This window comes from Crinia signifera, chromosome 4 (genome assembly GCF_055691185.1).
Source record: "Crinia signifera chromosome 4, ASM5569118v1, whole genome shotgun sequence".
Taxonomy (NCBI): Eukaryota; Metazoa; Chordata; class Amphibia; order Anura; family Myobatrachidae; genus Crinia; species Crinia signifera.
Window position 1 is genome coordinate 11,717,001 of NC_139220.1, and position 71,718 is coordinate 11,788,718.

The following is a 71,718-nucleotide window of genomic DNA, read 5'->3' on the forward strand; positions in this document are numbered from 1 at the left end:
AACTCTCAGTCTGTGGCTTCCTGCTGCCCCCATTCCCCTCCTCACATGATGTCACTGCCCCTGTCACATGCATCCCTGTCCTCACTGACACATCTCTCATCTCCTGATATACTCTGTGCTGCTGGGGACCATGCTCCTCCCACTATATAACTCTCAGTCTGTGGCTTCCTGCTGCCTCCATTCCCCTCCTCACATCATGTTACTGCCCCTGTCACATGCAGCCCTGTCCTCACTGACACATCACTCATATCCTGATATACTCTGTGCTGCTGGGGACCCTGCTCCTCCCACTATATAACTCTCAGTCTGTGGCTTCCTGCTGCCTCCATTCCCCTCCTCACATCATGTCACTGCCCCTGTCACATGCAGCCATGTCCTCATTGACACATCACTCATCTCCTGATATACTCTGTGCTGCTGGGGGGACCCTGCTCCTCCCACTATATAACTCTTAGTCTGTGGCTTCCTGCTGCCCCCATTCCCCTCCTCACATCATGTCACTGTCGCTGTCACATGCAGCCCTGTCCTCACTGACACATCACCCATCTCCTGATATACTCTGTGCTGCTGGGGACCCTGCTCCTCCCATTATATAACTGTCAGTCTGTGGCTTCCTGCTGCTTCCATTCCCCTCCTCACATCATGTCACTGCCCCTGTCACATGCAGCCCTGTCCTCACAGACACATCACACATCTCCTGATATACTCTGTGCTGCTGGGGACCCTGCTCCTCCCACTATATAACTCTCAGTCTGTGGCTTCCTGCTGCCTCCATTCCCCTCCTCACATCATGTCACTGCCCCTGTCACATGCAGCCCTGTCCTCACTGACACACCACTCATCTCCTGATATACTCTGTGCTGCTGGAGACCCTGCTCCTCCCACTATATAACTCTCAGTCTGTGGCTTCCTGCAGCCTCCATTCCCCTCCTCACATCATGTCACTGCCCCTGTCACATGCAGCCCTGTCCTCACTGACACATCACTCATCTCCTGATATACTCTGTGCTGCTGGGGACCCTGCTCCTCCCACTATATAACTCTCAGTCTGTGGCTTCCTGCTGCCCCCATTCCCCTCCTCACATCATGTCACTGCCCCTGTCACATGCAGCCCTGTCCTCACTGACACATCACTCATCTCCTGATATACTCTGTGCTCCTCCCACTATATAACTCTCAGTCTGTGGCTTCCTGCTGCCTCCATTCCCCTCCTCACATCATGTCACTGCCCCTGTCACATGCAGCCCTGTCCTCACTGACACATCCCTCACCTCCTGATATACTCTGTGCTGCTGGGGGCCCTGCTCCTCCCACTATATAACTCTCAGTCTGTGGCTTCCTGCTGCCCCCATTCCCCTCCTCACATCATGTCACTGCCCCTGTCACATGCAGCCCTGTCCTCACTGACACATCACTCATCTCCTGATATACTCTGTGCTGCTGGGGACCCTGCTCCTCCCACTATATAACTCTCAGTCTGTGGCTTCCTGCTGCCCCCATTCCCCTCCTCACATCATGTCACTGCCCCTGTCACATGTAGCCCTGTCCTCACTGACACATCACTCATCTCCTGATATACTCTGTGCTGCTGGGGACCCTGCTCCTCCCACTATATAACTCTCAGTCTGTGGCTTCCTGCTGCCCCATCCCGTCCTCACATCATGTCACTGCCCCTGTCACATGTAGCCCTGTCCTCACTGACACATCCCTCATCTCCTGATATACTCTGTGCTGCTGTGGACCCTGCTCCTCCCACTATATAACTCTCAGTCTGTGGCTTCCTGCTGCCTCCATTCCCCTCCTCACATCATGTCACTGCCCCTGTCACATGCAGCCCTGTCCTCACTGACACATCACTCATCTCCTGATATACTCTGTGCTGCTGGGGACCCTGCTCCTCCCACTATATAACTCTCAGTCTGTGGCTTTCTCTGCCCCTATTCCAATAAGACTTAAATAGTTTTTTTTGTTATCGTGATTGCTGAAGTCCCCCCCCCCCCCACGCACACACACACACACACACGTATAGTCAGCATTAGGGTCACACCTAGGACCTTATTCTGGTCGACTCGCGCCCGTTCGCACCAAGCGCCTGCACCAAGCTAAACCTCGCGCCCCAGTGCGAACGCGCGGGGGGAGCGATGAAACCAGAATAAACCCCCTAATCCCACGGTCCGGTCCTCGCCCACGGCCAGCTCACATTCTGCCCTACACACGTTCCTCTGACTATTTTAGCTCCCCTGAGACTCGGAGCGTTATCATCGCTCTCTAGAATTACAGCGACACCTGTCATGGTGACAAGGACCTTGTGCGACCCTCCCTGGGCTGTGGTGGAGAAGACCCAGTTCCATCATGGTAAATGCAGCGTCTGATTTATGTACGGCCTTCTATGATAAATAGGGGGCTCCACCAATCAGCTCCCAGCTGTCTTGTGTTTGAAAATTACAGTTGGGAGCTGATTGGCTTTAGCGCAAGTTTCCATATGCACTGATACTTGTTTTGCTTCCGTAGACGCTGAAATGCTGACTGAGGCACCTGTCGACGCACCATCTACACTTGCCCCAGTCCCATGGCAGGTGCAGTGTCTGTGTCTGAGTAGGGCCCCTATGGATGAAGTAGGGCCACTCTGTGCACAGCTGCAACCAGAGAACCCCCCACGACACCGGCAGAACACCCACATAAGGGGATACGGTCATTTGGTCGACAAGCATTGGTTCAACACCATTAGGGCGACATGGGGATAGGTCAACATGGGTCAATGTCGACATGGCTTAAGGTCGACAAAAGCATTATGTCGACATGGGCTAGGTCGACAGTCAAAAGGTCCACATGGGGGTTTTCACTGTTTTTTGAGCCGACATGTGCCGACAGGTGGTATTTCATACCCTACCATCCACTGGGGTGTGGTGTGAGAATAACAGTGTGCCGAGTGCAGCGAGGCACCGCGCCCGAAGCATAGCGAGCGATGCGAGGGGATGCGGTGCACTTCAAACTGTGTCCATGTCGACTGTGTCGACATGCTGGTAAAAAAAACAGTGGAAACCTTTTGACTGTCGACCAAGACCATGTCGACCTAATGCTTGTGTTGACCTAATGACCTGTTGACTGAAAAGCCATGTCGACCTAGAACCATGTCGTCCTAATGGTGTCGACCTTAATGCTGTAATCCAGACGATCCCAACCCCACATAAAACAGGCAACCCCGGTGCGTTCTCCAATATCTGTAGCGCTTTGTATCCCAGATATTGGTACATCGGACAGCATCGCACCCCCCACTCTGCGAGTTATATACAGAGATGCCAAGTGCAGCATTTGGGGAAGTGTCCTCGTCTGCCAGCCTTGTGCATGTGTGCTGTGCATGGCAGCTACAAGGCCGCCTTCGCTGTAATCCCCGAGACGGTGTTTGCAGGCAGAAAGCAGGGGGGTTAGTAGCCCCCTGTCCCCAGGCCCCCGGCTTTGCTCTATTTTAAGGCTCTGTTCCAGGACTCACACAGCGAGAGCTGCCAGGCATCACGTCCCCACCACGTGCAGGTAACTGTCTGTGATGGCGCTGCGCAGTAATATGTACTTCTCTATTCTACATGAGCGGCGTTAGGAGATTGCAGCCAGGATCCCGCTGGCACGTCTACGCTGCTACAAGACAGAGTGTAAATAGGAAAACAAGAAACCAACGCACCCCCCCCCCCTCCTGCGGCCTAGTACCGCCGATCGCCAGTCATTCCTTGCAAAGGGCCTGATTCAGACACAATTTGCAGCCTGAGCGATTATTGAAGGACTGCACATGCGTCGTCTATTCTGCGCTGGCACCTGGCAGGGTGATTGACAGTCGGCCATTTCCTGGGAGTGTTCGAGTAAATATCCCCCTATCACATGTACACATACATTACTCACGGGTTTCCTTATTGGCAGAAGTGGGCAGAACATAATGACGCTATAAGTCTGGCAGCTGTGTGGGACGGTCGACACAAGTTTTTCATGTTTTTTGGTGGTCCGACATGTGCCAACAGGCAGAACTTCATGCCCTACCATCCACTACGGCATTGTGGAAGACTAAAATAGGGTGCCGAGCGCAGTGAGCCAGGTCGACTGTTGACATTTGGGACAATCTCTTATATATTTGGCTACATCTGTCACTCAAAGTGTGTCTGAAGCTGTAACGCTGGGTGGAGCCTCTGACTCACATGACTGACTCACATGACAGAGAACCAGCCCAGTGAGCCCACAGACAGTGCCAGACACCCTCTGCCTCTCCATGTTACACAGCAAAGACACAGCTACTCACCAGACACACCAGGTGAGCGCCCCACACCTCCATACCTCCCAACATGACCCTCTCCAGGAGGGACAGAATGCTCTGTTTGTGGACTTCCATCTTATTTATGATTGTCATCACCTGTTTTAAACAGGGTAATTGATAAGAAAGGTGTTTAAGCACAGGTGATGGTAATCCATAAATTAAGAAGAAAGTCCAGAAACAGAGCAATGTGTCCCTCCTGGAGAGGGTCATGTTGGGAGGTATGCACCTCCCTCCCCCCCTTCCCTCGGCATCCCCACGATTAAATGGCACATGCAAAACACTGACGTGGCTATGGTCGACAATAAAAAAGGTTGAAAAGATTTATTTTTCACTTTTTCAATGTTTTCATATTCATTCTCATGTGTCGACATGGACACCAATGAAGTGCCACACTAATGTCAACATTTACATGTGTTGACCTTTCTGTGTTGATTTTTTCTTGTGGCGATTCGCGGCACCCCCCGCGACCCCCCTCCCGTGAGTTGCAGCACACACCCCCCCAATTCGCGGCACCCCCGGTAACTCCCGCAATTCGCGGCCCCACCCCGTTACACCCCCCTCCTGCGATTCGCGGCACCCCGCGACCCCCCCTCCCGCGATTCGCGCCAACCCCCCGGGCCCCCCGTCGCGAGGTTCACGGTGCCCCCCACGACCCCCCCACCGCGATTCCCCACCCCTGACCCCCCCTCCTGTCATTGCGGCAACCCCGCGACCCACCCTCCCGCGATTCACTGCAACCCCCCGCGCCCCCCCCCCCACGATTCGCGGCACCCCCCCGCGACCCCCCCTCCCGCAATTCACGGCATCCACCCACGACCCCTCCTCCCGTGATTCGCGGACACCCCTCACCTCCTCCCTCCCACCCCGGCGCGCGATTCAAAGCAACCCCAGGATTAAATGGCACATGCACGGCTATGGTCGACAATGAAAAAGGTTGACATGAGTTTTTGAAGATTTATTTTTCTTTTTTGAATGTTTTCATATTTATTCCCATGTGTCGACATGGACACCTGTTCTGTTTTACTGTAGGTGTTTTAAGTCAGATCTGAATGACAGCAACATCCTACCATCCTTCTACAAGAATATATAACCAACTAGGTGATTCATCTCGCCCCGTGCCCCCCCCCCCCCCCCCGCAATTCACAGACCCCCCGCGCATCCCCCCTCCCGCGATTCGCAACCCCCCCTCGCGCAATTCACACCCCCTCCCACGCTTTGCGGACCCCCACCCTCTCCCGGGATTTGCCGACACCTGCGCCCCCTCCCTCCCTTGATTCACGGCACCCCTCACGCCCCTCCCGCAATTAACGGCACCCCTAAGCCCCTCTTTAGTCCCCCGTATACTCACACACACCTATCACTACCCAGCTTCCTGCTCTCCTGAACCGTAACTTCCACCACTGGGGAGTCGCTGACGCTGTTTTGCCCACATGCCCCTATCATGCCTCATATCCCAGCCTCCTGCTCTCATGCACCCGAACTCCCACCCAGTAGGAGGAGACACTGACTAAGGGCCACCATCCTGTACTCCTGTACTGCCACGCTGGACCCTCACCCACTGGCAGAAGCTGCACAGTATCTCCCACCCTCCTCTTTAGTCCCCCTTATGCCCACACACCCCTATCACTACCCAGCCTCCTGTTTTCCTGTGTCGTGACCTCCGCCAGTGGGGAGCCGCTGACTCAGAAACACCCTACTATACTATTGCACACACACACCTAAACAACATGCACACACAGCCCCCCCCCCACCCACAAATGTCACTGTACCATCCACACTATCAATGTACATCTTACTCTGTAACCGCTTTTCAATTAAACAAAACAATACACACCCCCTTCCAAATCATATGCTCTCTATTTAACACATTTCACCTATAACTCAAGTTGCAATACAGGGCATCTGTCATACAATTCTAACCATATTTCTCATATATAAATGTTCACAAATTAAGGGGGCGCAGCCCCTTACGACGGTGTGAAGAGCGCCCGTAGGGCGCGATGAATCACCTAGTATAAATATATATATATACTGTCCATTCAGCAATAACATGACGGACAAGCCGGAGAGGATGTGATAACGTTCATATTGTGACTAGGGGAAAGTTGGCTCCCGCTCACTGCTTTATAAATATAAATGTTTGTCACCTGCCGTCTCCATCATTTCCTCTTCCTCAGAGCTTTGTCATACAGGACCCAGATCAGAGGGTGTTATCAGTGAGCTGTTGTGACATTGCCAGCTGTGTCCTCCCAATACTGTGAGGGAGATGTACCAAAGGAATGGTATATAGTAACCCTGTGGCGAGATGTCTAGGGTTAGGCTGTGGAGGGGTGGTTAGGGTTAGGCTGTGGAATGGGTGGTCAGGGTTAGCCTGCAACGAGGTGTCTAGGGTTAGGCTGCGGCGGGGTGGATAGGGTTAGGCTGTGGAATGGGTGGTTAGGGTTAGCCTGCGACGAGGTGTCTAGGGTTAGGCTGCGTAGGGGTGGCTAGGGTTAGCCTGTGGCGGGGTGGTGAGGGTTAGCCTCTGGTGGAGTGGTGAGGGTTAGCCTGCGGCGAGGTGTCTAGGGTTAGCCTCTGGTGGGGTAGTGAGGTTTAGCCTGTGGAGGGGTGACTAGGGTTAGGCTGCAGGGGGGGTGTTTAAGGTTAGCCTGTGGCAGGGTCGTTAGAGTTAGCCTGTGGCGAGGTGTCTAGGGTTAGGTTGCGGGGGGGGGGGGGGGGGGGTTGGTTAGGGTTAGCCTGTGGCTGGGTGGTAAGGGTTAGGCTGCAGCAGAATGGTTAGGGCTAGCCTGTGGCGGGGTGGTGAGGGTTAGGCTGCGGCAGGATGGTTAGGGCTAGCCTGTGGCGGGGTGGTGAGGGTTAGCTTGTAGAGAGGTGAGTAGGGTTAGGCTGCGGGGGGTGGTTAGGGTCAGCCTGTGGCAGGGTGGTTAGGGTTAGCCTGTGGCGAGGTGTCTAGGGTTAGCCTGTGGAGGGGTGGTTAGGGCTAGGCTGCGGGGGGGTGGTTAGGGTTAGGCTGCAGCAGGGTGACTAGGGTTAGGCTGCGGGGGGGGGGGGTGGTTAGGGTTAGGCTGTGGCGGGGTGGTTAGGGTTAGGCAGCAGCAGGGTGGTTAGTGTTAGGCTGTGGAGGGGTGACTAGGGTTAGGCTGCGGCAGGGTGACTAGGGTTAGGCCGCGGGGGGGGGGGGGGGGTAGAGTTAGTAAATGTATCCCCATGTGACTGACTAATTACATAAAAAATACAAAACTGAGATTTTCTGTTTTGTATCCAGGAAATAATGTACGAAGGGCACAAATCTCTCACTGATTTATTGTATATCGGTGACCCAGGAAACATATAATAATCACACAGAAAGCAGGAAATCAGTCAGATAAATGGCGTGGGATGCGGTAATCTCCTGCCTGATAATACCTCACATTCTCCTGATACTTACACGTGTCATTCCCTCACTCACCTGAGGACATTGTTCAAAAGTGACAGAAAAAATCTATAGAGGGTATAAATGACACAGGTTACTTCGTGTAACTACATTCGCCATACTGGTGTCTTCTCACACAATGTCATATGGCCACGCCCCCTGGTACCACGCCAATCTCTACTAAAGTGTGCCAGGCCCTGGATTACGCATTTCACTGCATTGTGCATTGTCAACTCCCCCCCCCCATTTACACCTTGTGGCGCGAGCTACTGGTAAGGTGGCTGTCACCCTCACGATGTGGATCACCAGTGGATCATCTCTACAGACCGGATATAAAAGATAAAAGGGCAACTGTATTAAGCCTGATGAAGAGATAAAGTGGTAGGTGATAACGCACCAGCCGATCAGCCCCTAACTGTAATTTTTCAAACCAAGGGCCAGATTCTCTAAGCTTCAAAAGAGATAAAATGGAGAGTGATAAACAGCCAGCCAATCAGCTCCTGCCTGACATGTCACAGACTATGTGAAAAATGTCAGACAGGAGCTGATTTATCACTTTTGAAGCATAGAGAATCTGTCCCCAAATCTGTAACTTGACTGTTAGGAGCCAATTGGCTGGTGTGTCATCACTTTCACTTTATCACTTCAATATGCTTACTACATCTGCCCCCAAAGGCTCCTATGTACTAAGCCAATCAGCTCCTAAATGCAATGTTACCTGCTGTGTTAGAAAATGACAGTTATGAGCTGGTTGGTTGGTACTATGGGGCAGATGTATTAAGCCTTAAAAATAGATAACCGCGAGGGTGCTAAAGAGTGATAAACGTCCAGCCAATCACCTGCTAACTGTCATGTTATAGGCTGTGTTTGAAATATGGCAGTTAGGAGCTGATTGGCTGGACATTTATCACACTTTATCACCCTCACGTTTAATTATTTTCAAGGCTTAATATACATCTTCCCCTATAACTCTGCAAACTTTACCTTTCTCCAAGACTTAGTATATAGATCCCAAAATCTAATATATGCTGCCCACAAGGGAGATATTGGTGGTCGGATGTAATGTCTGCAGAACAATAATACAATAAACAAAAGCAAGAACAATAAACAACGCTTCCGAAAAAGCACAGAGCGAAGCAGGAAATATAAAGCCGTTTATTAGTAAAAGTGGCGCTAGGGCCTGTACACGCCGGTAAGATAACGCTACCAGTACATGGAAAACATTTCTCACATCAAAATAAGAATATAACAACAAAAATGTTAAACACCTATACAAAAGAAAGTTCCAATAACTGCAATAATTCCTGCGTCCCAGCCCAGGCTGCCGACACAGAATCAGTACGTCGGTTCCGGGCTACTAATCAGCGTTAATTATGGCATTCGGTAATCTCTGGACCTTTCAGCCGTGAATGAGACGTTTCCCAGTAAACCTCCGCGTGACTGAGGATTACGCTCAGACACCAACAGATTTATCACGTGAAGATTATCCCGACTCATTTACGCCTATTGTTGACCGATGTGCGCAGAAGGGATAATAATCGCACATTTAATCTCTGCGGCCTTGATAAAATCTATAATTACTTTCATTGAAAATCTCTTTTCTACCATCATATAGATTGTCAGCTCACCTGCACAGGGAAATGTAGCCAGGAAGAAAACAAGATCCGTGCTTCCCCGTGTAAAAAGGGTATGTGCTACTATATATACTGGATTAAGCAAAGATACCAATAACAATTTATACAAAGAAAAACTTAAAAAACATTTGTCTTTTCTCGTACCGATATCAGATTCAACTAACCGTCCAGCAGGGAACCATCGCTATTTTTGCGAATACAGTATTTCCGTCATTTATAAAGCACCTAATGGCGGCCAGATTGTATTGATTCGGCTCTTTAAATCCAGACCGTTTGCAGCTAACAAGGGCTGCAAGATTGGAAATTCGCAGCAACGGTTTTTCAAACCATCGACCAATGGGCGACCAACTCCTCCCACCGTTAATGCAGCGACATCACCGGAGACAAGGGATGGAACCAACGCAGAGGCATAGGGTGGTGGTGGTGGTAGGGGGGGACTATACTGCAGCCACCGCCTACTCTATGATATGGATGTATTTTTTATTAATGGACATAAAACATTATACAGACATGGAACAGTTATTCTGCTGTTGAGACGGGCCATTCTAATTTAGGCACATGGTTCATGAGGTTGGCATGGTAAAGACTGTGGAAGACTGGAGGTCATTTCATGAGTTTGGAAGTGTATTTGGTGAACATGAGGCTGTGTACGAGGTTAGATCAAGTGGTCATGGGGCAATAGGTGTCTACTGTGGTGTTATTATGCGGGCACTTGGCCACAATGGAGGCATTAGGATGGAACTGGACGTGGGACTGGGCTACCATGCTGACATGAGACTTAGGGGTGGACATTCTGGGTTATATATGCTGGACTGTTAAACCACAGGGACCACTTGAACCCACCACCGTGTCAGCTCTCTGGTTGGGCTTGGACCTTTTTCTACAGGACTAATCTCCACCTAATTCTTACTAGTAAAACATGGTTACCTGGTATGGAAATTCATGGGTGTCGTTGGTAGGTGGTCAAAGGGTAACCTGCCCCTGAATCAGGGGAAGAGGTAACCATGAGTTCGATATGATCATGAATCCAAGAGAACTCATATAAACTCCTGTTCCAGTGGAGTAAGGTCCTGTCTTGCCTTCAATCTCTTAACCTCCGGCCTTTACTGGCAAGACTGCAACACTCGAGCCCACTTGTCCCACCTCTGGGGGCGCTGTCCTAAGATAGAGGAGATCTGATGCACCAGTGTTTAGTGACTTAGTACATGCTAAAACGCATCTGCCAACTAATCTTCTCTACCACGTCTGAATCCCAATGTACCAAAGCCCACATAGAAACTTGTAGGCCATGAAACTCCCAATAGCTCTCAGTTGGAAACAGATCCATGTTGCCCGCCATGTATGGCCTTTCTGATCTCTGTACATGCAGCTACCAATCTAGGCAAGAAGTTGGACAGCGTTGATCTCACCCTATTCCAACGCCCTCATATTCAATGCAAAACCCTTCATTTTATAACACTTGAATGTAAGTTTCACTGGATAATCCCTGGGAATACCGGGATCGGCCAACCCCACCGGCCGATCGGTCAACCCCCATCGGTTCTAAAACAGTTTGATTTGTTGATATTGATTCTATATAAGATATAGTTATAGCCCTTTGGTGCTGTACCCTGTTTAGCGTATACATATGGCTTTCATCTTAACAGTAAATGTTCGACTATTAAACATAAGTCAAAACTATTTTATCTACAAGTAAATGTTGGTGTTTTCTGAAGACTATTCGTTCTCAGAATTCCGGACCAGCCACTGTTGTCAGTGACAGAATAAGGCATGTGCGAGTCTCTGGAGTACCTTGGGCGTCCGTTCCGTCTTGGAAATGCCGGTATATTGGCATATAAATGGGAAGACTACATGTGTTGTTGGGGGGAGTTGACGATAAACGGAGACTTTCTATAGTTTTAGTGGGCCCCTCTGTGTCTCGGAGTCCCGGTCCAAATGAACTGTTCCTCGTTGGTTCCATTGTTGCAACTGAATGATATCCCATCCGTAGTTGCAGTAAGGCCTCCCCAGTTCAGGCACCGGCTGACACAGCCCTATACCTTCTGCTGCTGGTTCTCGCTCGTGGCCAGGCCATGAAACCACATGCCCGCGTAAAACACCTGATAGCGATGTTTCCACATAATGAAACAGGCCGCCAGGCAGACCAAGGCGAGCAGCAGGTTGAGAGCCAGCTGCAGGAGCACAAACAGTTTCAGGGTGGTGGTGACGGAGTCGCAGTCGGGAACGTTCTGGTAGAGGAAGGTGCGGCTCAGCAGGTCGGCGGGGTCCAGCGTGCACTGACACGTGTCGGCGGCCATCTTGCAGGTGAATTTTATGATCTGGTTGTAGTGGTGAGCGGCGAAGGCCACTGCCAGCACGCAGATGATCAAGCTAAGGGCGCTGAGCAAGAAATACAACAGCTGCAAGGAGAAGAGACACCAGAGGGTAAGTGACCCTGCAAATATTTTAAAGGGTCAATTTTATGTGTAAAAAAATAACATTTTATGGAGCATAAATAAAAAGTTCTCTATTACATCGGACATTGAGTTGGAGATGGGCGCATGCTTTTACGAGCTGTCCGGTATTGCAAGCATAAGTGGATTCTTACACAGGCCGTGATGTCACAGCAGCTTAAGTGACTGCATTCTCAAGTTTGTTACCGCTCCCCAACCTTTTTCGTATACTGTCCTAAACGCGTGGGTGAGCTGAGCTGTCTGAGAGGGTGATCTGTTAAGCATATGTTGTCTTATGTTAAACATTATAAGTCTGCTTCTCCCGGAATAGTCTGCAAATAAAACAGCATTTAAGCCTGAAAGGATGAGGTTTGAAGTCAATATTTGCTACAGGTATAACTGACATTTTTGTTTTCTTTTTTTTCCAGTCAGATCCATTAAATGCAAAAAGTCTGATCAAAAGGAAGTCACATGTCTGGCGGGGGTGGGGGGAGGTAGAGACCCCTGGAGAGACGCATCTACTGTAACACACAACTGTTTTTCCCAAGCACTAATTCCCTGTAAGCTTTGGGTCTCATGACTGCTCAATAAGGGGGGGGGGAGAGATCCGATGGGCAGGATTCGGTAAAACCTCTGCATGCAGGATTCATATAGAGAGTCCTAGAGGTCTGTGTGTGTGTGTTTGTCAGGTCACTGGGGCAAATCTCCCACCCGGATAAGACATTGCACTTGTGCAGGTACCTCTTGAAAAGCGTTAGAAGAGGGACTCAGGTGGACTTACCTTTAAGGCGAATTGTCCAGATGTCTTCTCATCTGGCAAGTAGGGGAGGCAAAGCAATATCAGGCCCAAGATGGCCACTACGCTCACCTGCAAGTGGACACAGAGTTCAGGTTCTAGTTAAAGGATAAAGACATCAAAAGGGTTGCAAAAATTTTAGGGTGTTTTTGTTAATGAAGTCCAAGCGTTGGTTAGAAATGAGTAAAGGTTTCAGTCATGGTATAAACAGACAGAGCCGAGAGTTCAGTAACTATTGGGGGGTGATTCCCATCCGGGTCAGTAAATATTTCCAAAGCCCATAATGTATGAGGTGAAGGTCCAGATTCATGCCAAGGGCCTGGTAGGTATGAGGGCATTGGGGGCGGCAGCATTAGTGGGTGGCAGTGTTGGGAGTTTCTCAATGACCCTTGCAATAGCTCCTGATCTGGGGAAGGTGGAAATCATGCACCAAACAAACGCCACTCATATTATACTTGGGGACAATGAGGCAAACTATGGGTTTATGTATCAAAATTTGGAGAGAGATAAAGTACCAGCAAATCACCTTCTGTCATGTTGTAGGCTGTGGGATCTATGTACTAATGCTGGGTACACACCAGGACGACTAGGGCACGATTCTGTCAATTTAGATCCAATTCCGACCGGTTGTATGCAGATTGTATGTACTATCGTGTGTTTTTGACATTTATTTGATCCGATTCCGATCAAATGCGCGTTCACGCCGCTCGTTTGGTCGCATCTTTGGTCCTACGTGCTGCAGGTAGGATCCGTCAATCCCAGGCCGACCGACCGTCAATCGTATGCAGATCGTGAGTGTTTTTTGCCGCCTCCGTCGTCCGTCCGTCGGTGCGTCCGTCGTTTGATCCAGCCTATTTGAGTGGCATTTCCTAAACACTCCCCCGGCGCCATGTTTTTCCACATAGCAAACAGCGCTGGCGCAGCAGTTGGACTCTCCTTCTTGTCTCATCTCCCAGAACAACAACCTGGTATGTTTGCACTCCCAATGCTCTTCTATGCATGCCCACTGTTGCCACCAATGTATATAGTGTGTATAAAGCACTGGTTTGGCAACCGTGCACCCGACCATGTCACTGTTTTTTTTGGGTGGGCCCCATGTCTGTGTGTATACATATAACCAATGTCCACCATTGCAGTATTCCAAGCACTCCTCTCTGCTAGGCCCCATTCACCTGTGTGTGTGTGTGTTTGTGTATATATAGATATATATACATAAACCATTGTCCACCATTGCAGTATTCCAAGCACTCCTCTCTGCTAGGCCCCATTCACCTGTGTGTGTGTGTTTGTGTATATATAGATATATATACATAAACCATTGTCCACCATTGCAGTATTCCAAGCACTCCTCTCTGCTAGGCCCCATTCACCTGTGTGTGTGTGTTTGTGTATATATAGATATATATACATAAACCATTGTCCACCATTGCAGTATTCCAAGCACTCCTCTCTGCTAGGCCCCATTCACCTGTGTGTGTGTGTGTTTGTGTATATATAGATATATATACATAAACCATTGTCCACCATTGCAGTATTCCAAGCACTCCTCTCTGCTAGGCCCCATTCACCTGTGTGTGTGAATAGCAATCTGCACAATAAAATGTATAGTGGTTTTCATAAAAGTTTATTAACATTTTAAATACTTAAAACATAAGAACTAGGTAAACTGGTAACTATAACTATAAAAATTTAAATATGAAACAAAACATGGGTATAACTATAACAACTAAAATGGTTTTATCTTTTTACAGTCCCAATGTCCAACGCAAAGGAACAAGAGTTTTTGGAAGGGTTTATTGAAAAATATCGTACACACGAATGCCTGTGGAGAACCAAATCCAAGGAGTATTCAAACAAAATTAAAAGAAACCAAGCCTTGGAGGAGTTGGCACGCTACAGTCTTCCATTTCATCCAGAGGCCAATGTTGAATGGGTGAGGAAACGCATCCAGAATATGCGCACGGTGTTCTTAAAGGAACACAAGAAGATGGAGGCTGCAAAGAAGTCTGGTGCTGGAGTCGACGAGATGTATCAAACATCGCTCTGGTACTATGACCGGTTGACATTCACCCTCAGCCAGGAGTCGATGAGGACAGGAGTAGTCCTTATGGTCGAACAGGAAAACCAAGAAGTCGCGGCGCAGGAGGAGGAGGAGAATTCGCAGTCTGCATCGGTGAGTCTATTTTTTTGGCTATCTAATTGATTCCTCCTGCCAATCCACAGCGCCCTCCCCATTAAAGTAGGCCATGTACTCTTCCCTCACCTGTTTGGCTCGTGCACTCCCTGTGTAGCGTTGTGTTGGGGTTTGCAAGGAGGATATCTGCACTACCTCCTCTGGCAGTTCTTGGTCTTCTTGGAGTGCTGTGCCTGTAGCCCTTTGCTGTGTGGCTTTTCTGCGGAGCAAATTGTGCAGGACACAGCACGCCGTGACAACCCAGTCAATTTTGTCCACCCTCAGGTTAATGGCAGTGTGAAAAATGCGAAACCGGCTTGCCAGGATGCCAAAAGCATTTTCCACAACACGCCGTGCCCTGGATAGCCTGTAGTTAAAGATCCTTTTGTCATGGTTCAGGCCCCTTTGCGCATATGGCTTCATGACATGCTCGTGCAGGCCAAAAGCCTCGTCAGCCACAAAAACAAAGTTAAGCCCCTGTTTAGTTTCCTGGACAGACGGCAAGTGAAGGGTGTTCGCTATGAGCCTTTCGTAGAACTTTGTGTCCTTGAAAGTGCCACCATCCGATGCACGGCCATTCCTTCCTACATCCAGGAAGATAAACTCATAGTTGGCATTCACCACAGCCATTAGTACAATGCTAAAATAGCCCTTGTAATTAAAATAGTAGGAACCACTATTGATAGGCTGGGCTATGCGGACATGTTTGCCATCAATGGCTCCACCGCAATTTGGGAAGTTCCATCGCTGTTCAAACTCCTCTGCGATGACTTTCCATTCATTCACGCTGGTAGGGAACTGAAATTAGAAGTAAATAGAATTGATTAGTAAACATGTTCAATTTTTTTACAGCTTGGTGACTACCCACCTGCAACCCCAGACCTATCTGTCCTATCTGAGAATGCATGCACATCTAACGAAGTTCCTACTCCGGCACGCACTCCGCCACCCACCCTGGAACCCACTCCACCACTCCCCCGTGCCAAAAAAATGCGTGGCAAAGGAAAAAAAGGAGAAGCAGCGGCACATGAAGAATTTATGATGCGGGCACATCAAGTCCTGCAAAGAAACCCGGACAAACATGACAACTACTTCACTTATGTGGCAGAGTGTGTTCGCAACATGGCTCCTGACCAGCAACTTACTTTTGAAAAGTTATGCATGGAGTTGGTGTATAATGGCAGTTTAGGGTATCTCAACAGTGGCACTAAAATAGTTGGCATTGGTAGTGCACCAGACACACCACTGTCATTAGAATCACCAGTGCCTACTCCGCCTGCCACCGTAGCAGGCCAGTCGAGCACAATTCCAACACATACCCAGTCAACACCTACACAGCCTTCTCAACCCCCCCAGTACCGTCAATTCTACAGTTCTTTACTGATAGAAGATCCAGAGTGTCCTGTTTTTGAGGATCTGTCTTAAAAAATAGGCTATTTTATCATTTACCATCGACATGGTCTCAGCTGCAGGTATGTGATGGCCACTGCTCACATGGCGTATGGCGCACATCAATGGGGCCGGGACCATTGCATCTGCGCCATGCGCCATGTGGGCCGCAGCCTTTACATATCTGCAGCAGACATCCTCTGCCACACAAGGGCCACAGTGTGTATTTTTGTTTATTTATATGCTGCTACCTGTACCTGCATTACCAGAGGGAGAACAGGATTCTCCTCAATCTGGATAGCAAACTCCATTTATTGCCCTTTTTTCTTTGCCAATAGTATGGGGTACTGTGCGGCAGACATGGTCTCGGCTGCAGGTATGTGATGGCCACTGCTCACATGGCGTATGGCGCACATCAATGGGGCCGGGGCCATTGCATCTGCGCCATGCGCCATGTGGGCCGCAGCCTTTACATATCTGCAGCAGACATCCTCTGCCACACAGTACCTTATCCCTACTGTTGTAAGTGCCTGTTCCAGAAGTTACCAGAGTGTGTTTTTTGTTTTTTTATATGCTGCTACCTGTACCTGCATTACCAGAGGGAGAACAGGATTCTCCTCAATCTGGATAGCAAACTCCATTTATTGCCCTTTTTTCTTTGCCAATAGTATGGGGTACTGTGCGGCAGACATGGTCTCGGCTGCAGGTATGTGATGGCCACTGCTCACATGGTGTATGGCGCACATCAATGGGGCGGGGGCCATTGCATCTGCGCCATGCGCCATGTGGGCCGCAGCCTTTACATATCTGCAGCAGACATCCTCTGCCACACAGTAGCCCGTACTTATTGGGAAAGTTTAAACTGGGTCATACATACTTAAATCTTTATATATAGTGTGTGTTTTTGTACAATATCTTTTATATATGGTATTATAATATATTTTTGTTGACACAATCTATTTACTATTTTACATGTTTTAACCATGAAAGGCCTAAAAAACCTGTTTCTGTCCTAGGCCTAAATTATAAATAAAAATATTTTGTTTGCACAATAAAGTGTACAGTGTATATTTCATCCTTACCTTGCAATACTGGTACTGCAGCACCTTCACAATGGCTTTGCAGGTCTCCGGGATGATGAGGCCCAAAGCTTGCGGGGAGATGAGGGATCCAAACTTTAGGTCAGCAAGAGACCGTCCTGTCGCCAGAAACCTCAGGGTGACCACCAGCCGTTCCTCAGCAGGGATAGCCATGCGATACTTGGTATCCTGCTTCTCGATGTGGGGAGTCACCAGACGCAGCAATTCCTGGAATGTGGCATCATCCATCCTCAAGAAGTTACGGAAATCGTCTGGGTTATTCTCCCTGATGTCCCTGAGCAGTGGCATGTGCGAACGAGTCTGACGCTGAAGTAGCCACTGCTTTGTCCAGCATGATCTTTCTCTCCTGCGCTGGGCTCTCTGACGCCTGAGCTTCAAAACTGCATAATAGAGCAGGTACTGTTGCTGGTGACTACCCATCACTGCATTCTCCATAGTGCAGGGTTAAAAGACACTTTGTAATGGCAGGCAAAACAAAGTAATGTGTAAATAGCTATGTCCAGCGTTCAGCAGGTATAAACCAAGCCTCACTAGTAACAAAGCAGAAATACACTGGTTTAAAATGGCTGCTGCTATTCCTATCCCCCTCTGCTAGTCCTCCCCCTCTGCTAGTCCAGCCCCTTCATTCAAATTTCAAAGGCCCATCTGACGACGGTCGCATGTGTTCTTGCAAAAAAAACAAAAACCAGCGATCCGACCGTCTTAACGACCATCGCGGGCGCATCGGGATCGGATCTAGATCGTTCCGCAAAAAACAACAATTTTTGCTAATCGTTTGCTGGGGACTGCCTGGGAGCTCCCGGGAAGTCCAAGGGAAATCGTTCCATGGTCGTCTATCGGTCGTGAACGACGGTGGTCGTCCTGGTGTGTACCCCACATAAGTCTTGGAGAGAGATAGAGTAGAATGAGATACATTGCAGGTACTTAGGATGCCGCCAGTCTGAAGACTAACAGCGGCATCCTCACACTTGCTAGTTAAGTAATCAAATTCTCTTCCACTAACCTTTACCCTCCATACCAGTAGTATAACCCTGACCCCCACAGCCTACCCCTTAGCACCTGCTTTAGTGCCTATCCCCCTCCTGCATTCAAACCCTAAACGTCTACAATCACCCCCCCTGCAGCCTAGCCCAAACCTCCCCTATACTGCATAACCCTAACCCCGACCACCCTGTGTAACCCTAACCAGCCTTCACATACTTTTGTCCGGGATGCTGACAGTCAGAATTGCTGGGTCTGCATTGAGTGATGTTGGAGGTTCGGCACAACCCTTCTGACCAGTAACAGAATTACAACGTCGGTATTCCAACCAACGGCATCCCAAATGCCGATATGCCCATTCGAGCCAATCAGCTCCTAACTGCCATGTTACAGGCTGTGTTTGAACAATGACAGGAATAACAGGGATAGATAAAGGGGCCCATTTGTTATGGATTGCATATTCAATGCGATCCTAGCGGCAGGCTGTATCTCTATGTAAACACAGGGACAGGAGCTCTGAAAGCAGCCCATCCCTGTGATTTGCTCCCCTGGTTGACCACTCTCCGGACCGGTACGTAGAGTAGCCCATACTCTACAATGGTCAACTGCGATTCTGAGATGGCGGTAGTTGTGGTGGCCAATATCTGGAAAGCTTCGCCTTCCGGAGATTGGTAAATCGAAGAGCATTGCATCCCCCATAAAAACCTATGAGGGATGCCGCTGCAGGTGGGCCTGGAGGGCCTGCAGCAGGAATCGGAGCGGCCCCTGTCTGCTGCGGTCCCTTCTAGGTGTTTCAAGGAATAAGCTGCAAATATTGAATGATAAATGGGTCCTATACAGAGAACTTAGAAATATAGAAACATAGAATTTGACGGCAGATAAGAACCATATGGCCCATCTAGTCTGCCCCTTTTTTATCCTAACTTATACAGATTGGGTTAACAGCAAGCCAGGGATGGGATAACTATACCACGAGGCGGCTCCTGGGAATGCCCAGCGAGGACACTTTTCACTTAAAGGAAAAGTCTTGCACTCTCCGGTTGCCAAGATGTGGCAAATCCCAGGATAGGGAAAGATGGCCAGAAACAGAGGGAACAAACAGAATTGCAGATATAGCAGGAACTTGTGAGGAGTGAGAGAACATCTGGCCTGGAGACCACAAAACAAAGATCAGGAGCTGACCATTGTAAAAAGCACAAACCAGGAACTGCCGGAATGAGGAAAGAACCCAAGTGTGGTCCAGCCATGCAAATGTTCTATCAAGTGTAGCCATAAAGTTGTGTGTCCAAATCTGAGAACCCCACCACCAAACGTCTAGCATGTCTGTATGATGACCTCGATGACCATGGCATGCGGGCAAGTAGACCCGAAATATGCAAAATGTATCCACTGATTATAATTGGATGGAGTTTTGTTTTCTAAAGGAATAAAAAATATGGTTTCTTAAGTATCTTTAGATGATGGTTGTTGTTTTGTGGCTTCTGCACCTCATCAAAAGAGGTCATTCATCTATGATATTTATATCTTGGCAGGAGAAGAGGAACAAGGGTGAATGATGAAGTTACATAGAAAGGGGAACATGGTGGTGGGGGGGGGGGATTGGGGACTTAATTGTGGAAAGAGTGTAGAGCAAAAGTTTGGGAACCAGTAAATTCTACGTATTCTTTTCTGAGTGATTAGTAAATTAAATGTCAACACAGATGTAGGTGGAAGGCTGGGTGTGTGAGTGACATCGTACAAATTGGGAAATTCTATGGTCAGTGGGAGTGACATGTGCTTGCTCGAGCTTTGATTTAGGGAAATGGACTGTAGTTAATGGAATGTATTGTGTAGTGCAAAGAAAGTGACAGGGCCGAGGAATGCAATCGGTGGGAGGGAAATTAAGAAATGGATGAGTGATAAGGAAACGTGGGATGTGATGGGCAACTGCGATTTAGAATGGAGAAGTACCAAACAGAAGTTCAGTATGGTTGAGAGCAGAACTCTAGAACCACTTCCTGTAACCAGTCTAATCAACCTCTTCTAGACCTCTCGACCTAATCAACACCACACTAACAATTTCCATCCACCGATATCTCCTGTTTGCGGTTGCGCTAGAAGCATATGACTGATTAAAAGAATCCTCAGGTTATTATTGGGTGAATATCTAAGTACAGGAGGGATCATGGGGCGTTCTAGATGGTGCTGGCCAAGATCTGGAGATGATTGGTGGATTAGTTATAGTGGATTAAGACTGGTGGATTGAAAATGATTGCGGTGATCATTGGACATTCTAGATGGTGCTGGCCCAGCTTTGGAGATGATTGGTAGATCAGAGATAATGAAATAAGTCTGGTGGTGGATTTATAATGATTGTAAATTAGATATGGTTTTGGCCAAATTTTGGAGATGATTGGTGGATTAAAGATAGCGGATTATGACTGGTGGTGGATTGAAAATGATGGCAGTGATCATTGGAGATTCTAGATGGTGCTGGCCCAGTTTTGGAGATGATTGGTAGATTAGAGATAATGAAATAAGACTGGTGGTGGATTTTTAATAATTGCAAGGTAGAGATGGTTTCGGCCAAGCTCTGGAGATGATTGGTGGATTACAAATAGTGGAATAAGACTACTGGTGGATTGTTAATGAGGGCAAATGGGAGATGGGTTTGGCCAAGTTTAAGAGATAGTTGTCGGATTAGAGATAGTGGAATAAGATTGGCGGTGGATTTATAATGAGGCCAATGATCATGGGAAGTTCGAAATGGGTTTGACTAAGTCCTAGAGATGTCTAGCGGAGTAGAGATAGAGGAAGGAGACGTGGTGGATTTATAATGATGCCAGTGACCATGGGAAGTTGGAGATGGGTTTGGAAATGCTCTGGAGATGTGTGGATTAGAAATGATGGAATAAAACAGTAGAGGAGAAATAGTGAAAGGTAAATTGGAGATTACAGTGATCAAGCATTAGAGATGGATAACGAATTAAAGAAAGTGTTACATTACTGTTGAGATAACTTGAGGACAGCTGACCAGGGAAGTAGAATGTGATTGGATGAGAAGATATAACAGTGGATATTGGTTGAGTATAGCTATGGGCAGATCACTGTTTGGAGAACCGGGGAGGCTGGAGAGAGTATTGCAGTGGTTTGCTGGTCAGCAGGAGTGGGGTGTAGCTGGTACGGTAGTCTCAGAAGCACAACTATAATTTTGGGGACCATTCACTAGCTTTTGTGAATGCACAAAATGGTTCTAGAAACATTATATAGCAGGAATAGAGAAAAAAAAACTATTCAGGTGAGCGTGACCTGAGTCAGTCCCAGAGTGTTCTAGATGTTAATAATAACATACTGCATAATAAGGCAACCATTGCTGACAGTACTGAAGTAGGTTTCCCAGGTCCTTAATCTTCATTATTCCCATTGCAATACAAAGAAGACATATTTACTACACTATAATAGTCCGTAAACTAAAATAAACTTGTGCTGCCTGTCAGCTGACTCCCCTGTGACACCGGGAGCTGAATAACAACTGTGATCACAACAAGAGGGATGAGGGGCTGATTGAACAGAAGTCCAAAATCCAGACACTTGGAATATGTAGTAATTGCCAGCAGCCAATCAGCAAAGAGCACTCATCAATCGACTCCACGCTACGCAGTGTAAGCAAACGTCTGACTGGTTGACTGCAGGCTCCTACTGCAAATAACCCCCAGTGTTGGTATTGCCTGGGAGACTCTAGAATTTCGGGTAGGTCTCCCAGACTCCCTGGAGAGTTGGCCATCAACAAGCAATGGTTTAGCAACCATCGATGCTTAGAGGTCGATGGTGAGTGTTTCTCCACGGTTGGCCTGCGATGGGATAATATCGATAGCTGAGCCCAATGGTGATTTGTGAATGTGTTTTGCTCATGTGCGTACATTGGCTGCGCTTGTGCAAAACACAGACTATAGATTGCTCCCCTTCGATGGTTTGCATCTGATAGCTTATAACCATCGGCCATCGCCGGAGGAGCCGTCGATAAGCTGTCTGAAATAACCCTATTGCTCTCAATTTCCCCACATCTGTGTGGAACAATCGGTCAGATCACTATTATTCCCACAGCAGCACAGATGATGTCAGGAGGTGTTCATGGGAGTCCCCTGAGGCTCTTTTGTCGCTAATCAATAATGAATTATAATCGCTTTCTAATTTTCCTGATTAATATATCTATAACTGCAAAATTTACTGACACACATTATATTTACTGATGTGTTATGTAATATTAAAATATATCTTTAACAAATAGAAATAGCGTCTAGAGGGGAAAGTGGGTCAGGGGTTATAAATAGCTCAGTGCTCGTGGTCCGAGCTCAGCATGGCGTGCGCAGCGAACCAGGGGAGGGGACACGGTACACTTTGACGTTGTCTATGTTGACTTTGTCAACATTTGGGTAAATCCAATGATATGTCCTAATACTGGACACTTCACACTTCCCCCAGACATCATCGTTATCCCCGCCCCCCCCCCCCCCCCCGGTCATGTGACGAGCACGCTCCAGATCTGATCTTCCATTGTTCATTGTATTGTTGACACGAAGTCTCTGCAAGAGCGCGTCTATGAAAGCAGCAATCTCCTTACACGTCCTTTATAAATCATCATACTTGTAGCTTTCTACTCTAGTCACTGGGAAAGGGCCTGAGAGCCAGCCAGCACCACCAAAAGGGACCAATTCACTTAGCTGCGAGGGGGGCGAGTTGTTGTTGCAACTGCGGACAGGGCCGGCGCCACCACTAGGCAAATCTAGGCATTTGCCTAGGGCGCCGGCCACTGGAGGGCGGTATTTCGCCCCCCCCTTGCTGCCCGGGTACCTGTCCTGCGGCGTATATGTGCGTAACAGCTGGCGGCGGCAGCGGGGGGTCCCTGCAGTCAATAAGAAATAAGGAGCACTATCCGCTGGGCTATGCGGAAGCGCTTCTGTTTTGGAAACACTGGCCGCACGCTGATTGGCTGAGATTCAGCCAATCAGCGTGCGCCGTGCGGCCAGTGTTTCCAAAACAGAAGCGCTTCCGCATAGCCCGGCAGATAGCGCTCGTTATTTCTTATTGACTGCAGGGACCCCACGCCGCCAGCTTTACAGCGCCGCAGGACAGGTACCCGGGTGGCAGACACCGGGGCACCCCCACCCCGACTTGCCTGGGGCGCTCTGGTGCCTTGCACCGGCCCTGACTGCGGAGACTCCAGACTTCATGTTTTCCAGGGAGGCTTCATGCCCTATCCCAAGATGGCCGCTAGATCTCTTCTGAGCATGTGCAGGGGGCACCTTGTGTTTTTCAGTGTGTAGTGCGGCAACGAAGGCAATGGTGCAACTGGCCATCAATAGTGGTATACTATGTCCTGTCAGGCTCAGGACAGAAGAGAGACCTCCCCCCCCCATTCTGTACATGGAGGAGGGGGGGGGGGTTCTCCCTTGCTTAGTTCTGTCAGCCATTCTCTGGCGGAGGTGGCATTCAGGTTGGCCCAACAGGTGGCATGGTACTGGCATAAGGAGAGATACTATTATGTCATCACTCTCCATGGTATATATTACCCACATTGCCGCCATTGTAAGGCGGGGGTGGTTCTGCACTGATGTGATTGCTCCGTACAAGGTGGCTGTGGAAGTAAGTGGGCGGCCAACACTAGTGGTTGCAGCGGAGGGTGGCAGGTGTAAGCCTGGTCCAAGAGACTCGCCGGTATGGCCCCCGTATCTCCATGTTCCCATCTGGATCACGCAGACCCAATTCCAAAACGCTAAAAGTTGAGGAACACACTGTGAGGAACATGGTCGTTTACAAAACTGTAAATCAGAGTTGCACGATATTTGGGTGGATTCAGATTCGGTGTCATGTGCGTGGATGTCACAAGTTCTAGATGGCACAGAGGGCTCTCTGTGAGGAGCGGCTCGTGGCCACACTGAGGGGCATAAACAAAGTCTGAGGCCGAGATAGTGACATCGCCTGCAGCGGGAGGTGCGGTGTACAGACAACAACGGGGTTTTAGTAAACATGCAGATATAGCTCAAGTCATACTTCAAACAGTCTAGAAGTTTTTTTTTGTCTTGTGTTTCATCTCCTGTACACCACCGCCCCCCCCCCCCCCCCCCTCCCAGCCACCCCTCCCCCCAGCTGCCCCTCCCATTCCGCCCGTGGTCCTATTATATAATCCTCCTTGGCACCTTCTGACTCACCCTCACGTCTCCCGGGTGCAGATCAGGCTCTCATGTGAATAGAATTAAATATGCAAAGACGTGAAGTTATCTGTGTACAGAGGCTCAGGCTTGTATATCCAGACACACACAGATATTATCATACAGCAAAAAGTAAACCAACTCCAGCGTCAAATCCAACGTTTTTCAAACACAGCCACATGACAGTTAGGAGCTGATTGGTCAATCTCCAAGCTGTAATGAATCTCCCACTAAAATGTGACAGCAGCAGAATCTCCCATGGGACCGCGTCCCCATTTACTTGTTGACATTACCCATAACCCTCTCTGCAGAGTGCAGCAACATTGTTACAGCAGAGTAACAGTATTACTGCAGCATCGATTTGCTTTTGATTCGATTGTGTATTAGATCTGGCATTAGATATCGAATTCCATATACATTCATGGTACAATTTGCACATTCCATTTACTAGATCGAATTCGATATTTCCTTGGCTGCACATTCGATTTTTCTGTTCGATTTTGTGAAAACGGGAGCGAGCATCGAATTGAATTTAAATCGAAAGTGACACAAAAAAACATTTGATTTCGTGCTTCTATAAGCAAAATCTATCACACAGCACTGGGATCAGGATCTAACTAACCCCGAGTCTATCTATAGTATATAATGTAACACAGCAACAGGTATAGGTGGAATATATATGTATATTACAGGTGTAGGTAATGGGTATATAGGGGTATAGGTGGTTTGGGTATATTGGGGGTACAGGTAATTTGGGTATATTGGGGATGTAGTTGGTTTGGGTATATTGGGGGTGTAGGTGGTTTGGGTATATTGGGGTATGGATGGTTTGGGTATATTGGGGTATAGGTGGTTTGGGTATATTGGGATATACAGTAGTTGGTTTGGGTATATTGGGGTGTAGGTGGTATGGGTATATTGGGGGTGTAAGTGGTTTGGATATATTGGGGGTATAGGTGGTTTGGGTATATTGGGGTATAGGTGGTTTGGGTATATTGGGGTACAGGTGGTTTGGGTATATTGGGGTGTAAGTGGTCTGGGTATATTGGGGTATAGGTGGTTTGGGTATATTGGGGTATAGGTGGTTTGGGTATATTGGAGGTGTAGGTGGTTTGGGTATATTGGGGTATAGGTAGTGTGGGTATATTGGGGGAGTAGGTGGTTTGGGTATATTGGGGGTATAGGTGGTTTGGGTATATTGGGGTACAGGTGGTTTGGGTATATTGGGGTGTAAGTGGTTTGGGTATATTGGGGTACAGGTGGTTTGGGTATATTGGGGTGTAAGTGGTTTGGGTATATTGGGGTATGGGTGATTTGGGTATATTGGGGTATAGGTGGTTTGGGTATATTGGGGTATAGGTGATTTGGGTATATTGGGGGTGTAGGTGGTTTGGGTATATTGGGGGTGTAGGTGGTTTGGGTATATTGGGGGTGTAGGTGGTTTGGGTATATTGGGGGTGTAGGTGGTTTGGGTATATTGGAGGTGTAGGTGGTTTGGGTATATTGGGGTAAAGGTGGTTTGGGTATATAGGGGTGTAGGTGGTTTGGATATATTGGGGGGTGTAGGTGGTTAGGGTATATTGGGGTGTAGGTGGTTTGGGTATATTGGGGAGGTGTAGGTGGTTTGGGTATATTGGGGGTGTAGGTAGTTTGGGTATATTGGTGTACAGTTGGTTTGGGTATATTGGGGGTGTAGGTGGTTTGGGTATATTGGGGTACAGTTGGTTTGGGTATATTGGGGTGTAGGTGGTTTGGATATATTGGGGGGTGTAGGTGGTTAGGGTATATTGGGGTGTAGGTGGTTTGGGTATATTGGGGGTGTAGGTGGTTTGGGTATATTGGGGGGTGTAGATGGTTTGGGTATATTGGGGTGCAGGTGGTTTGGGTATATTGGGGGTGTAGGTGGTTTGGATATATTGGGGGTGAAGGTGGTTTGGGTATATGGGGGGTGTAGATGGTTTGGGTATATTGGGGGTATAGGTGGTTTGGGTATATTGGGGTATAAGTGGTTTGGGTATATAGGGGTGTAGGTGGTTAGGGTATATTGGGGGTGTAGGTGGTTTGGGTATATTGGGGGTACAGGTGGTTTGGGTACATTGGGGTGTAGGTGGTTTGGGTATATTGGGGTGTAGGTGGTTAGGGTATATTGGGGGTGTAGGTGGTTTGGGTATATAGGGGTGTAGGTGGTTAGGGTATATTGGGGGTGTAGGTGGTTAGGGTATATTGGGGGTGTATGTGGTTTGGGTATATTGGGGGTGTAGGTGGTTTGGGTATATAGGGGTGTAGGTGGCTAGGGTATATTGGGGGTGTAGGTGGTTTGGGTATATTTGGGTTTAGGTGGTTTGGGTATATTGGGGGTGTAGGTGGTTTGGGTATATAGGGGTAGAGGTGGTTTGGGTATATAGGGGTAGAGGTGGTTTGGGTATATTAGGGTAGAGGTGGTTTGGGTATATTGGGGTATGGGTGGTTTGGGTATATTGGGGTATGGGTGGTTTGGGTATAATGGGGGTGTAGGTGATTTGGGTATATTGGGGTAGAGGTGGTTTGGGTATATTGGGGTATGGGTGGTTTGGGTATATCGGGGGTGTAGGTGGTTTGGGTATATTGGGGGTGTAGGTGGTTTGGGTATATTGGAGTATGGGTGGTTAGGGTATATTAGGGTGTAGGTGGTTTGGGTATATTAGGGTGTAGGTGGTTTGAGTATATCGGGGGGCTGTAGGTGGTTTAGGTATATTGGTGGTGTAGGTGGTTAGGGTATATTGGGGGTGTAGGTTGTTTTGGGTATATTGGGGGTGTAGGTGGTTATAGTATATTAGGGTGTAGGTGGTTTGGGTATATTAGAGTATGGGTGGTTTGGGTATATTGGGGTGTAGGTGGTTAGGGTATATTGGGGGTGTAGGTGGTTTGGGTATATTGAGGGTGTAGGTGGTTTGGGTATATAGGGGTGTAGGTGGTTAGGGTATATTGGGGGTGTAGGTGGTTTGGGTATATCGGGGGTGTAGGTGGTTTGGGTATATTGGGGTGTAGGTGGTTTGGGTATATTGGGGTGTAGGTGATTTGGGTATATTGGGGGGTGTAGATGGTTTGGGTATATTGGGGTGCAGGTGGTTTGGGTATATTGGGGGGGTGTAGGTGGTTAGGGTATATTGGGGGGTGTAGATGGTTTGGGTATATTGGGGGGTGCAGGTGGTTTGGGTATATTGGGGGGTGTAGGTGGTTTGGATATATTGGGGGTGTAGGTGGTTATAGTATATTAGGGTGTAGGTGGTTTGGGTATATTAGGGTATGGGTGGTTTGGGTATATTGGGGTGTAGGTGGTTTGGGTATATTGGGGGGGTGTAGGTGGTTTGGGTATATTGGAGTACAGGTGGTTTGGGTATATTGGGGTATAGTTGGTTTGGGTATATTGGGGAGGTGTAGGTGGTTTGGGTATATTGGGGGTGTAGGTAGTTTGGGTATATTGGTGTACAGTTGGTTTGGGTATATTGGGGGTGTAGGTGGTTTGGGTATATTGGGGTACAGTTGGTTTGGGTATATTGGGGTGTAGGTGGTTTGGATATATTGGGGGGTGTAGGTGGTTAGGGTATATTGGGGTGTAGGTGGTTTGGGTAAATTGGGGTGTGGTTGGTTTGGGTATATTGGGGGTGTAGGTGGTTTGGGTATATTGGGGTACAAGTGGTTTGGGTATATTGGGGGTGTAGGTGGTTTGGGTATATTGGGGTACAAGTGGTTTCGGTATATTGGGGGTGTAGGTGGTTTGGGTATATTGGGGGGTGTAGGTGGTTTGGGTATATTGGGGTACAAGTGGTTTGGGTATATTGGGGGTGTAGGTGGTTTGGGTATATTGGGGTACAGGTGGTTAGGGTATATCGGGGGTGTAGGTGGTTTGGGTATATTGGGGGGTGTAGGTGGTTTGGGTATATTGGGGTACAAGTGGTTTGGGTATATTGGGGGTGTAGGTGGTTTGGGTATATTGGGGTACAGGTGGTTAGGGTATATCGGGGGTGTAGGTGGTTTGGGTATATTGGGGTACAGGTGGTTAGGGTATATCGGGGTGTAGGTGGTTTGGGTATATTGGGGGGTGTAGGTGGTTTGGGTATATTGGGGGTGTAGGTGGTTTGGGTATATTGGGGTACAGGTGGTTTGGGTATATTGAGGGTACAGGTGGTTTGGGTATATCGGGGGTGTAGGTGGTTTGGGTATATTGGGGTACAGGTGGTGTGGGTATATTGGGGTACAGGTGGTTTGGTATATCGGGGGTGTAGGTGGTTTGGGTATATTGGGGTACAGGTGGTTTGGGTATATTGGGGTACAGGTGGTTTGGGTATATCGGGGGTGTAGGTGGTTTGGGAATATTGGGGTACAGGTGGTTCGGGTATATTGGGGTACAGGTGGTTTGGGTATATCGGGGGTGTAGGTGGTTTGGGTATATTGGGGGGTGTAGGTGGTTTGGGTATGTAGGGGTACAGTTGGATATCAGTTGGATATATATTTTATAAAGCAGGGAAATCTCAAAATTACACAAAATTCAACAAAAGCAGCCAACGCACAGATACTGAAACCCAGGGAATGCGGATAATGTCAGTGATCAGGATAATGGGCGAGATGTACTAAACCTTGAAAAGTGATCAAAGAGAGTTACAGTATAACCACCAACCACCAATCAGCACCTACCTGTCATTTTTTTCAAACATAGCCTGTAACATGACAGTTAGGAGCTTATTGGATGGCTGTTTATCACTCTCCATTTTATCACTTTTCAAGCTTAATACATCTGGCCCCATGTCAGCGATCAGGATAATGTCAGCGATCAGGATAATGTCAGCGATCATAATAATGTCATCGATCAGGATAATGTACACATTATACGCTTATACCTAGTGTTGGACAGCTAGCCTTAGGAACGCATCAAAATATATCTACTGATATCTTCTCTCCACAGACATTGATGTTAATAACAATATATACAGTATTGCATAGTATATAGCACTGCATATAAAAGTGCAGCCTGGCTTATATACACATAATAACATCAGCAGATACACAGGCGCGCGTGTAAGGAAGAGCAGATCATTGTTATCTCCCAGCAAATCAGATTTATGGATTCAGAACCGACTTGTGGACACAATAAGGAGACATAGCGGATCGCAGATCACTTCTGAACACAATAAGGAGACATAGAGGATCACAGATCTTACACGTTACCTTATCACACACATCTGATCGGACAATAATGTATGTCAGATGTTTCTCTATATATCCTGACTGGTAATAATAACTTATATCTGACGAGCTGTGATGTCACCCATGTATAGCCTATAGCAGGCATGTCCAAACTATGGCCCTCCAGCTGTTGTGAAACTACAAGTCCCATCATACCTTGCAACAGTTTTGCTATTACAGAATGCTAACACTATGGCAAGGCATGCTGGGATGTGTACAGTTTGGACATGCCTGGCCTATATGGACTATAGACTAACGCATGACTCTTGTGTACTTGCTGAGTGATAGAACGTCGGTGCAGAGTCCCGATGACACAGCATACGAGTTACACCTGTCCGTTGCCATTCAGCACTGTAAATGCCATATTTAACACAAAGTCTAGCACATGTAGAGTCGGGCCAATACTGATCGCTGTATTCTGCTTCCCAATGTGGCTGGGGCTGGGAGTGGGACATATCTGGCTACAACACTAAGGCACAGGCTTAACCACAGGTGATATTTTTGTCAGCACTCGTTACTAATCTTAAATGGTTCTCCAGCCAATCAGCTCCTAACTGTAATTTTTTTACCACATGTCAACAGCTGATTGGTGGGAGAACCATTTATGATTAGTAATGACTAACGAGTAATAACCGTACTCGCCTACTTTTGTTTTTTCCTCTTTGGGAGAAGTTGAGACCAGATACTAGATATCAGGGGGGTGGGGACGAGTCTGACGTCACCAAGCCCTGCCCCGGATGGGGGGAGGGGCTAAAAATGACGCAAAATTATGCTATTAGCATAATTTTAGCTCTGCCCCCTCACAGCAGCCCCACAAACTCTGGTTTTTGTTTCAGCAGGGGTGCGGGGGCTACAGGGGCGATGTGGGAGACTTGCCCACCTTCCTGGGGTTCCGGGAGGGGGACCCGATTTTCAGGAGCCTCTGGCCATTCCGGGAGGGTAGTATTTACCATACTACCCTCCCGGAATGGCCGGAGGCTCCCGAAAATCGGGTCCCATGTAACATGAATAATATTTGTTGATAAATGTTAACGGTCATATTCAGGATGGGTTTGAAAAATGACAGTGAGGAGCTGGTTGTCTGCTACATTAACTCTGTCCACTTTATCACTCTCCAATGCTTAGTACATAAACCTATATCCAACCAGCGGGTAACATGGAAGGGTAACATGATATTTAGACATTTTGCCCAGCTAGTCAGAGGTGATGGGTCTTACTAAGGATTCTAAAAGTGAAATGAGATGATTTTGCCCGTAGCAACCAAACAGATTCTAGCAATCATTTCTCTATTGTACCCTAGAAAATGATAGACAGAATCTGGTTGCTACGGGCAACATCCCCACTTTTCACTTTAAGAAGCTTTAGTAAATCTGTGTCCGTCAGATAAAGGACAGACAAACAGACAGAGACGGACAAGGCATTTCCCCCAACAGACTCTTCACAGTAAATTTACTAAGATGGGACTGGGAATACTATTACACATGGGATGTTGCTAGGGGTAACCAATCAGAATTTACTTCTTGTTTACTTAGCGACTTCTAGAAGATAATAGACAGTATTTGATTGGTTGCCATAGCAATATCCCATGTGAAATAGATCTCCAATCTCAGTAAATTTCCCCTTCATGGGCCACTTGTCAATCAAGGGGTTAAACTCCCCGTGCTTGTACACCGTTATGGTGAAGGTGGGGGGCGGTGGGATCCCTGAGGTGTGTCCTGCTTGTCAGAATTAACCCTCGGTCACCCTTATGCCTGGGTTATGCAGAGACCAGCCATAACCCCCTGTGTGCTGGATTCTGGCTGCTGCCCCAGGGCTGCCACACAGCCTGAATGCCCATCATTAGCCCCCTGCCCCCCCCCCCCCATCCTCCTCATCCCTCCGCCCCCCCCATAGGTGTTAGTGCACTGGTGCGGAAGCGGTTAAAGCCTGCGCTTCATGCAAAGTGTTACAGCAGCAGCAGCAATGTCTGAATGCTTACAAGAATCCCAGCCCAGTGCGGGGTGTCTCTGACTAGTAATGACGAGAAGTTCACAGCCATGATGAAGGCCACCACTGTAATAGAGACGCCAAGGGTCAGCTGGAGCAGCGCCACAAGGAGCGGGAAGCGACAGCCCCAGCACGTGTGCGATTCCTCCGCTTTTCCATCCTTCGCCCCCTTTTTCGCCTTCTTGCCTTCCGCCTTCTGATCCGGAGCCTCGGCTGGTCCCTTGGCCGCCCGCTCCTGGTCCTTAGGGACGGCTTTGCGCTTGTCCTGGGCTGCCATCGGGACGCTGCGGGTCTGTGATCCTCTCTCTCCCTGCAGCTGCCTGCTAGCTGAGTGGGGACCTTGGCATTTGGGAATCACAACTCTGTACTAATATGGAAAGCATTTGGAGCAGCTTCCCAGAGCCTGTAAATGCCACTTATAGGCCGGAGAAGAGAGGGGGGGGGGGGGAGCGTGAGGGGAGAGACGGCTGCCAACAGGCAGGAGGACAAAGCAGGAGAAATATGGATTCTCACGCTCACACGTGCGCAGAATGAGGAGCGAGCAGGCCAGCCAATAACACGCTGAGAACCGGCGGGCCCAGCCTGACGTGACAAGCAGGGCTTAAATATTTTAGTAGGCCCAAGGAAATGTTCTCATGCTGCCTGAGGCCGTGCTGTGCTGCAGGGCCAGCCGGGAACGCTATCACGAAGGCAGCGTCGCCCGTAGTAATGCATTAATTCCTGAGGACGACACACAAACGTGAATGGGCACACACTAGAACAATACAGTGTACACAGAACTGAACACAACATCTAAGGGTTCTGTGTACTAAAATCTTGGAGAGAGATAAAAGGAGACAGAGATAAAGTTCCCACCAACCAGATCTTGACATTTTTCAAACACAACCTTTAAAATGACAGTTAGGAGCTGCTTGGCTGCTACATTATCTCTCTCCACTCTACCTCTCCTCCAGGGTTAGTAAATAGACCCCTGTCTGTTTGCAGCAGATGCTAGATACATGATATCTAGCAGCGGCCTGGTTGCTATGGGCAACTACTCCCCCTTTTCTCTTTAGAAAGCTTGATTCATGCAACCAATCATCATTTATCTTGTACAGGAACGCTGGAGATGTTGCCCAAGGCAACCAATCAGATTCAACCTATGACATATAAATAGCCAATCAGATCATTTTTACACTATCGGCATCAGGTTGGGTCATAGATAAGTACTTTGGTCAGCGCATATGGGCGTGGCCAAGCAGATAATGCATTTTGCGGGGGCGTGGTGACGGGATTGCATCATCCTAGTAGGCCGTGGACCTATAATGACGCAATTCAGCGCCAATTGCATCATCGGGTCCCCTTGGTCCACCCACTTGTGCTCGTATGTAGGAGCCTGAGAAAGGGGGTTGGGGCCCTGACACCAGAGCAGCACCCTGGATATGGAGATCCTATATGTCCGCCTGGCTGTATATTTATATATGGATATTATGGATATTACAGTCATGGTTGTAGACTGATTCAATAGTCAGATCTAGAAGGGGAGACTTACAGGAATAGGCAGTACGCCCCATGGTAAGGGTTATGGTTCACCACTAATGCCCCCAAGCAGGGCCGGCGCCACCACTAGGCAGGACAAGGCATTTGCCTAGGGCGGTACTGAGCCGCCGAGGTACCATAGAGAGGTACCCGAAAGCAGGGAGCGGGGAGCAGGTAAGTCTGTGATTCTTCCTTCCTCCTCCTTCACCCCTCTCTTATCCCGCCCATGGCATGAAACAACGCTCCCCCCCCCGCGCCGCCCGCTCCCCTCTCCTATCCCGCCCGTGGCATGAAACAATGCTGCTCCCCCCGCGCCGCCCGCTCCCCGCTCCTATCCCGCCCGTAGCATGAAACAACGCTGCTCCCCCCGCGCCGCCCGCTCCCCGCTGGGGGGATTTCTGCGCGGCACCACCTGCGCTCTGGGGGGGGGGGGATCGCCCACCGCAGTATCTCCCGCCACCCCCCCCCCCCCCGTGCCGCAGTATCGTCCGCAGCCGGCGGGAGGGCGGCGAGGGGGTTTGTTTGCCTTGCACCGGCCCTGCCCCCAAGTACCCACAACAGGCAGAAATCCAGCAAACATGACCTGTAGAGGGTACTTGAGGACCAGACCCAGGTATATAGTGACAACCACCTACATGATCTCAGTAGCAAATGCAGGATTTTTAGAGTGGGGGTTTCAAATGTAATCCAAAATCTCCCACTCTGCAGTGCATTGGAGTAAGTACGGGAGTCTGGGGAGCGGTAACAGCCCTGAAAAAATGTATACACTGGATACTGTATGAAACAGGGCCGCCAACAGGGGGGTGCCGTGGGTACAGCTGTCCGGGGCCCCGGGCTCTGGAGGGGCCCGGGCAGCTGCCCACACTGACATGGCGCCACCCCCACACCTGCACAATGCATCCCCGACCCGGCGCCCCTCAGCCAGGCACGCACAATACACAGTGCAGCCTGCAGAGAGCCGAGCCTAGAATACAGAGGGGCTCGTCGCTCTGCAGGCTGCACTGTGCAGTGTGCGCTCCAGACCGTCCAGGAAGGAGGGAGATGCCACACCCCTGCTGGTAAGTAATATTAATTGGGGGAGGTAGGGGGAGGTGGGGTGCCGGCGCGCAAGGGTGTGCCACTGGGGGGCGCTGGGAGCCCCCAACATTACTAGTAGCAGCCCTGGTATGGAATACAGTATTAAAACAGTATTAATATTTAATAGTATATATGGTCTATAGTATAGACTGTTTCAAACATTTAAATAAGATAAGTGGTCAGGAAACGGTTAAACATATAATAAATACACAAACGTAATAGAACTAGTGCTGCACTTTCTAATCTCACAATCTCCCACTTCATGGTAAGGCTCCTGTCTCTTCCTCCTGGCAGCTGCTCTCTGGTCCAGTGCGATGTTTGAGGGCTCAGATCCACACATACAGTAAATGTGGTAGAAGTAGCTGGTACACTGCGTTTGCCTATGCCTCTTGAGGACTTTTACAATCTATGAACCCCACCAAAATGATGTAGTGCTGACAAATGATCCTCTTTCGGTATAATGTATGACTTAGGTGACAGGACAAGCTATGATTAGATGACATCAGACACAAGGAACCAGCCTGGGCCTTTCTGTGCCTGGAGAACAAGGCCAGTCCTGACCAATTTGGTTCTCTTCTCGCATCCTTGCGAGTCAACGAAGTCTTGTCTTGCGAATGGTGGAACGTTGGCCCACCATTTGCACGTGTGTTCGCAAGTACTAGCTGCAAATGGATGCTTTACATAAACATCCATTGGCAGCCTGCGGGGTAACACCCACATCATTCGATGGTCCATGAGAAAACTTAGATGTGAAACTGGGGCGTTCCCCATATGCTAATGAGCCACACCACCCTGAATAACGTCCCATGTGTCCCTTGGGCCTACTTACATACCACGGGCCGAAAGCCCAAAACCCTGGTCGTTTTTCCGGACTGCCCAGAGTAATCCCAGATGGGTGGTGATTCTAGGTGACCCCTCTGAAGCTAGGTCGCCCCCTAGGTTTTGGGGGGGGGGGGGGGGGGGGAATAAACTCTGCCTTTATGTAAGAAGATCTTGTGGAGAAACAGATGGAACATGGGGCAGAATGTAATGGAAAATAAAAGTTCTGGGGGGGGGGGGGGGTTTGTTTGATTTTTTTATGGTCACATCTGCTTTATGACCTCCCGTACAATTGCAAGAGAGATAGATTCTGACTCAAAAATGTCTTGGTTCAATTGCTGGTAAATCTGATCCTCTGCTTGTGCGCAATCCATGCTAAGTTGAAAAGACATCCCTGAGAATACTGAGAATAGAAGGGTTACGGCAGGCCGTGGGCGCCGAGCGAGACAGTTCCGGTGGTGTGAGCAGACCTGTGATTACCAGGATAAAATGATCACAGATGACATAAAATGACTGCATGCTAAATCCCTTTGGAGTGGAGCGTTCTGTGCGTCTCGCAGGAGGAATGACGCTGGTAAGTGGGCGGAAGCGATAACAGGATCCCAGCATCTCTCTGTCACCCTGTCGCTGCTGCCTTCCAGATACTGGATTACAGGCTCAGTTATGATGCTGGGGGGGATTGTGAGTCAAAACCCAGAATACATATTGTATATATCCATCGCAGGCGTAGCGTTATTCCTAAACGTTTGAGGGGGTGCAATGCAAAAATGTAACAACGGATGCATATTCATATTACAGAATCAGTTTGACACTAGGCCACCAGTGACTAAGCTGCGTAGGACACACTTGGCCACCAGTGACTGAGCTGCGTAGGACACACTTGGCCACCAGTGACTGAGCTGCGTAGGACACACTTGGCCACCAGTGACTGAGCTGCGTAGGACACACTTGGCCACCAGTGACTGAGCTGCGTAGGACACACATGGCCTCCAGTGACTGAGCTGCATAGGACACACTTGGCCACCAGTGACTGAGTTGCGTAGGACACACTTGGCCACCAGTGACTGAGCTGCGTAGGACACACTTGGCCACCAGTGACTGAGCTGCGTAGGACACACTTGGCCACCAGTGACTGAGCTGCGTAGGACACACTTGGCCTCCAGTGACTGAGCTGGGTAGGACACACTTGGCCACAAGTGAATGAGCTGTGTAGGACACACATGGCCTCCAGTGACTGAGCTGCGTCGGACACACTTGGCCACCAGTGACTGGACTGTATAGGATACACTTGGCCACCAGTGCCTGGTCTGCATAGCACACACTTGGCCACCAGTGACTGGGCTGCATCGTGCACATTTGGCCACCAGTGACTGAGCTGTGTAGGACACACATGGCCTCCAGTGACTGAGCTGCGTCTGACACACTTGGCCACCAGTGACTGGACTGTATAGGACACACTTGGCCACCAGTGACTGGGCTGCATAGCACACACTTGGCCACCAGTGACTGGGCTGCATAGCACACACTTGGCCACCAGTGACTGAGCTGCGTCGGACACACTTGGCCACCAGTGACTGAGCTGCATAGGACACACTTGGCCACCAGTGACTGAGCTGCGTAGGACGTACTTGGCCACCCGTGACTGAGCTGCGTAGGACAAACATGGCCTCCAGTGACTGAGCTGCGTCGGACACACTTGGCCACCAGTGACTGGGCTGTATAGGACACATTTGGCCACCAGTGACTGGGCTGCATAGGACACACTTGGCCACCAGTGACTGGGCTGCATCGGACACATTTGGCCACCAGTGACTGGGCTGCATAGGACACACATGGCTTCCAGTGACTGAGCTGCGTAGGGCACATTTGGCCACAAGTGACTGAGCTGTGTAGGACACACATCGCCTCCAGTGACTGAGCTGCGTCGGACACACTTGGCCACCATTGACTGGGCTGCGTAGGACGTACTTGGCCACCAGTGACTGAGCTGCGTAGGACAAACATGGCCTCCAGTGACTGGGCTGCATCGGACACACTTGGCCCCCAGTGACTGGGCTGCATAGGACACACTTGGCCACCAGTGACGGAGCTGCGTAGGACACACTTGGTCACCAGTGACTGAACTGTGTAGGACACACTTGGCCACCAGTGACTGGGCTGCATAGGACACACTTGGCCACCAGTGACTGGGCTGTGTTGGACAGGCTAGAATTAACAGCCTGGAGAACAGAAACATTTTGTTAGTGGCACGAGGTGCTGCAGAGAACTCCGTTTGGGAAGGCGTCTCAGGGAAACAGTTACTTTTGACTACAATCCTCTTCTCACACTGAAGTTTGATCCACGTCTATATTTGTGTTGATCCTAATCACTGTGACTGAAGAGTATGTGTGAGGTCACCCGGGACTGATCGATCCTGCAGAGGCCGCTGATTGTTCTGTATATTGATCTCAGTGATAATCGGCGTCACACTCTGCTACATTCCGCACATTCTATTACGTGTTATATGTTCCTTGGCTGCTGCAGAGACTTCTGAAGCATGAAATGTCGCTACCAGGTGCTGAGGACACGTGGCTCTCTACTGTCCCCAATCATCCTTCCTAAATCTGATCACAGATATCTCCTAAAGCATTCTCAGCTGGTGGCCCGTGGCTGCTTCCTCAGACGTGGCACTAACGCAAACATCTGCCTCTTACTAATGCTGTGTGGGTGAGGCCAGAGCCATGTAGGCATTGCCACCGTGATGTGGGTGCAGCCAGAGTTTTTTTGGGGGTAGCTAGTGCCATGTGCCTGGGCATATCTTTTGGGGTAGCTAAGTGCCATGTGGGCATATCTCCCAGCAGTGAAAAAATGGGGTTGTGGCCTTATGAAAGGGACACGATTTTTAGGCCTGACCACTAGGTCAGGGCCCCAAATTTCAGGCATTTTCCAAAAGTTGGGAGGTATGCATGTGGGCGTGTCATGTGGGTGTGGTCAGTGTGGTGTGGGTGTGGTCTATGCTCTGTGGCTATAGCCAGTGCCATATGGGATGGACCAGTGTCATGTGGGTGTGGTCGGTGCTGTTTGGGAGTTGCCAGGGTCTTATAGGATGGACCAGTGTCATGTGGGTGTGGTCGGTGCTGTTTGGGAGTATACAGGGCCATATGGGATTGTCCAGTGTCACGTGGGTGTGGTTAGTGCTGTGTAGGTGTAGCCAGTGCCATATGGGATGGGCCAGTGTCATGTGGGTGTGGTCAGTGCGGTGTGGGTGTGGTCTATGCTATGTGGCTATAGCCAGTGCCATATGGGTGGACCAGTGTCATGTGGTTGTGGTAAGTGCTGTGTGGTTGTTGTAGCCAGTGCAATATGGGATAGACCAGTGTCATGTGGGTGTGGTCAGTGCAGTGTGGGGGTAGCTAGTGCCATATGGGATGGATTAGTGTCATGTGGGTGTGGTCAGTGATGTGTGGGTGTGGTCAGTATAAAAATAGGGTACTTATGTATTATCTGGGCTCCCATGTTAAATGCACCCCATTTTTTCATACCCCCTACTATCCAATTACGCATGGAGTTGATTTTATATAGTGTGGCGAGCGCAGCGAGCCCCGCGAGGGTACGCGGTGTCATAAGAAAAACGGGAGCCCAGATATGACATAAGTACCAAAAATAGTATAATTTTATGGGGAGAATAGAAATACAGTTACCACATGATTTATGGCTGAGCATGTACTGACCGTTCATTGTTATTTTAGTTTAGATTGGTCTTTAGCGATTTTTATCTTCATGTGTTTGAAAATGACAGTTGGTAGCAATGAAAGCATTTAGCAGTGCTCCTCACGGTGATAATAGGATGTATCCCGTTATTAATGGGCAACAATTATTAGCTCCCGTTCTCTCTGATCTGTGGACGTTGGCGGTAACGAGGCCATAGCTGTACATATATGGTAATGATGGTATATTGCATGTACAAGATAACACAGGCAGCATTAATCATATCCAATTCATACTGTACGTTATAACCGTAAGACTCCTGTCGCACTAATTGATGCGCTGGCAGCTGCTTTAATTATTAATCGCCCAGAATTAATCTGTTTTTCTGAATAGAACCCCCCCCCCCCCCCTCCTGGTTTGATTAATTTAGCAATTTCTGAGGAACCACTTAAACAGCGGTGGGGTCTGGGGCGTGGTATGTGGTGGGATCTGGGTCGGGGTCTGTGGGGGGTCTGGGGCGGGGTCTGCGGTGGGTGTGGGGCGGGGTCTGCAGTGGACTCTACAGTGGCCTTCGACTTCTCTCACATGAGAAACATCCAAACATTTATACTCCTCTGCTCTTACCATAGAAACCACTGACAAGGCCTACCCACAATGCATTGCACATGGGCCAACACATTTAGATGTCATGAAATATTCAAAGTTTGCACCTTTAGATGGGCAGGTGTGAAGGGTGGGTGCCAGACAATTGCCTTCATGTGCCACAGTAACAAAAATTTAATGTTACGCTATGCATTTAACAGTTATTAATTCGCCCCAGCAGTGGCGTATATCAACAGTTGGTGCGGGGCGGACCGGTGCACACGGCCCCATCCAGCAGAGCCACGCCCACTTTTTGCGGCCGGCTGCAGCAGGTGCCATGAGAGTAAGTTATGGCCTTGCTCCTCTCTTATTTATCAAATAATTCTGCAGCTTATCCCCCCCAATGACCATCGAATGATTCTTCTTTGGTAAGTCAGTATAGACTTTACTTTTATTTCACCAACCATCCGCCGAAATCGGAAGTGATTCCTGATAATTGGCTCCTAAATCCGATCCCGAGAGCCAGCGTACTGTATCGCCCTTTTACAATTAGAACAAAACAGTAATAAATGGAGGCCATGTAATAACAGACAGAAAGAGGGGAGGGCCCTGCTCGTCAGCTTACAACTTCTAGAGAACTAGGCGTTTGTGACATCAGAATGAGTGGTAAATATCGCATATGTTCCAGCCAGACTGACGAGGTTCCTGCTAGGCCGTGCGATCCAGTCCCAAAGCAGTGGGGCCAGCGGGATGAGTGAGCGCAGTAAGTAACACATGTAAGTTTTGTGTGAACTGTGTAGAGAGGAAAAGATTAGGTGTAAATGACAGGAATGACCTGGAATGCGGTAAGCTGCCTGAGAGGTGAGTTTCCAGGGAGAGATTGACGGAAACTAGGGATTCTGTACTTTGTGGGCGCGTGTAAGGTGTGGATGGGAGATGCAGAAAGGTTGAACCAGGCGACACGATGAGATATCTCCCATGACACTCATCTCTTGAGTGTCCACGTGCACGTGCATCTCTTCTGCGCACGTGGACAGAGCACATGCGTTAACCACCCAGAATTTCCCATTCCACGGACACAGAACTTCGGCTACGCCTAAACCAAACGCTCCACTCTCTTAGGCACCGCCGCCGAGGTGCGCAAGAATTCAGCTCATGTGCGGCCTGCGGGTTGTGTTCTTCAGCGCAGCCGTCTGACAATCGATAGTTGCGCACACTTTTGGTCTTGCCCAGTAAATGCATGAATTCAATATGTAATGAAGTGCGCATTCTGTATACACGCGTCCGTATCTCTGCCCCATATACGCTCAGGCGCTCTATTTTGGGATGTCAGATGACAATGACTTACGTTTGTTTATCTTTGAAACCCACGAGCCGCCCGATTTAGCAACAGAGGTTCCTCGATCAATCCCACCCATGACCCAGAATTGTGGTCGGGGGGGAGGTGAATCAGATTTCACTACCCAGTTTTGGGCCAAAACAGGGAAGTGATGCACACTTGTGGGCGGGTGACCATGAGACGGTGATCGTGTGAAGTGTCCCGTGGTCATGGCGTGTATGCTGCACACGTGGAACTGATACAATAACACAATCGCGAAGGGACTTCTCGCTCGGTGATATGTGATCTGTTACTTCCTACTGGGCAGCGGACGGTGACAAATAGAGATTTCTGTTCCTCTATGGGGAGCTGTAGGGATGACGTGGTGCAAGGACACTAAATAAATCTACACCGCCAATCACACTTCTCGCTAAGCAGTGGTCGCCGCCCACCCTCCAGCCGAATGCCCCCCCCCCCCTCCCCAGCCAAATCCCATCAGTACACAAACACATCCCCTCGCGTGCCGCTGAAGGGGAGAGAAATCATTTGAACCGACTTTTATTTCCTTCGGTATATGCCGAAAAAGGGGCGTGGCTGATGTCATGTGACATCATCCGCCCGCCCCTGGCAAGCAGCGGCTCGCCCCCGCGTACCCAGCGTTTTCATGAGGGCGCTCCCCTACTCCGTCCTTTGCACCGCCCCCCTCACTCCCCTTCCCGTACCAACGCCTTGGCGACTGTGATTCGTACAGCGGCCCTGCACATACGCAAATACGCCCGGAGCCAATACGCCGGGGACTGATTGGACATGAATCAGGCCCAATATGCAACCCATCTGCACTTCCGATACGCAGGGTTTAATTTACTAAAGCTTTTAAAAATTAACATTGATGTTGCCCATAGCAACCAAACATATTCTGTCTATCTCTATTGCGTCCTAGTAATTGATAGACATGATCTGATTGGTTGCTATGGGCAACCATTCCCCTCCTCAGAATCTGCCTTCCCTTGTGCTCGGTGGCAGCGGCGGCGTTGATATCTCAGCTGTTAGATTGGGTACACAAAGCCTCTATTGAGATGAAATGTTGGGAGCGTTTCTAATACTCTGTTTACTACGTGGACTTATGCAAACGCAGCGGGATCGTCTCGTTTCCCTTTCAATTGCTCTAAACACTCGCTGCCGCCTCCATCTGAGCTGATCTGGAGCAAGGCCTGAATCCATCCAGGCGCACAGCGGGGGGGCCCCTGACAGAAGATGGGCCCAGATAATGAGCCAGAGCCTCCCTAATGTGCCATCCGCATTCACCGGCCCGTGCTCTCCGTCAGGTGGAATATAGGCCGAGGACGCCGGGGCAGGATAATGTGTCTGGCCTGGAGCCAAGACACCAGACTGCCTGAGAGCTGCAGCTGAATATATATATATCATTTCTGAATACTGTTTCAGTGGGTATGGGTCATTGGGTCGACACAGAAGGTTGACAGGCATTATGTCGACACATGAAATAGGACAACATAGCTAAGGTTGAGCAGGTCGGACTGTCGACACAAGCATTAGGTCGACAATGGGAAAGTCAACAGTGAAAAGGTCGACATGAGTCTTTCACTTTTTTTTTGTCCTGAATGTCGACATAGTTGCCACGGACGCGTCTAAGTCTACCACGTCCCTTTGCATGGGTCACTGCACTTGCCATGCTCTGATCACGGTTCCGCGCTGCGCTTGCCACGCTTCGGGCACACTATTTCCACATGACGGCACATGTCGTCTCATAAGCCTTAGGCCTGTCGACCTTAGTAGGGTCAGACTAATGACGGGATCCCGTTTCAGCATCATATTTATAGCACAGAAATGTATTTCACGTATTAGCATAAGTGGGCGGTATTTGCATGTATTTGCATGTATTTGCATCTTGTGGACAACGTGGGTCGCAGTTACATGAATACATCCTTACAGGCCCCACCTAATCCCCATCCCATCCTCACTAGCGCAAGGAGCCATCAGCCTGGCTAGTGCGGCCCTCCAGCTGTTGTGAAACTACACATCCCAGCATGCCTTGCCATAGTTTTAGTATTGCCTAATAGCAATACTGTGGCAAGGCATGGGGGGGGGGGGGGTCTGCCGGGTTGGGATCATTTGGTCTACAGTATGATGGTAGACAGTTATTAGTTCGACACCATTAGGTCGACATGGAAAAAAGGTCACCATGGTTCTAGGTTGAAAGGTCATTAGTTCAACAGGTCGTTAGTTCGACAATGTCTAGGTCGACAGTCAAAAGGTCGACATGGGGTTTTTCACTGTTTTTTTACCTGAATGTCGACATGGACACAGTTTGAAGTGCACCGCATCCCCTCGCTACACTCGGCACACTATTTTATTCTCCCACCACACCCTAGTGGATGGCAGGGCATGAAAAACCGCCTGTTGGCACAAAAAATATGGAAAAACTCATGTCAACCTTTTGACTATCGACCTAGACACTGTCGAACGAATGACCTGTCGAACTAATGACCTGTCGAACAAATGACTTGTCGAACTAATGACCTTTCGACCTAGAGCCATGTCAACCTTTTCCTATGTCAACCTAGACTCATGTCAACCTTTTCCCATGTCGACCTAATGGTGTCGACCTAATGACTGTCTACCATCATGCTGTAGACCAAATGACCGCATCCCGGTCTGCCTGGTCTTCAGCCTGGGCCTGGACAGATGGGGGTCCGGGACTGCAGTCTATCAAGTAGAATTTCACATTTCCCTTGGAGCAATGTAGAGTAGTACGCTCCACGCTGGGGACCCCGGAGGTCTCACCGGGCATGTCTAGTTTGTCAGTCACGAGCCCCACAATTTCTGATGCCATCCCTCCTACATACCTCCCAACTTTCTTGTCGCCGGACCCGGGACAATGTTGATGCTCGCCGAAGGCGCGTCAAAATTTCGGGGGGGGGGGGGGGGGGGGGGGTGTGTGTGTGTGTGTGTGTGTGTGTGTGTGTCCTAATTTAGGGGCGTGGCCTATACTCGCGGGGGGGGGGCATGACCCAGAGGCTCTGTGAGCCTCTAGCCATGCCCCCAGTCCCCTGGCTGCGGGAATAGACGCTGTGCGCATGCGCACAGCGTTTATTACCCGCTGCTTAGCAGCTGACAGGGGGGACTCCCAACAGCCCCCCCTCACCGCGGGACACTGCCGGCCACGGGAGGGACAGCGTGACAGTCCCTGATAATCGGGACTGTCCTGCTAAAATAGGGACTGTTGGGAGGTATGCTCCTAATCTTGTTGCCTTAGACAACTGCCTCGGTCATCCGCACCCTCAAGCCCCTATATAATAGTATATATATATTATATATATATATATATATATATATATATATATATATATATATATATAAGCTCTGCTTAAAATGTAAGGAACAATGATGCAACACACCTCATAATTTAGAAATGGCAGCGCTGAAATATAGCGCTTATTAAATCAATCAGCGCGACCAGGCAGGTGAACCCCACATGCAGACATCAGCTTATATACACTGCGGCGCCGGTTTCCCCGCTGCCCCAGTCCGGCCCGACACAGAGAACTGAGGCGCAGAATACATTTATCATCTATTAAAGAAAATGGTTTTGTTTGCAAAACCCGCCAGCAGCAGCAGCAGCAGCACGTGGCGTTGGCGGTGACATCCAGCAGGCCGGATCACATTGCTGGCCCTGTGCTGCCTTCTCCAGTTTGAACAGGGATTAGAGGGAGGTTTAAGGTGAGAGGGGCTGGGAATGTTTTTCAGCCTCACTGGCTGTATTCATTATCAGATGTTGGGGAAAATCACGCTCTGCTGAAATGTGGAGATTACAGGACAGGAGGAAACTGATTAGCTCTAGCGCCATCTCTGTATCTCCCAGGCCCGCCCGCAGCAGGAGTCCTCTCAATTGTTTGCCGATCATTACAGGAGTGAAAAAAGGAATTTGCGAAGATGGCGAGTGCTCGCAGATCATTAATTTAGGGAACGGCTTGGCTGTAATTTATGTTTTCGGAGAGCTTAATTGCAGATTAGTATAACGGGGATGTTTCCAGACGCTGAATTTTAGGCTTTTTTACGCAATGTTGCCGGCCCTTTAATTGCTTGTGCTAATAAGTGCCATGAAAAAAAAAAACATTTGCCAGCATGAAGGAGAAAGTGATGGGGGGGGGGGGGGGCAGGTAAGTGACCACTGGATACAGCCAGCCTCATGTCCACATTCAGGATTTGGATAGTTTTCGTGCCCCAAAAGTGGGTGTGGAAAGGGGCATGGCCGCATAATAGCAGAAAGTGCCCCTTTATGCATGTTACGCTGCACAGTAGCATCACACAGTAAGAGTGCCCCTTACATGTTACACCACACAGTAGTGGTGCCCACTTCACATTGTGCCACACAGCCGTAGTGCCAGTTACTAGTTACATCACACAGTAGTAGGGCCTATTGCACATTATTCTACACAGTAGTAGTAGTGCCCCTTACACGTTACACCACACAGTAGTGGTGCCCACTTCACATTGAGTCACACACCAGTAGTGCCTGTTCTAGTTACATCACACAGTAGTAGGGCCTATTGCACATTATTCTACACAGTAGTAGTAGTGCCCCTTACACGTTACACCACACAGTAGTGGTGCCCACTTCACATTGAGCCACACAGCCGTAGTGCCTGTTACTAGTAACATCACACAGTAGTAGGGCCTATTGCACATTATTTTACACAGTAGTAGTAGTGCCCCTTACATGTTACGCCACACAGTAGTTGTTCCCATTACACATTGTGTCACACAGCAGTAGTGCCCGTTCTAGTTACATCATACAGTAGTAGGGCCTATTGCACATTATTCTACCCAGTAGTAGTAGTGCCCCTTACATGTTACGCCACAAAGTAGTTGTTCCCATTACACATTGTGTCACACAACATTAGTGCCCGTTCTAGTTACATCAAACAGTAGTAGTGCCCCTTACATGTTACGCCACACAGTAGTTGTTCCCATTACACATTGTGTCACACAACATTAGTGCCCGTTCTAGTTACATCACACAGTAGTATGGCCTATTGCACATTATTATTCCCAGCAGTAGTAGTGCCCCTTAAATGTTACGCCGCACAGTAGTTCTTCCCATTACACATTTTGTATGGAAGAATACAAGGTCAGTGGCACTTTAACAAAAATGCTCTGCACTCTGGTGAGCCATGTAAAAAGCTCTGCCCTCTCATTCTCTCTAGCTATATACAGCCATATATATATATATACCGGCTCTGCATAGCATTGCTGTGACCGTCTCCTGCTTTCCCTGCAGTTCTGAGGAGTCACACTGAGAGCCACTGCCGACTTTGATCTTTAAATGACCCCATCTCTGATCTATTCTGAAATACGTCCCCCTCCAGAAACGTGGGATGGAGCTGATTCAGCTTATTTTTGGCACACATGCCGTATCCTGCTGGCAACCGTGAGAGATCAGCAGAGCGCGGTGTTACTTCTGCCGAGGCTGCCCGTCCATCACACTTCATATGGCGCAGGTGCCAATCCCATTATCAGCTTCTGTGCTATGTTCCATGTGTGCTCAAACCTTATAAAAAGGACAAGTGGAAAATAACGTTGCCCATAGCAACCAATCAGCTTGTACTGTAGTTATTGATTATCAAATGTAAAATGTTAGCTGGCAGATGTATGCATTTTTCTTTCCCATTGTTACTTGCGTTATTGTGGCATCAGGTACTTCCACTCAATGCTTGACCTCCAGTGACCTCCCCAACACTAACACTAACACTAAGACACAAACAATCATGTGTTGAAGTAGATGTGCGTTAAAGCACATACTCCATATTGGTTCCTAAAGGGAGGCTTCATTCACTATCCAAGATGGCCACCATGTGTCATTTTCATCACTGTCTTAAGGTGTCCACACACGGATAGATAGATGCACTCATCTTCAAAAGTGATCAAATGGAGAGTGATAAACAACCAACCAATCAGCTCCTGCCTGACATTTTTCAAACACAGTCTGTGACATGGCAGGAAGGAGCTGATTGGCTGGCTGTTTATTACTCTCCATTTTATCACTTTTGAAGCTTAGTGCATCTGGCCCAGGGCCTGATATCTATCCAATTTCCCTTGAAATTCAGAACACCCCTGATCATGGCCACACAAAGAATGATCATAGGGTTTACTCAATCATTCTGAGTGGCCAAGATCAGGGGTGTTTGGGGTCTGTTGCCCCCGCACCTCCACCTCTACACTGCCTTTAAAAAAATCTTGCCGTGTGTGGGCACCACAAAAGTGTTCCGCTTAGCTCAGGGAAGAGCCTGCGACATGCGCTACAGATGTGGCCAATACCCCCATACAGAACCTTTTGCAGCTTGCATCAGCACATATGCCCACTACCAGATGCCGTCACCGGTCCACACAACCAGTGTGTATAACAGTGAGTACGGCTGTGCTGTTATCTACCTTCAGACGACCACTCCACCGCATATAAGGTATCTTACGCCAAAGCAGCTCGCTGTGTTAGTGCAACCGACACACAAATATCTTTATTTTCTGTTGTGCTGTGTGACAGACTAACAATAGTCCTACACATCTGCCTGACTGTCCGCCTGCCATGTGATAAGTGGCGTCCACTCACGTGAATGGGGCTTATGTTGCGTTACGTGTTGTTTTGTACAGCTGCACTTATCAAGCCGAAGGGAACATCATTACGGAGAACAGGAGTCCAGCAAAGTAATCAATCGCATGCGACAAATCACATGTATGTGCACATGATTTCCCTGAACTCTCTGCCACACAGCAGCGTGCTACAAACATCAGCCAGACAGCGTGCCGGCCTCCTACAGACGAGGCAGCCATGTTGTGCAGGCCTGACTAATACTCAGATGCAGCCTATCAGCTCCCTGAGAAGCAGTGATGTCACAGCGGTGCGGTGCGCACTGGGAAGTGTGAGGTAAAGGATATTCAAGAGGAAATATCAGCTGGGTTCTACTATTGCACCCACCATGTAATGTAACCTATTGACTGTCTGTCTAGAGACAGTGGGGGAAATTTACCAAGATGGGAGTCCTATTTCAGATGGGATGTTGCTATGGCAACCAATCAGATACTGGGCCAGATTCTCTAAGCTTCAAAAGTAATAAAATGGAGAGTAATAAACAGCCAGCCAATCAGCTCCTGTCTGACATTTTTCAAACACAGTCTGCATACCTCCCAACTGTCACGATTCCGTCGGGACAGTCCCGATTTTCGGGTCCTGTCCCGACGTCCCACCCGCGGCAGGCATTGTCCCGCTGCGGGGGGGTGGCAGTTGGGAGACCCCCCAATGTAGTAGAATAGACGCTGTGCGCATGCGCACAGCGTCTATTCTCGTATGAAAATGAGGTCGCGGCTAATTAGCATAAGCCGCGCCCTCATTTGCATACGCCACGCCCCCTTTTCGGGCGCTCGCGCGGCGAAGCCGCGCGAGTGTCCCTATTTCTTAACATGGAAAGTTGGGAGGTATGAGTCTGTGACATGGCAGGTAGGAGCTGATTGGCTGGCTGTTTATCACTCTCCATTTTATCACTTTTGAAGCTTAAAGAATCTGGTCCTCTATCTATTATCTTCTAGAGCAGGGACGGGAAACCTTCAGCAACCCCAGCTGTTGATGCACTACACATCCCAGCATGCCCTGCTACAGTTTTGCTATTTGGCCATGCTAAAACTGTTGCAGGGCATTCTGGGATGTGTAGTTCAAAAACAGCTGGAGGACCGAAGGTTCCTTATCCCTGTTCTAGAAGTAGGTTCTGATTGGTTTCCCAAAGCAACCTTCCATGTGAAACAGAAGGACCATCTTAGTAAATGTCCCCAAGTTTACCTAATAATCCACACCCTTTCAAACACATGACAGTTGGGAGTGGAACACATGACAGTTGGGAGCGGAACACATGACAGTTTGGAGCTGATTTAATATAGGCAATGAGTTTTAAATAGCTAAAATTCACAAATAAATGGGCCCCTGTATTTATTAATATGCAGAATGCGAATGGAGCTGCTGATGGCGATGGTCATTCCGCCCTGAGGTGGGGGTTGGGACCAGTCCGGCCTACGGGGGAAAAGTACGACGCACCGCGGTCCCTTGCGACATCAGGCGAATGTTCCACGTAGCAGCTGGGAGAACGTCTCTGGCCTTCGCCATCTAGCACAGCAAATCTCTTTCACATACATGCGAGCAGTGTGGAGCTTCGGGTCTAATCACCCAGCCTGTCTGAGAGGTAACGTGCTGCTCGCTTGACCTGACTGTACAATAATCTCCCCCCCCCCCCCGAGGCCCTCACCGTACACGCTCAGATGCCTCTTCCCGCGGTGTCCTCACAGTTTCAGCCACGGCATCTCCCAATATAGCACACAATGCATGAGTGGGCAGAGCGGAGCTGGTACCCAGAGAGAGCCTGCAGTCAGCGCCGCTGAAGCGCGCTCACCCTGCCAACAATACCCTTTTCTTGGCTGTCCTGGTGTTATTCCACTGGAGAAGTGATTATATTAAAACTAGTGGTGGGCACGTTAACGCGTTATTATCTCGTTATTATCTCGCACAGAGTCTTTGACGGCATTACAGAGACCCTGCGCCCATCCAAAAAATGGCCACCACCACAGAGAAGACGCACTAGAAGTACTCCTGCATCTCAAGCGGCTGTCGCCTTTGTGGCCATCTTTGGAGGAGCGCAGGGTCTCTAATACCATTAGACACTCCGAGCCTCCACAACGCCGACCCCCTGGCATGGCTACAAGCGTGTCATTCCCCCTGGCAACTAGCATGGAACCCCTATGGCAACGAGCATGTAATCCTCCTGGCAGAAAGCAATGGAACCCCTGGCAATGAGCATGGAACCCCCTATAGCAACGAGCATGTAATCCCTCCTGGTAACGGGTATGGAACCCCTGCCAACGAGAATATAGGTAAGCAGCACTTAAGTGCCTAACAATGCCATTAATAGCGATTAAAAATTGAATCGTTGCCCACCACTAACAAAACAAAATACATTATTGCACGGTCAAAATAATTAAATGTCCAGGACTGGCTCAGAAATTGTAGGGCCAGGGACTGACAAAATAGATAGCCCCTGCCCCCCCTTTCTTGAACCCCTGGCATGTCTAGAGAGACCTCCGATGTCCGCACCATGGGCTGCGTTATCCTACCTCTACATTACTTCAAGGGAAATGTGAACTTTGTTTATGACAAATTATACTTGATAGACTGGAGTCTCGGGCCCCCTTCCTGTCTGGGCAGGGGACTAGGGATTTGGGTGGGGTATATTGTTTCTGTGCAGGGTAAATGTGGTCTGCTTTTGCATGTAACCTGCAAAAGATCAGCCTTATCCTTACACCACAATACAAATCTTAGTTTGGACACCCCCCCCTCCACCCAAATCTAACTTTCTCTGCACACGTTACATCTGCCCCCTGCAGCGCAGCATGCTCAGTTGCCCAGCTGCTTATCCCTCTAATTATCTATGAATAATAACACAACCCATTTTCTTCTTTGTAACTACCTGTACTGTATCCGCGCTAAAACAAAGTGTACTGGAAATGAAATATCTATATTAAACCATAACTACATCAAATTTAACGTTCTTTAGAGAACACGGTGATCTTGTTCCGTAGCGTGGAAAGCACATGTGTCCCCAGCACTGTAACGCAGCACACGTGTCAGAGATCACGGCTGCAGGGAGCGGAGCATGTTTGTACCAAGGTGCTTTGCACAATTATCTCTCAGATGTTGTTGGACGGGAAGCCAGAGGCTGAGCGAGGAAGAAGCCTCAATGGGAGATAATTAATTATGGAGACTCGTTATGTAACCACGAAACCGTCTGCATTCTGCACAATGGGTGTGAGCGTGGTCCTGGTGTAATTATAGATTTGGGAATCTGTGATTATGTCAGTGTGGCCTGGCTGTACTGCTGCTGCTGCTGGTATTACTGTACTCTCCTGCATTATTATTATTACAGTTTATACGGCGCCACATGGCACGCGCAGCGCCCGGGAACAGAGTACCGTACTAGGGCTACCTGCGCTGTGCTCACCCTCATTAGCTGCATGAGGCGTAGGCCCCAAAAACATTAGATCAGGTCTAGAATGTTATCAATAAATACAAAAATTATAATTAAAACATATATTATATATTCTATATAATAAATGGTGACCACTACTCCTAATCTCTATGGGGGGGGATTCAAGGGCTGTGCGCATCGACGGCCATTAGGTGGCGCCTGACAGACCACTTCCTTTGTTACTCCGTTCCGCTGCGCACAGCCGCCAGCACTGACGTAACAAATACACTTAAGGGTCCTGAGGGACTACGTTCTGCAGGGACCTCACATTGGGACGGAGGCTGAGTCACCAGTCTTACCATGGGCGGCGTAAGAACATGCCATGAATCCTTACATGTTCACGTTCCATGTTCACATCATGATTATGGTGATGCATAGCACTTTATATTGCGCTCTATCCTATACGCTCAAATGCGGAGCATTCGCAGTGCAATAAGCACAACCAACTTATGGGCCTGATTCAGACGGGGTTATTCAGACCTGATCTCATGGCTGGTAATTTGCAGACCCCTGTGATCAGGTATACGCTGTCCCACCAGATTGGGATTCAGTATGAAATCCCGGCGGTCGGGATCCTGGCGTTCAAAATCCCGATGCCGGAATCCCGACCGATGAAATCCCGACAAGGGGGGGACGTGGATCGCCCCCCCTTGTGGGCTCGCTGCGCTCGCCACGCAGCGGGCCCGGTGCCTCGCTACGCACGGCACGCTAATTTATTCTCCCTCCAGGGGTGTCGTGGACACCCCAGGAGGGAGAAAGTGTCGGGATTTCGGCGGTTGGGATTCCGGCGTCGGGATTCTGAACACCGGGATCCAGACCGCTGGGATCTTAACTGCATCCCCCAGATTGAAATAACTTTGCGAAAAGCTGCTGAAAATATCCCAGATAACAGCCGCTCACCATGTAATGATTCCCCAGTGTGTGCAGTGTGTGCGTAGCCCAGGACTTACTCAGCGGCTGTGATAGAATCAGGCTGATCGGGGGTGGAGCTGATGTCACATGACTTCCCCTCACACACCTGGCCACACCTGCGTATTACCTGACACTTCCAGATAACAGCCGCTCACCATGTAATGATTCCCCAGTGTGTGCAGTGTGTGCGTAGCCCAGGACTTACTCAGCGGCTGTGATAGAATCAGGCTGATCGGGGGCGGAGCTGATGTCACATGACTTCCCCTCACACACCGGGCCACGCCTGCGTATTACCTGACACTCCCAGATAACAGCTGCTCACCATGTAATGATTCCCCAGTGTGTGCAGTCTGTGCGTAGCCCAGGACTTACTCAGCGGCTGTGATAGAATCAGGCTGATCGGGGGTGGAGCTGATGTCACATGACTTCCCCTCACACACCTGGCCACGCCTGCGTATTACCTGACACTCCCAGATAACAGCCGCTCACCATGTAATGATTCCCCAGTGTGTGCAGTGTGTGCGTAGCCCAGGACTTATTCAGCGGCTGCGATAGAATCAGGCTGATCGGGGGCGGATCTGATGTCACATGACTTCCCCTCACACACCTGGCCACGCCTGCGTATTACCTGACACTCCCAGATAACAGCCGCTCACCATGTAATGATTCCCCAGTGTGTGCAGTGTGTGCGTAGCCCAGGACTTATTCAGCGGCTGCGATAGAATCAGGCTGATCGGGGGCGGATCTGATGTCACATGACTTCCCCTCACACACCTGGCCACGCCTGCGTATTCCCTGACACTCCCAGATAACAGCCACTCACCATGTAATGATTCCCCAGTGTGCGCAGTCTGTGCGTAGCCCAGGACTTATTCAGCGGCTGCGATAGAATCAGGCTGATCGGGGGCGGATCTGATGTCACATGACTTCCCCTCACACACCTGGCCACGCCTGCGTATTCCCTGACACTCCCAGATAACAGCTGCTCACCATGTAATGATTCCCCAGTGTGTGCAGTCTGTGCGTAGCCCAGGACTTACTCAGCGCCTGTGATAGAATCAGGCTGATCGGGGGCGGAGCTGACGTCACATGACTTCCCCTCACACACCTGGCCACGCCTGCGTATTACCTGACACTCCCAGATAACAGCCGCTCACCATGTAATGATTCCCCAGTGTGCGCAGTCTGTGCGTAGCCCAGGACTTATTCAGCGGCTGCGATAGAATCAGGCTGATCGGGGGCGGATCTGATGTCACATGACTTCCCCTCACACACCTGGCCACGCCTGCGTATTCCCTGACACTCCCAGATAACAGCCGCTCACCATGTAATGATTCCCCAGTGTGTGCAGTCTGTGTGTAGCCCAGGACTTACTCAGCGCCTGCGATAGAATCAGGCTGATAGGGGGCGGAGCTGACACCACATGACTTCCCCTCATACACCTGGCCATGCCTGCGTATTACCTGACACTCCCAGAAAACGTCCGGTTACCACCACAGCTTTGGGCTGAGGGAGCGTCGCTTTCGCCTGTGAGCCGACCGGGACCCGAGGTTCCGGCCGAGCGAAGGACCCTCCCGGCCGGGGCGCGGTGTGCCACATCGATCGGGGCGGCGGGGAACGAAAGAAGGCCCGTCTCTAACTTCCATCTTTCCTCCGCCTGCTGGCAGATTTCATCCACCTCCTATATATCTGCAGGATCTGCGCATATCAGTGTAAAATCCATAGGGCACCTCTTTGAGCACAATGCAGTATAATATATGTATGTAAGGATGGCGGCAGAGGACGGTTAGATAATATCTGACACGCTGATGGAAGATGAATGTCACACCCGTCCCAATGGCAGGAAAGACTTTGTTGTGAATTCTGCTGCGCTCCCATTTCTAACCTGCGCCATCTAAACTCTGACACAAGGAAATGGCCAGAATGTCTAATAAGCCCCAAATGCGTCCGCAGCTAATGATCGTACCCGGAACCTGGGCTGCAAGTATAAATCTTGCACGGCCGAAGGTTACAGATCCACCAATCAGCGGCTGGCGAGCGGCGGGGGACGCACGACATGCGGTCATGTCTCTTGCCCAGATAGTCGATGAAGGGTGAGGGGTCATTATGCAAAACACGGCTCATTTTAGTGTCTCGCTCTCAGAGGAACTGGAATAATGTTCAGGAGACTTTGCTGATTGGAGCCAGGCAATTAACCTCCAGATTAATTGTGTACTAATGTGCCTTCATGCTAATTCGAGTAATTGAGGGTGTAATGTAATGTCCAGGAATTGAAGGCTTGAGTATTAGGGGGGAGAGATTATCGCTGTGACAAATTGCAAATCCTTTGCTGATTAAGGCGCTGAACCCGTAGCCTAAACCGGCGTCTGTGTACGAAATACCGTACCGCAAACATCTTCCGTGGAACGGGGTCAGCGGCAAGATGCAACGCAGAGGACGGGGGCTGCTACAGCATCATAAGCCATGACAGATGGACGCCGCAACGAAGAATAGGATAGTTTTACCCTTTGTGTGCCAGCATCTCTGTGAGAGATGTTCAAAATATTCGCAAAAAAAATCCCAGCGGCGCTCACATTTGTTATATAAAATCAAATAAAGATGTCGTGTAAACAAAGATGATATTTCCTATACAAGGTAACATTACAGGTCAATATGATGAGTACAAATGTCTGCTTGGCAATTTTCAAACCTATTTTGACAAATTCACTTGGCACTCAAAGGGTTAAAATCAGCAAAATGATGTGTCCCCAATTAGTGCGCAGCCTGTATCGTTATGCGCTACAAGGTTTTCCTCATCCCTTCGCCCAATACAATTGCAAACCAAAATCAGTACATAACTTAACAAGCAAATGTTGCTTCTCGCCTCACATCATGTTCAATAAATCTATACCATTTGGAGAGAACGGAAAAGGGGAAAGTACGTAGTGAAGCACAATTTAATATAGAAAATATCAGTGTACACAGTAGGATAAAAACAAGTATTGCACATGAGAAGCATTGGGGCTGTACGGATGGTGTGATGTTTAGCATTACTGCCTCACAGCGCTGAGGTCATGGGTTCCATTCCCACCATGGCCATAACTGTGCGGAGTTTGTATATTCTCCCCATGCCTGCGCGGGTTTACTCCGGGTACTCCGGTTTCCTCCCACAATCCAAAAATATACTGGTAGGCTAATTGGCTCCCAACAAAAATTAACCCTAGAATGTCTGTGTGCGTGTACATGTGGTAGGGAATCTAGATTGTAAGCTCCACTGGGGCAGGGACTGATGTCAGTGTTCAAATATTCACTGTACAGCGCTGCGGAATATGTGTGCGCTATATAAGAAACTGTAAATAAATGAGAAATGACAGCGTTGTCAGCTGTACTGCAAGTATTACCGGCAGCGGTGGAACGGGCATGCAGTTATGAAGTGCGTAAATGTGTTGTCCTGGAGCAAAACACTGGACCAGGCTCGCAGCCGCTGACGATAGTTGGGGTATGTGGTCTCCGTCTATGTAACCAACGCGTTTCGACTCTGGCTTAAGTCCTTTTCAAGGTCAAAAAGTAGGATCTTCTTTTTGATCTTGAGAAAGACTCAACGAAACGCGTTGGTGGAAAAGTGATGTACTGTACAGATTTTTGTTTGCAGTTTAAAATCAGCGCCCTAAATGCTATATCTTACAGCGTAATATATCGAAGTAACAGCTGCCATGATATACACGTGGTGAGTGATCAAGGAGTCTAGGTGGCTTGGTCACTTCAGCCATAGTGGTGGGAGGAGGTGCTTGCTCCACTGGCAACAACCATGCAACCTCTGGCATTGATCATGTAACCCCTGGCAACGTGCTTAACACCCTTGGCAACAAGCATGAAACCACTGGCAACAACCATGTAACCTCAGGCAATAGTCATGTAACCCCGGTCAATGTGCTTGAAACCCCTGGCAACAAGCATGAAACCACTGGCAACAACCATGTAACCTCTGGCAACGATCATGTAACCCCTGTCAATGTGCTTGAAACCCCTGGCAACAAGCATGAAACCACTGGCAACAACCATGTAACCTCTGGCAACGATCATGTAGCCCCTGGCAATGTGCTTGAAACCACTGGCAACAGCCATGTAACCTCAGGCAACGATCATGTAACCCCTGGCAATGTGATTGAAACCATTGACAACAGCCATGTAACCTCAGGCAACGATCATGTAACCCCTGGCAATGTGCATGAAACCCCTGGCAACAAGCATGAAACCACTGGCAACAACAATGTAACTTCTGACAACAATCATGTAACCCCTGGCAACATGTTTGAAACCCCTGGCAACAAGCATGAAACCACTGGCAACGATCATGTAACCCCTGTCAATCTGCTTGAAACCCCTGGCAACAAGTGTGAAACCACTGGCAACCAGCATGTAACCACTGGCAACGATCATGAAACCCCTGGCAACGTGCATTAAACCCTGGCAACAACCATGTAACCTCTGGCAAGGATCATTTAACCCCTGGCAACATGCATGAAACTCCTGGCAACTAGCATGAAACCACTGGCAACAACCATGTAACCTCTGGCAAGGATCAATTAACCCCTGGCAATGTGCATGAAACCCCTGGCAACAAGCATGTTTAGGAAAAAAATTCTAACTAATGGTTTGGCAAACTTTTTTGGGCAGGATGGCACAGCATTTCTAGTGATGCCACTGCTAACGGCACGCCCTGTATACTGGGCAGCTAAGCCGGACAGCTGGAGGCTTTTAGGCCCGGTTGGTGATTTGGCCAATGGCCCTTCTGGCATTTGCCAGAAGTACCAGATGGTCAATCTGGCCCTATCCCCCATAGATACCTATGGCGGGTACGTCTGTGGGTATAGAGTCACTAATTTATCCTTTCCCAGTATCTGGACCTGCAGAACCATTGGCGTCTATATATGCACCTTCTGAGGGCGGCTCCACCCCCCCGGCCGACAGGCAGCTGTGCAAATGATTATATAGGTGGCACACACATATATACGGTATACGCGTGACACTACTAGCGGATAATCACTGGCAGGCCGACTTTACTCTCACTGTTTTTCCCATCTATTCCATACACAGAAGAATGTCGATTATTTTGCGCCGACATGCTAATTTGCTGTAATTACAGAGCGCCGTTGTCTCCGCAGTGGGAACATGAAATATTATTCACAGCACAGCAACGACCCTTTGGGCCCAATAGTTTTATTATTATTTGTTACACCATCGGGCGCAGCCGAAAAGGCCCCTGCCCGGTGTCCTGTCACAGCCCAGGGACCCTCGGATTCCATTCGTGCCGAGGACCTGCTAATGCGGTTAGCCGCGAGTGTTTGGAATGGAACTTGCAGCTTTGTCGCTGTGATAATGGTCTCATTTACACACCTGCTGTTTAATGAGTAACCCCCACAGCCCATTAATTCACCCGCTTGCATCCTGATGTAATGCGACCGGCGGAAAGACTGGCTGGCCCCAGATAGACCCGGAGCCCGGGCGGTGGAGCCGGAAGCGCTGCGCAGGGTGGTTCATGCTTCAGGGAAGGACGTGGTCAAGTTTAACACTACGGGGCGAGCATTGGAGTGAGATAAAGTGGAGAGAGATAAAATACCGACCAACTTAACTGTCATTTTTTCGAACCCAAAATGATGGTCGCCGACCATGGAATTAACTCTCTCCCCTTCGGTAATACAAGTCAGTCAGGGCAGACTGTTGGCGTTTCTCATCGATATCCTTCATTTTGTGATAGGCAGACTCGGTGAAATCCCCCCCCCCCCCCCCCCCCCAATCCACGCCGCGATATATATAATAGTTACAGGAGCAAATCTTTAATGGTTGATGAGTTTGTGTGGAAAGAACTTTCAAGAAACAGCGGCACCCCGTGACCCCGCGCCTGTGATGGGCCTCTGTGTACATGGGCCGCAGGCGGGCGGAGGAGTCAGCTGACGGCGGAGGGCGGCTTTCCTCACGTGAGAAGAACTTCACGCTGCGCTCATTTCTTTAGCAGCGATTTATCAGGGACATGAATGATCCTCTCTCTTTGAGAAAGCAGAGCCACACGCTATCAGCGGGAGCAGTCATTGTCATGTGAGGCACAAAACCTCTCCGTGACGGCTTTATCTGTGGAACTCTGCAGATATGTAAATGCCGAATGCTTTATAAAGAGCCGTGAGCTGAAAAAGAAAATACATCTCTCCATTGTAGTCCGCATATGGAAATTGGGTACAGTAATATTTGTTTCAAAGGACTTTCCTCTACCTGCGGCCTCTGATCATCCAGCCTGGGCAGCAATAGGCACTGACAATAGGCAAGTGGCATTACGCGGCCCATTTATCGCCGGTGGTCTGCGCATGCGTGGTTAGCCCTGACCCGCGCTGACCCGCGCTGACGGCACTGCCACGCCAGCAGCGGGTCTGCAACCCTTAGGCTACAATGGACTGCCACCATATGAGAATGGGGGTAGCGATGCTGCCCAATATTGGTACATCGGACAGCGTCGCACCCCCCCCCCCCCTATAGTAACCTATGGGGGATGCGGCTGCCGGCAGGATAGGAACGATCACATCAGGGATCGGAGATTCCTGCCACGGTCCCTCTGTAATACATTCGGGGGACCCGTAATATTTGCGGATGATCCCCAAAAATGGGTGTTTTCCGGAAATGAGCTGCAAATATTGTATGATAAATGGGACCCTTTGAGTGCGGAGTAAATTTGTCAAAATAGGTGTGAAAATTGCCCATCAGACATTTGTATTCATCCTAATGATCTGTAATGTTACATAGGAAATAGCTTTGAATTGATATAACAAATGTGAGCGACGCTGGAATTTTTAGCAGATATTTTGCACATCTCTTGTAGAGATGTTGGCACTCAAAGGGTTAAAACCCAGTGGCGTGCGGTGGGGTGAGGCGGGTGAGGCACAGCTGGAGTTTTGAGTTTATAAAGTGTCTAAAATACAAAGAATATATATAAAAAAATTGTATTTTTATTATTCTAATAATTTTTATAGTCAAATCGCTGGAGTAAAAAGTCTATGGCAGGTGAGGCAGTGCCTCACCTGCAGTGCCTCACCAGCAGTGCCTCACCTACAGTGCCTCACCAGCAGTGCCTCACCTACAGTGCCTCACCAGCAGTGCCTCATCTGCAGTGCCTCACCTGCAGTGCCTCACCAGCAGTGCCTCACCTGGATACCTCTTCTGCACATCTCTTATTAAAACACAGCGAATCTCCAGCAGTGTATACTGCTGCACATGTGTATAATGCCAGCAGTGCCTCACCTGCAGTGCCTCACCAACAGTGCCTCACCTACAGTGCCTCACCTGCAGTGCCTCACCTGCAGTGCCTCACCAGCAGTGCCTCACCTACAGTGCCTCACCTGCAGTGCCTCACCTGCAGTGCCTCACCAGCAGTGCCTCACTGCAGTGCCTCACCAGCAGTGCCTCACCTACAGTGCCTCACCTGGCTACCTCTTCTGCACATCTCTTATTAAAACACAGCGAATCTCCAGCAGTGTATACTGCTGCACATGTGTATAATGCCGGCATGTACCCCATGGCTCATAAATTGGGTGCAAATCTGGCTCTGGTACTTGCCAGGGACTCCTCAGCCATTTACCTCACCGCACGTCCCTAACCTGGACTGTAATGGAGGAGTTTGGGGAACCTGTTCATCAGGGACTGCACATACGCCCCTACTCCTCTTTTAAACTGCCTCTGGGCTGCAGGGTGACTGGAAGGCTGGCAGCAGAATACCCGCAGGTCATTCAGCACCCCTGTGACAGGCCACTTGTGTGTGGAAGGCTGTCATCGTGGGGTGCAGGGGGATATTGTGGTGGGCATGATGCCTCTGAAGAGCGGGTTCCTTATTGCTGGCTCTGAGGTCACATGAAGCCACCGCAGACAGGAGCAGAGGAGTGTGCTGGGATAGGAGTCACAAGCTGGGAATGAATAGAAACGCGTCCCGAGGTTCTCCAAGAGCCAACTATGTAAATACAGCCAAATATACACTCTGCAAATGTACCTGTACTCCGTCCCAGGCTCTTACTGTACTATATAGTATATATAGATGAACTGCGCAGTGATTGGTTGGTACTTTATCATTCGCAACATTATCTCTCTCCAAGGTTTGAGATGGGATGCAGACAGACATTCCGGGCAGCGAATCCCAACGGCCATAATCCTGATGGGGAGTATTATGGTTAGGGAGAGAATTAGTTTTAGGGTTAGGCACTAGGGGGAGGCTTAGGTACTAGGGGGGAGGGTTAGGCACTAGGGGGAGGCTTAGGTACTAGGGGGAGGGTTAGGCACTAGGGTTAGGGTTAGGCACTAGGGGAGGGTTAGGCACTAGGGTTAGGCACTAGGGGGGGGGGGGTTAGACACCAGGGGGAGGGTTAGGTACTAGGGGGAGGGTCAGGGTCAGGCACTAGGGGGAGGGTTAGGCACTAGGGGGAGGGTTAGGCTTGTACACTAGGGGGAGGGTTAGTCACTAGGGGGAGGGTTAGGCACTAGGGGGAGGGTTAGGCACTAGGGGGAGGGTTAGGCACCAGGGGGAGGGTTAGGCACTAGGGGGAGGGTTAGGGTTAGGCACTAGGGGGAGGGTTAGGCACTAGGGGGAGAGTTAGGCACTAGGGGGAGGGTTAGGCACTAGGGGAGGTTAGGGTTAGGCACTAGGGGGAGGGTTAGGGTTATGCACTAGGGGGAGGGTTAGGCACTAGGGGGAGGGTTAGGGTTAGGCACTAGGAGGAGGGTTAGGGTTAGGCTCTAGGGGGAGGGTTAGGCACTAGGGGGAGGGTTAGTCACTAGGGGGAGGGTTAGGCACCAGGGGGAGGGTTAGGCACTAGGGGGAGGGTTAGGCACTAGGGGGAGGGTTAGGCACTAGGGGAGGTTAGGGTTAGGCACTAGGGGGAGGGTTAGGCTCTAGGGGGAGGGTTAGGCACTAGGGGGAGGGTTAGGCACTGGGGGGAGGGTTAGGCACTGGGGGGAGGGTTAGGGTTAGTCACTAGGGGAAGGGTTAGGCACTGGGGGAGGGTTAGGCACTAGGATTAGGGTTAGGCACTAGGGGGGAGGGTTAGGCACTGGGGGGAGGGTTAGGCACTGGGGGGAGGGTTAGGCACTAGGAAGAGGGTTAGGGTTAGGCACTGGGAGGAGGGTTAGGGTTAGGCACTGGGGGGGAGGGTTAGGCACTAGGGGGAGGGTTAGGCACTAGGGGGAGGGTTAGGGTTAGGCACTAGGGGGAGGGTTAGGGTTAGGCACTGGGAGGAGGGTTAGGGTTAGGCACTGGGGGGAGGGTCAGGCACTGGGGGGAGGGTTAGGCACTGGGGGGAGGGTTAGGCACTAGGGGGAGGGTTAGGCACTGGAAGGAGGGTTGGGGTTAGGCACTGGGGGGAGGGTCAGGCACTGGGGGGAGGGTTAGGCACTAGGGGGAGGGTTAGGGTTAGGCACTGGGAGGAGGGTTAGGGTTAGGCACTGGGGGGAGGGTTAAGCACTAGGGGGAGGGTTAGGCACTAGGGGGAGGGTTAGGGTTAGGCACTAGGGGGAGGGTTAGGCACTAGGGGGAGGGTTAGGCACTAGGGGGAGTGTTAGGGTTAGGCACTAGGGGGAGGGTTAGGCACTAGGGGGAGGGTTAGGCACTACGGGGAGGGTTAGGCACTGGGGGGAGTGTTAGGCACTAGGGGGAGGGTTAGGCACTAGGGGGAAGGGTTAGGCACTGGGGGGAGTATTAGGCACTGGGGGGAGGGTTAGGCACTAGGGTTAGGGTTAGGCACTGGGGGGAGGGTTAGGCACTAGGGGGAGGGTTAGGGTTAGGCACTGGGGAGAGGGTTAAGCACTAGGGGGAGGGTTAGGCACTAGGGGGAGGGTTAGGGTTAGGCACTAGGGGGGAGGGTTAGGCACTAGGGGGAGGGTTAGGCACTACAGGGAGGGTTAGGCACTGGGGGGAGGGTTAGGCACTGGGGGGAGGGTTAGGCACTAGGGTTAGGTTTAGGCACTGGGGGAGGGTTAGGCACTGGGGGGGGGTTAGGCACTAGGGTTAGGGTTAGGCACTGGGGGGAGGGTTAGGCACTAGGGGGAGGGTTAGGCACTAGGGGTAGGGTTAGGGTTAGGCACTGGGAGGAGGGTTAGGGTTAGGCACTGGGGGGAGGGTCAGGCACTGGGGGGAGGGTTAGGCACTAGGGGGAGGGTTAGGGTTAGGCACTGGGAGGAGGGTTAGGGTTAGGCACTGGGGGGAGGGTCAGGCACTGGGGGGAGGGTTAGGCACTAGGGGGAGGGTTAGGCACTGGGGGGAGGGTTAAGCACTAGGTGGAGGGTTAGGTACTAGGGGGAGGGTTAGGGTTAGGCACTGGGGGGAGGGTTAAGCACTAGGGGGAGGGTTAGGCACTACGGGGAGGGTTAAGCACTGGGGGGAGTGTTAGGCACTGGGGGGAGGGTTAGGCACTAGGGTTAGGGTTAGGCACTAGGGTTAGGGTTAGGCACTAGGGGGAGGGTTAGGGTTAGGCACTAGGAAGAGGGTTAGGGTTAGACTCTAGGGGGAGGGTTAGGGTTAGGCACTGTGGGGAGGGTTAGGCACTGGGGGGAGTGTTAGAAACTAGGGGGAGGGTTAGGCACTGGGGGGAGGGTTAGGCACTTGGGGGAGGGTTAGAAACTAGGGGGAGGGTTAGGCACTGGGGGAGGATTAAGGTTAGGCTCTAGCGGGAGGGTTAGGCACTGGGGGAGGTTAGAAACTAGGGGGAGGGTTAGGAACTAGGAGGGTTAGGGTTATCTAGTAGGGAGGGTTAAGGTCCATACATACTGAGCGGCTTTCCCCCTGCCCGGCGCCGACGGAGGGGGGGAGGATGGCGTTGCATAGCGCAGGCTATGCAAAGCTGTCCTGAAAGCCGCTCATCTGCTGGTATAACCAGGAGATGACCGGCTTTCCCGGGGATGTTGCGGGAGTGCACAGCAGCGCTCACCGCTCATCGCCGGGCCATACACACTGGGCGGCTTTGAGCTGAAAGCCACTCAAACCTGCTGTTTTGGGCCTTTAGGGTTAAACAATAGGGGTTAGTGTTATAGTGTTATGAGCTGTGTTAGTGTTCATCACTTCCCAATGGTTAGTACATCTGTTGCTTAATATATTTAAATCCTGTTTTTAATTTTAAATTGATTTAGTATTATTGGAGTTTATCAGACTTTCAGCTCCTCTGTGCGCGCCGGAGGCAGCTGGTGATGGGATGCACAGACACATCCAGGTCAGGTACACGAGATCGCGGGGTCCTGTGCTCCCCTCATCACCGTTGCGACCCCCCACCTCTCTCTCTCTCCTGATACAGGGTTACACAGGAATATTGCGATGATAAGCATTTGCCTGTGGCAGTGATATCGCAGGGTCTATTGTCACCAGAGAAGTGACCCCTGTACCACGCTCAGGATATATACTGTACATCTCTGCCATATACACCAGTGAGAGAGAAGCGTATATCTCTCCGTCTCTCTGTAAATCATCACATCTCCTCTGGCTTCTGCTCACATGGGGCCCACGAGACTGAGTCACCTGATGGACAGACGCTGATTAGATGATTCCACCCAAAATCCAGATCTCATCTTCACAATTAACCCCTCGGGGTCAGGCTGGAGTTCCCCAACAAGCAACGCCAAAAACTAAATGTCAAACGGAAAGCTGATTTTATTTTTTGTTCAACTGCATCTCAAGTGAGATCATCTGCAGTAACACAGACGTCCCGGCCTCGTTTAGGAACGGTTAGATTGTAAGCTCTTGGGGGCCCGCTAGGGAGTTTATCCGGGTATGAGTAAAAACCGGACAGGACCCCAGAACGATAGGGGGTGCATTGCTGGGGGTGTCCAGTCCGGTGGGGCTTCTCTGACACCTGTCACCAGGGAGAGGGGAAGGGGAAGGTATAAGACAGACTGTGGGCCAGATGCACCAAGCTTCAAAAGTGATAAAATGGAGAGTGATAAACAACCAACCAATCAGCTCCTGTCTGTCATTTTTCAAACACAGTCTGTGACATGGCAGGTAGGAGCTGATTGGCCGGCTGTTTATCACTCTCCATTTGATCACTTTTGAAGCTTAGAGAATCTGGCCCCATGGCATTGGAAATAGCACCTGTAGCCCACAAAGCCTCCGTCATGAGTGTGGATGGTGGGGGACAGCAAGGGGCGACTGCTAAGTATTCCTAAACAAGCCCCAGATGGGCAGCATTGCTGTATAATGAGTTTGTGGCCTCACAGCACTGAGGCTTTGTGTTCCAGTCTCACTAGTGCCTCATCTGTGTGGAGTTTGTATGTTCTTGTTGTGCTTGTTTCCTCCCAAACTCTCCGAATATAGACTGTAAGCTCCACGGGGATAGGAACTGATAATGTGAGTGACTAGTGTCCTCTGTGACGCGCTGCAGAATATGTGTGCGCCGTAAAAATGACTGTGCGTTAATAAGTAACCCGACAAAGGGGAGACACTTCTCCTGGGATGGCGCTGTTAGCGTAGTGGTGAGTAGTGCTCCGTACAGACCTGTATCTCGCCTCAGGATTATAGAGCAGGCGCTATGAGACACCCTGATACCTAATACTAGATAAGAGCTTGGTTCCTATATATTCCTGTATACTGTAATCTCCCACTAAGCGGCCCCATATGGCGGTGTGACGTCGGTATGGGACATACATTAGGACGTTGATAGGGACTGTGTGATACAGTATAATGGAGATATTGTACCATAGGGTGAAGCTGACACCTTCCGAGGAGCTCTCAGTGTAATGGGGGGAAAGGGCGACTCGTGTTACTAATCTGGTGTCAGAGCCTCAGTTATTATCTGTACATGTGATACGGACATGAGGCGGCGTGACATAACACACTGCTGCACAGTAACAAGGTTACACAGCCCAGAGACAACGTTGTGTTGTAGACACACCAGCCCTCCCACATGTGATACGAGAGTGACCTGCTCCTTATGTAACTGCAGCTAGACGTTCCCAGACTAGTGCTGTGCACATATACTATGTGTGTGTGTGTGAATATATATACACTAGGTGATTCATCGCGCCCTCCGGGCGCTCTTCACACCGTCGTAAGGGGCTACGCCCGCAGCCCCCCCCCCCAGAGCATCGGGTCTGGCCGCACCCCCCCCCCCCCCCGGAGCAGCGGGTCTGCTCACACCAACCCCCCCCCCCCCCCCAGAGCAGCGGGTATGCCCGCCCTCCCCTAGAGTGGCGGGTCTGCACGCACCGCCCCCCCCCCCCCCTCGCTGGAGCAGCGGGTATGCGGAGCAGCAGACCCTCCGCTGCTTCAGGAGGGGGGTCAGTCCTACTGCTCCAGCGAGAAGGGGGGGTACGTGCTGACCCGCCGATCCTGGCTGGCATACTCACTACTGCGGCGGGTGGATTGCGGGCAGACCCTGCTGCTCTGGTGGTGGGGGGTGCGGGCAGACCCGCTGATGCAGTGGATGGGGGGGAAAGCGTGCTTGCAGACCCTGCTGCCCATTGCAGACCCGCCAATGGGGGGGGGGGTGTGTGCGCGGGCAGACCTGGCGATTTGGGAGGGGGTGTCGGGTTGTGCACTCAGACCCGTGGGCAGACCCGCTGCTGGCGGGGGGGGGGGTTGCGGGTAGACCCGCTGATCCTGGAGGGGGGGGGATGCGGGCAGACCCCTGCTGCCGGGTGGGGGGGGTGTGTGTGTGCAGACCCGGCGATGGGGGAGGGGCAATGGAGGAGGGTGCAGAGCCGGCTCTCGGGGGGGGGGGGGAGGGGGGCATGCAGATTCGCTCTGGGGGTTGGGGCTGGCTCACTTGTTGGCTGAGGTGTATAATGGTGGATGGTGGGTGGTGCTGTAGCCCTGGCTGGGCGGGGGAAGATGTTTTCCAAGAGGGTGGGGATGTGTATAACGCTGGTCTATCCCTAGGGGGGCGGGTTTGTGTATAACGCTGGGGGGGGGAGGGTATCCTAAGGCAGAAACTATGTGTGTATAACGCTGTCAATCACTCTTGTAACCCCGCCCAGCGTTATACACAAAGGGGATGAGTGACAGATCTGGCTAAATATATAAGAGACTAGTTAGTATACGGGACCCTGGTCATCTGAGCCACCTGCTGTTCCACCCCATCATGCCCTCTGTCTGACATTACCCCTCTCTGCTGTTCTGCCCCCCCCCCTCCATCTCCGCTCCACCACTGCCAATTTGCCCCCCCCCCCTTCCACATTGGTCTGTCCCATCTTCCTCACAGTGGGAACCATTGGAGGGCCTCAGGAATTAGCAGGAGGCTATGGAAAGCCGTTCAGTCAGCGATGATGCAGGAGGGTGCAGCAGCGCTCATCGCCGGGACGTACGCACTGGGCAGCGTTGGTGCTGAAAGCAGCTCAAACGACTAAACTGAGCCACTTTCAGCTCACAGTCGCCCAGTGTGTATAATATTAGTGGTGGGGGCAGGTAACTGTATAATACCACAAGACCCCGATCTGCGCCTCTCACTGCCGCTGTGCCGTAGGCAGCATACTGGGTTGCCTGGTGGATGGATACTATAACCCTACCATGCCTCTACTTGTGTATGGAGTCCCCATTATACTGATTTGGGGTGGCGACCTGTATATAGGGTTACATCACGCTTTCCACCCAATAAAGAGAATAAGCCTTGTTTAACCTAATGAGACAGGGAAATAGAATTATAATTGTAGGCCCATTCTATTCAAGGACAACTTCCTGGCAGTTCTGCATTATTAAACCCTGTATATGTAACAGCCTTCTCCTTCTAGAGATAAGAAGCAGGTTCCCCCCTGTGCGCCCTAACTGTGATCTGGGCAGATGGTCCGCGCTCGGCTCCAGCGACCTTGTAACTCCGGAAAACATGAGCGCAACAGTCTGCAAGGCATTGCATTACTACAGCCATGGATTAACCCTTCCAACTCACAGCTGCGAAGTCTGTACTGTGTGTGTGCGTGTGTATAATATCTATCTATCTATCCATCCATCCATCTATATGCAATTCAAGCCGCATGATTATCCTGCACGTGAATCGCAGAGGGTGGATTTTCCCTCGCAGCACCTGGAAGTCGCACCGTCGAGGGTTAAATACGCAGGGAACACCATTGATTCCACGTCGTTTGCGGAATTCGTGGTTTCGCATGCATTAACCCCTGATTTACCATGTAAGGAAAAAAATTGAATAGCTTTTCCCTGCGCGGCGCAGTAAATAGCCGGTAAACCTTTGCAGCAAATTGTTTTCCTCCTACATATCAATACGCACACATGCGCACTCACACACACGCACGCACGCACACAGATTGCCTGAGGAAAGAATCACATTGTGAAACGTTGAGGCACAGCTTCTGGGTGCTGAAGTTCATATATGTATATGGACGGTGCGGATGGTGTAATGGTTATAGCATTACTGCCTCACAGCGCTGAGGTCATGGGTTCCATTCCCACTATATTTATTTATTTATTCATTAACAGTTTCTTATATATCGCACACATATTCCGCAGCGCTTTAAAGAGAATATTTGAACATTCACATCAGTCCCTGCCCCAGTGGAGCTTACAATCTATATTCCCTACCCATACCTCCCAACTGTCATGATAACAGTGGGACAGTCCCGATTTTCGGGTCCTGTCCCGCTGCCCCACCCGCGGCAGGCATTGTCCCGCTGCGGGGGGTGGCAGTTGGGAGACCCCCCAATCTAGTAGAATAGACGCTGTGCGCACGCGCACAGCGTCTATTCTCGTATGAAAATGAGGTTGCGGCTAATTAGCATAAGCCGCAACCTCATTTGCATATGCCCCGCCCCCTTTTCGGGCGCTCGAGCGGCTTCACCGCGCAAGTGTCCCTATTTCTACAGGTCAGAAGTTGGGAGGTATGCCTACCACATATACATGCACACACAGACATTCTAGGGTTAATTTAGTTAGGAGCCAAACAACCTACCAGTACATTTTTTGATTGTGGGAGTAAACCGGAATACCCGGAGGAAACCCACGCAAGACGGGAAGAATATACAAACTCCGCACAGTTAGAGCCATGGTTGGAATGGAATCCATGACCTCAGCGCTGTGAGGCAGTAATGCTATAACCATTCCGTATAGTCCGTACTGCCCCAAGGATATATATATTATATATTTATTATATATATATGATAAAAGGGTATGGGTCAACATGGAAAAAGTATTTAGGTCGACACGGCAAAAGATCGAAATGGAAATCGCCGACATGTGAAAATGTCGACACGAGTGTTTGTGTCAATTCGTTGACTTCAGCACATTAACCCCACTGTATCGTTCACAATCGGATGGATACAAGTCTCAGCACGCCCTAAGAATCTGCCAGAGCCTTTCTCACAGGCAACCAGCAGCATCCAAGATTCGGAGCACCTCCCAGGGGGCACCTGGAGAACTACAAGTCCCAGCATGTCCTGCCAGTTTTGAGATCCACAGGCTGAAAAAAGGAAATTAAAACTTTTTATTTTTGGTTATTTCTTTCCACTTAAACCCCATCGTGCAACTTTCCTCGCCCGTCACACAGGGTTAAAAATAGAAAGCAACAAGAATTTAAAAAAAAAACCCAACATCTCCTGCAATCCTGGTAATTAGCATGTGAGCTGGGCTGGTATCTGGCTGTGACATTTCACAAGTCCCAGACAGGGGAATGCGCTGTGACAACCCTCACTGGCCGCCAGGGGGCCCCGCCGAGCCGCTCTTATGACTTTCTGCAGCCATCTTTCTCTCTGCAAAGCAGAGGCAGGCAGCATTGCAAGAGGGAGCAGGGGAGAGAGAGGCTGCCTCTCACTGGAGTCTGAATGTCCACTGCTTGTCAGGAGACCCCAGCCTGCGGACTAGAGAGGACACAGACAGCAGCCGCCGGCAGCCATGGATGAAGGGATGCACAGTTTGCAGGAGAGGCAGTTACTGGAGCACAGAGATTTTTTAGGGTAAGGATTTGGGACTTGCAGGAATAAGGAAACCCTAGTTACGTGCTAAGAAGTGAGAGGTGCAAACTGATAACCTGTCACCCCCTTTGCAGAATGGATTACCCCTCCTTATACCTGTGCAAGCCCAAGCGGGGTCTCAAGAGAGACGACAGCAAGGTAAGTTTCTTTTTTATAAAATTTGGGCAGGGGTGCGGGAAGGAAAGGGGGGTTCTGAGCCCAGACACTGTCTCATCACTTCATCCTACTTGCGGTGGATCCTGACTGATCCTAGGTGCAGCCGCCGGTTTAGGGTCTTGTTGTCTGCGAAACAAAGTTACCTGTGTGTTCTCCTTCCTCCTTCCCAGGAGACCTACAAGCTGCCTCACCGCCTGATCGAGAAGAAGCGGAGAGACCGGATCAATGAGTGCATCGCCCAGCTGAAGGATCTGCTGCCCGAGCACCTCAAACTCACGGTAAGACCCCCCCTCGCCCTGCTGTCCCTACATAATGTATAGCTGCAGATCCCTCTGATTCCTTGGGGATTCCCAACGATCTGTGTGTGTCTGTGATTGTCTGTGCCCTGAACACACACACACACATAAATTGTAGATTCTCTTATCAGCCCTGTAAGTTGCTGCCAATCCCACGCTCGGTGTTGCCAGCAGCTGCCCGCCTGCAGCTGGCGCTCACATTGATTTTCTTTCACGTCCGCTTGCTTGCAGACGCTCGGCCACTTGGAGAAAGCCGTCGTGCTGGAGTTAACTTTGAAACACTTGAAAGGTTTAACGTCCCTGACGGAGCAGCAGCACCAGAAGATCCTGTCGCTGCAGAGCGGTGAGTGGCACGTTCTGTGCCAGACTAGCTGTGGGGTGTGTGTGTGTAAGACTGTAGCGCTCGCTTATTCTGCAGGGGGGGTAAGTGAGCAAGATGTTTGCTGCAGGTTCCCTGGACTAGTTGTTGCCATCTGGGTGTTGATGGCTCGCTGGCGTAACAGATCTCTGCGGCGCGGGCGCTAAATATTATAGATCAGTAGGTTTGTAACCGGAGAAGGAGCCGCGTCAGGTAAAGTGTCAAAGTTCAACCTTAAAACTTCCTGTGGGTTTCCCTTGCGGTGTATTCTCCCTGCAGTTTGGGAGAATGTTTTGTTATTGAAGGGAATTAAAGGGACAGTTTTTTTTTTAGTTGACAACCGGTTGGTGCCCCAGTCGGACTGGATGAGACCCTCTGCGTCCATCCTTTGTCTCTTCCGTATTGAGTCGCTTCTATCGCACGTCCGAAACCTCTCTAGTGTGTGCTTGCTGCTTTGTCAAGAGTCCTTAATGCATCAGGGGGGACACCGGAGGAAAGGGCTTTTGTGTTTGATCCTAAGTCATTTACATCGATGATTTCATACTGGGCACAGATCGGGGTAAGCAGATGTCCCCTTGTTGAATCTTCTATCTCTTTGTTTGCAGGAGAACACTCCATGAAATCTCCCATCCAGTCGGACCTGGACGCCTTCCACTCCGGCTTCCAGACCTGCGCCAAAGAAGTCCTGCAGTACCTGTCCCGGTTTGAGAGCTGGACATCCCGGGACCAGCGGTGCACCCAGCTCCTCAATCACCTGCACACGGTTTCCAGCCAGATCCCGCCCAGCTCGCAGCTTCTGCTGCAGCAGATTCCCGGTGGCAAGGCGTCTTCTCAGTCTCCGAGCCGGGGGGTTCAGAAGGTGGAGAACCAAACGAACTGTGTGCCCGTCATCCAGAGGACGCAAAACCTGGAACTAAGTGAGAATGACACCGACACTGACAGCGGTTACGGCGGCGAGGGAGAAAAGACAGAGACCACGGCACAGGGGCACAGTACTGGTGGTGTCAAGGGCCAAGGGGCTGGCGGCGTGACGGTCAAGCAGGAACCTCTGGACGAGCCGTCACCTAAAAGGTTTAAGCCAGACAGCTCGGGAGTGGTTGGCCCTGGCGCCGGCGCTGAGCCGGTCGGCCGACCTGATGCCAACCTTCTTAACACTTTGATGGGCTTTGGAAGTTCTGCTTTCAGCCAACAAGCACCTTTCTGTTTCCCGTTCTACTTCATCTCCCCCTCGGCGGCCGCCGCTGCCGCTGCCTATATGCCTTTCTTAGACAAGGGTGGTTTGGAAAAATACCTGTACCCGTCAGCAGCATCTGCCCCCATTCCATTTATATACCCGGGGCTACCGGCTCAGGCTGCCAGCACGTTCTCCTGCCTCTCCTCCATGCTGTCCCCGGAGAAGATTGCTGCATGTTCCGCTGCTCTGCTGCCTGACCTCTCCCCATCGCCCTTCCAGGCTGGCCCGCCCACGTTGACCTCTTTGGACGATGACCTGCGGCAGCCTTTACAAGACCTCCTGCCGCCTGCCAAGGAAAACTAAAGAACCTATAGACATTAATCTATACGGAGCCTCTCAAATTTGTAGCAAGTCTATTACTGGACCAACATTAGAGTTGTATATTGATCGGACAAATTAGGGTGGCTTTTTATTTAACTCACAAAGTGCTGGACTTGGGGATTCTACTTCTAAGGAATAAAAAAAAAAAACATGAATATACTTAAGTATTTTTTTTTCCCCCAACAATAAGATAATTCCCGACTGGTTAAAAAAAGAAAAAGAAATATATAAATATCAATTAAAAGTAGTGAATTGTGCCCGATAAGTCAGCGACTTTGAATGGGACGCAGTCATGTGGTGGTAGAAGGTTGGGACTATACTGTGGGGCCTGGAGTATTATAAGGAGTATACTGCTGGTGCTTTAGTACATACGCACAATAAGTCACCAGTTATAACCCCCCCGAACAGAGTTTGAGAACTTTAATTGAGTTATATGGATGTCAACGGGTTCCTTCTGTGTTAAATTGTATCTTAAATATTTATTTGAACTTCTCTTGCGCCATCCACGTATTGGCGCAGAGTTCCTGCCTTTCGCGTAGAAATTGCTAAGTCTTAGTTGCAGCGTTTCCCCCGGTTAATATAGTTAGTTATTATAATGCACATACCAAAACGGTGACGTAGGCAAGAACAAAGCGGAACTCAGTTACTAATCAAGTATTGCGGGATACTAATATCCCTACCGGAGTACTCCAGACGGAACTTCCCAGCATCCTTACAGTAGGTAACCCAAGCAATTTGCGCGTAGGTATAATTATTTCAGGAGCTGCTGTGCCGTAACCTCTTATATAACAGGGGTGTAATTATCCCTTGTTTGGCAGAGAGAATATTGTGTTCTCAGCTCT

At 49.9% G+C, this 71,718-nt stretch overlaps 3 protein-coding genes across 3 annotated transcripts; 2 read left to right on the forward strand and 1 right to left on the reverse strand.

Moving 5' to 3' along the window:
- Positions 1-8,848: 8,848 nt before the first annotated feature.
- On the reverse strand, positions 8,849-32,090 carry SSPN (sarcospan). Its single transcript, XM_083181098.1, has 3 exons — positions 31,604-32,090; positions 12,557-12,643; positions 8,849-11,742 (listed from the first exon to the last, which is right to left on the reverse strand). The coding sequence occupies exons 1-3, from the start codon at positions 31,886-31,888 to the stop codon at positions 11,377-11,379; spliced, it is 738 nt and encodes a 245-aa protein (XP_083037224.1). The 5' UTR covers positions 31,889-32,090; the 3' UTR covers positions 8,849-11,376.
- Positions 14,016-17,106, forward strand: LOC146073705 (uncharacterized). Its single transcript, XM_083181097.1, has 2 exons — positions 14,016-14,744; positions 15,597-17,106. The coding sequence occupies exons 1-2, from the start codon at positions 14,328-14,330 to the stop codon at positions 16,167-16,169; spliced, it is 990 nt and encodes a 329-aa protein (XP_083037223.1). The 5' UTR covers positions 14,016-14,327; the 3' UTR covers positions 16,170-17,106.
- Positions 32,091-68,221: 36,131 nt separating the features above from the next.
- Positions 68,222-71,077, forward strand: BHLHE41 (basic helix-loop-helix family member e41). Its single transcript, XM_083181100.1, has 5 exons — positions 68,222-68,493; positions 68,586-68,649; positions 68,838-68,945; positions 69,195-69,306; positions 69,927-71,077. The coding sequence occupies exons 1-5, from the start codon at positions 68,432-68,434 to the stop codon at positions 70,856-70,858; spliced, it is 1,278 nt and encodes a 425-aa protein (XP_083037226.1). The 5' UTR covers positions 68,222-68,431; the 3' UTR covers positions 70,859-71,077.
- The last annotated feature ends 641 nt before the right edge of the window (positions 71,078-71,718 follow it).

What these genes read in the sequence shown, in the direction of transcription:
- SSPN (XM_083181098.1), bottom strand. Translation starts at nt 31,888, where the DNA reads ATGGCAGCCCAGGACAAGCGCAAAGCCGTCCCTAAGGACCAGGAGCGG. An exon ending in CGCACTGGGCTGGGATTCTT is followed by an intron (nt 12,644 to 31,603) that starts GTAAGCATTCAG and finishes GTCCACTTGCAG; the next exon opens with GTGAGCGTAGTGGCCATCTT. An exon ending in CTGGACAATTCGCCTTAAAG is followed by an intron (nt 11,743 to 12,556) that starts GTAAGTCCACCT and finishes TTCTCCTTGCAG; the next exon opens with CTGTTGTATTTCTTGCTCAG.
- LOC146073705 (XM_083181097.1), top strand. Translation starts at nt 14,328, where the DNA reads ATGTCCAACGCAAAGGAACAAGAGTTTTTGGAAGGGTTTATTGAAAAA. An exon ending in AGAATTCGCAGTCTGCATCG is followed by an intron (nt 14,745 to 15,596) that starts GTGAGTCTATTT and finishes ATTTTTTTACAG; the next exon opens with CTTGGTGACTACCCACCTGC.
- BHLHE41 (XM_083181100.1), top strand. Translation starts at nt 68,432, where the DNA reads ATGGATGAAGGGATGCACAGTTTGCAGGAGAGGCAGTTACTGGAGCAC. An exon ending in GAGCACAGAGATTTTTTAGG is followed by an intron (nt 68,494 to 68,585) that starts GTAAGGATTTGG and finishes CCCCCTTTGCAG; the next exon opens with AATGGATTACCCCTCCTTAT. An exon ending in GATCCTGTCGCTGCAGAGCG is followed by an intron (nt 69,307 to 69,926) that starts GTGAGTGGCACG and finishes CTTTGTTTGCAG; the next exon opens with GAGAACACTCCATGAAATCT.